Genomic DNA, 72,089 nt, shown 5'->3' with positions numbered 1-72,089 from the left:
ACAGTTGTCATCGTTTTAACACAACGATTACAACACAACAATTGTACACACTTGTTTCTAATGATGTGATCAACCAATTTAACACACTATATAAGCAAGTTCAGAGTGCACATGTGAATACCGACAATGGATGAAAACATTTTGAGAGGCAGAGGAGGAAGAGGTGGAAGAAGAGGAGGAGGAGGAGGAGGAAGAGGAGGAAGAGTACAAGTAAGAGGTGATGGGCCAAGAGGATGATATCAAGGCCGAGGAAGAACCAGAACCATCATTTCAGATGCAATCCGGGCAACGGTCACAGACCATGTTCTTGTTCATAGCGTGACAATGAGGGAAACAGGAAAAAGAGTAGGTTCTCTGTGGACACCATCGTAAGGGCATTCAGAGAAGAAAACAGGTACAGTTAGAGATTGTTTGAATTTGATTCTATGGAAAGACCCCATGAATACATTTTCGTAGATGAAGCAGGGTTCGACGAAGAGGAGAAGGAGAGGCAGGAACATAATTGGCCAACGGGCCATTGCGGAAGTCCCTGGCCAGTGTGGTGGCAATGTCACCCTTTGTGCGGCCATAAGTAATTGGCGGGTTCTCCATCATCATACAACCCTGGGGCCTTACAACACAGAGCATCTTCTCACATATCTGAGTGGTCTTCAGGATTTTCTGATTGAGGTTCGGGTTCCTCATCAGGCTGGGCATCCTATTTATTTTGTAGTTTGGGAGTATGTCAGCTTTCACCGTGCAGTCCGCATACGTGAATGGTTCAACATCAACCAGCGCTTCATAAATGTTTACCTTCCACCATACAGCCCATACAGAGGAGTTTTTTTCTGCGTGGCGCTAGAGGGTCTGTGACTGGAACCCCTACACCAGGGTAAACCTCCTACAGGCAATGGCATTGGCCTGAGGTGACATAGGCGTGGATGCTTGTCAAGCCTGAATCCGCCATGCCAGAGGGTTTTCCCCCCCGTTGCTTAGCAAGAGAAAACATTGCGTATGATGTAGATGAAGTCCTCTGGCCGGACCAGCACAAAGGCGTGATGCTGCTGAGGCAGAATGAATCGTACGTTGATGTTTTATGCAGTTGGTTTTGTAATGTGCTTTTCATTTAACTGTAATGTGCTTTTCATTTACCTGTAATGTGCTTTTTATTTACGTATGAAGTTTTCTTTGTTATTTGTATAAGTTGGGATAATTGTACTTTTGTTTAGTTTTGCAAAAATGTGTTCATTTACAATAAAACTAAATCAAACTACATGCACTGGATGCAGGGGTATAATTTTGACTATTTTGACTGAAAAGGTTCATGATCTGAAAGTATTGTTTGATTTGTGCCAGAGGAGTCTGTGGTTTTGTGAATGTAGCTTGAGTTTTGTGTTTAAAGTTTAAAGTTTTGAGAAAATGGGTGAAGGTTTCAAGAAATGTGTTTTAGCAATTGTAAAAAACTGTAATGTGCACTCAGTTATTCCATATTCAATTATACCATACACATACTCAACTTTAGAACTTAAAAACGTAGTACTAAGCACACACACAAACACACACATAAACACACACACATATGTGCAGACGTGGGCGAGGCGGTGAGGTAGACGAGTCTAAAGCAGTGTGGGAAACTGTTCCCACAGTTGGTGAGTAGAGTAGCGTGGGTTTAAGGCAGAAGCTGCTCGGTTCACACTGATGAACACATGGTGTGAGGAGTGTGTGTGTGTGTGTGTGTGTGTGTGTGTGTGTGTGTGTGTGTGTGTGTGTGTGTGTGTGTATGTGTGTGAGGTGGGGTCTATCCAATTGATTTGAATCCCAATTTCTACTAATTCCACCGACATAGTTCTATGAATTTGTGTGATGGAGATGGAAAGATGTTTCTGATCAACACACACACCTGTGAGTCTTTTGTCCTCTGCTAAGCTTTTGATCAGTACCCATCTCAAAGCACGGGTAGCAGAAATACACCTACAACACAGTTGGGGGTTAAACAGGTGTTACTGAAGTGCTATATGGTCTGCATTTACACAGCACCTGGAACAATGCCTCATTTTCAGCACGAGCCCGATGTCCCTGGGAATTACACCCATTTTGGACGTTTTTGCACCTTATGATTTAGTCCCATGTCAACGTTCGGGACGCAGCATGTACTTGTGTTTATGTTTTATCAATTAAATGTTTTTTAATGTCCAATGGCATTGTTTTCATTTTTCTACAATATCTGTGTGTGGAAACTACGGTACAGTAAAAGTTAGGGAGAAATGTGATGTGACACAAACTTGCCCCATCCACCATCCCGACCTCCACACACTTACTTTAATATATAAAAGACACACTACTTCCTGCATTGGACCAGAATGTCGGCATAGGGTGAAACTTTTGAGGTGCAGAGTTGTTATACCAAGATATACTGGGCTGCTTATTTCATATAAAACAGATTTTGTAAATCTCTTTGTCCACCACAGAGATCACTGATAAAAGTGCAACACACGTGGGCTGTCCAGGTTTGGAGATTTTGGTCTCCACCCCAGTATGATGGAGGTGAATTTAGTTTGTGGTATTCACAGCATTTACAAAAACATCAAAAGCAACAATTCTCAATTTTCAGTGTCAATAGTTATACATTTTAATAAATAATGATTCAATGATGTTTCTTGGCATCAAAATGTGTACAATTTCAAACACAGTGAATGGCAACACAAAAAACAAGCATATTTTGTACTGATACAGACTTATCTTTACTTCATACCTATTGACATACTGTATATAAGTGTAACCTAATTTAGCAGTGTACCATGACAATGACATTAGTGAGCACAACATCAGGGGACTTCACATTCCTGAGAGGACGACCAACAAATGGGCCAGATGCTGAGTGGAGCAGCATGTGTGACATCTCTGACAAACACACACACACACACACACACACGCACACACACACATACACACACACACACACACACACACACACACACACACACACACACGCACACACTAAATTTGTAACAAGTACAATTTTACAAGTTCCAGCTTCTGTTCCAGTACATGTGTAGGAGCAAGAGAAATGTACATGGCCAAATGTAAAGTGATCCATAATGATGTTCGATGTATCCTTTTGCTGTTTACACTGATCAGAAAACAGCTAATCTATGTGACTGGTGAAGGAAAACGTTCAGTATCAGTGTTAATATTGAAAGGTACTGAGACAGAAAGTGAGTGCAGATCAAGATGCAGGTTAGGGTTAAATGGAATGAGTGAAGGACTAAGAGGGATGGAGCAATCAGGCAGAAAGCAAGAAGGGAAATAAATGGAAAAAGCAGAGAGTAAAATAGGGTCTTGAAGACGAAAAGAAAGAAAAAACGGTCTGGTGGAAAGAGGAGACCTGGCATCGTGTTCAGAGCTGTTGTGCTTCTTTCGATCCCCCTCTTCAAAAGGATGCTGGCCCTGATGGCTTTACCATACACTACTCTGGGTGTGAGAGCTGGAACACAGCACTGCACACTACTTGCAGGACTGGCGCTGCAGGGCTCAGGTCGGCCCGGACAGGGCTCAGCAGGCGGCTTCAGGTGAACCTACAGACATACAGCACGCTGACGGGCTGCTTTTGACAAACAGACGGAAAGACTTGAGTGTGTGTTTAAAAATTATTTGACTGTAGAGGTGACAAGGTGTGACACAAGGGGCTGACTGTGTGACTCCCAGAACACGCTGTGTTTGTGCTTATCAGCAGACTGAATAGCTGCCAGGGTTAACAAGGAGCTCAGTGTGACACCTGGCCTTTCTGACCTCCAAGCTAGTGCTCTGAGAGATGAGGCTCTATGATTTAGGTAAATGTATTCTTATTTTAAGCATTAATCTAAATCATAATCTAAAATCATCTAGCTGTGCATTGTAACCACACATCCATTGTTCAACACTCAGTAGTTAAATCCTAATCCCCTAATAGAGACATAACAGTCTTGTTATATATTGTTTTAATGGACAGGCCCACAATGCATTGTAGTTGTGGAATAAATCTGAATACCTGAAATACTTTAAAAAACAATGGGTATTGACAGTGTCCAGTGTCCATGGGTGCATTTATTTGTTTGCAGAAAGGTATCAGGACTCTTCAATCTATTATATTCAGTATGAACAGATAGGAAGTCTTAAAAGAGACGGATTGAAGCAGAGGTAGAGGGGTTGTTAAGCTAATGTTTTGACTGTTCTCTCAGTGTGTGTGTATGTGTGTGTGTGTGTGTGTGTGTGTGTGTGTGTGTGTGTGTGTGTGTGTGTGTGTGTGTGTGTGTGCGTGTGTGTGTATTGGGGGTGGGAGCGGGCTGTAACAGTTGATACATCTGATCCGACAGGAGCTGTCACTGGAATAGCAGGGGGGTCCTTATCAATCAACCCCCACACCCGCCAATCAAATCCTCTCACCATGGCAACGAGCACCCTCTTATCTACTGTGCTGTCAGCTCTCTCTCTCTCTGTTTGGCTCAACATTAGCACTATTAGTATATTCAAATCATCTGTATGGACACAAAATGGCAAAAAAAAGCATTCATGAGACGACAAATGTTGCATTCAAAAAATGTGTCATCTGAAACCATGGGCTGCATTTTGAAGTGTTACAATTACTATTGTTACATATTTTGCACATAAAACAACTGAGTGAAACTACTGGAAATTTATATTTGTTGGAAATATCCCCCAAAAGAATGTACGCTCAGCTGAAACATTCCTACCTAAGCAACATGCGGCATGATATGTAAATGATGTCAATGAATGTCAATAATTAGCTCCAGAATCAGTTTATCTAACTACATTTAGAGGAAATATCAAATAATTAGTAATAATAAGTAAGGTTAACAAATATGGTCCAAAGTATCATCTGCAACATGAATCCAAATACATCTCACTGTATCTGGTGAACCAACAAGTGAATGATGGACGGAAAGACAAAGTTTTAAAAGCTAGACTCTCTCCTGTTTCTCTTTCATCATCAACACTCACACACTGTCACACACTGTCACATACTGTCACACACTGTCACACACTGTCACACACTGTCACACACTGACACACACTGACACACTACACTACACTACAGTCACAGAGGGGGAAAGGCAATCTGTGGCCTTTGTTTAACAGTAGCAGAATGAATATGTAAAGAAGAGCTCATAAATAGAGCTGAAAGACACCCAGCTGAGGCTGCCGTGAGGCCTCCTGCAACACACACACACACACACACACACACACACACACACACACACACACACACACACACACACACACACACACACGGGTCCTTTCAGGCAAAGACAAGCAGCACTCAATCAAAGGTCTGTAAGGGAAATAGTTGTTAACAGATCAATCAGCTGTAGGATGAGAGCAACAGAAGAACAATCCATCCATCGCTGAAGCTGTATGCTAATGAGCAGAGGCACTGCATCACTGCGAACACACACTTCAGCTGCTGCTGTGATTAAAATGAGCAGGGGTTATGGAATGATGGATGAAGAAGCTAATGAAGATATGTCATGATTTCTAACAATCTCCAGTACTGTTATCTGCTGTTTGCTGTGTGAACCCATATGAGTAAAGTATAGTCTGTCTTTCCTTACAGGTGAATCACTAACTGGAATCATAATGCACTAATCTGAATGAATTTGGAGTTTAAATATTACTTTAAGATTTTGTTATTTAATTGGAATATTTCGACACTCCACACACTCAGCTGTCTAGTATCATCACCTACTGCAGACTGTACCATTATCCCATCTAACATCTCTGGATCTAAGACACTCTTTTTAGCATCTAACTCAGGGGTGTCAAACTAATTTTAGTTCAGGGGCCACATGCAGCACAATTTGATCTCAAGTGGGCTGGACCAGTAAAATCATATCATAATAACATATATATAACGACAACTCCAAATTCTTCCCTTTGTTTTAGTACAAAAAAGTACAAGTACATTCTGAAAATGTTCAAATTTGATCTTTTTACAAAACATTATGAACAACCTGAAATTTCTTAAGAAAAAAAGGTACAATTTCAACAATACTATGCCTCAGTTTATCATTTACTCATGTGCATTACAACTTACAGATCACAGTGTATCTACAAAGGCACAACACATTTAGTCACAGGTATCTGGAACAGTATTTTACTTTATGATCAAAACAACTAATTTTACACTTTGCAACGTCCTCCCGCGGGCCGGATTGGACCCTCTGGCGGGCCGGTTTTGGCCCCCAGGCCACATGTTTGACACCGCTGATCTAACTTCATGTTAATCATTGCCTCTGTATTTGTGTTGCAGTACTGCTGTGCTCTGATGTGACGTTGTTGACAGTGACACTAGAATTTATTTGGTTCCTCTAAGAAGCTACCACTACTACACTTGTGTAAAATCCTCTCTGTAAAATTCTCCTTTTCACGCTTTGGTAACATTGTTGTGAATGAGACCTGCTCACACATAGAACAGAGCAAATGATCAAATCTGGGGAATGTGCACCTGCTGATGGACGGTGGTGTTCACAAGGCTGAAACCAGCGATTCACAAAAAGTTTGTGCAGTTAGGAGTTTGGTGAATCCCACTTGGAACACTTGTATAAGTAAACCTCACAGAAGAAATTGTTGACACAGTTTTTGTGGATTATCCACAGGGACACGGGAAACATACGTTACAGGCACATTTTTAAAGGGTAACTTCACACAAGATACTTATCTGGCTGCTTTTATCTGCATTTTCCACATCCTGTGTAGCAGTGATGTGCTGTGGCCCGATAGTACCAAGCTCAGGGTCAACCGACTTTCAACCCTGCGAGGTCTGCAGCTATATGTTTCTGCGGTGGACTATAGATGGAGAATCCAAAGTCACAGAAATGCCTCTGTTTCTTGCAACTGCACCATCTCTGTGACAACCATCCATTGATGAAGGCCATGAGATATGGCTGGAAACTTCATAAAAAATATAGTGAGTGGACCTCAAGTTAAGAATATCAACAACATATGCAAAGGACATTTCTGGAAAAATAGTTGAACTTCTGTGCAAGGAGAAGCTACATACCTGTTCATGCATGGCCCCAGTGTGTGAATGAGTGTAAGAGAGTGTTTGTGTGTGTGTGTGTGTGTGTGTGTGTGTGTGTGTGTGTGTGTGTGTGTGTGTGTGTGTGTGTGTGTGTGTGTGTGTGTGTGTGTGTGTGAGTGTGAGAGTGAGTGTGTAGAGGTGTACAGAGGCTTGACTCCATCCCTCCTCTCCTCTTCCACTCGTTCTCTCGAGTGTCTGCAATGGGAGCAATTGGAAGGTCTTTTTTCGCATCCCCACATCAACATTACTTCTATTTATTTGTATTGCATCCATTGAACGTCAGCAAGAATATGTTATGGGAAAAATTAAACACTGTCACATTTTTCCTCAATGTATAGATATCAACACTGAGGTTCTAATCTGACCTGTGGTCCTTTACTGCATGTCATCCTCTCACTCTCTCTCTTTCATATCTCATGCTGTACTATCATCAAAGGCACCAAAAATCCCTAAAATGCATCTTTAAAATAAAAAACACTGACTACAAGTATGAGACTGCACATGAACACAGGGTACTGTTAACAACAAACACTAAATCATCACTAAATCATCCTCTGACATTGCACAGCTCTGTGTAAACATCATCACATTGGCACTGAGCATTGCAGTTGACTGTAAATCAATAGTATAGAGGAGTTGCATGTGGATAAAGCTCATAGGAGACTGGATTGCCTGCTCAAGAGCTTCTCACCTGTAGTAAGCATTAGCTGTTACTGGCTTCACAAATACCAAAATAAATAAAGGTGTATTCCAGTGATTTTCAACTCCACTTCCATAATGTTGGTAGCCACAAGATTCAGACTAAAAAAGAAAGGTCAAATTGATACACTACAGGCCAGGATCTCCTGACTTTTATCCCTAGTATGGATCCTACATTTCCCATAATGCAACAGACAGCATCTGTTTGACTCTCTCTGCATGTCCCTTTATATAACACATCTCAGTTTGTAACTCGGCTTATAATTTATTTTCTCAACAAAGTTCCTCCAGAGCCACGCCTGTTCTCACACGCTATCGTACTCCTCATGACAAGCACATGTGAAATCAGTGAAGTACTACTTTATTATACTATTAATATAATACAATTGACAACATACGAGGAATCTCTCTTAGCATCACAAATATACACCGAAGAAATTCACACCACTCGATTTCAGCAATATTAACAATCTACCATAATTCTAGGGTTAAAAAAAGAAAAGAAAATCACCGATCATGTTGCATTTGTTATTATAACAATAAAAACATGAAGAAATACAGCAACAAGCAAAGCATATTTCTCTCTCCTGCTCTCATCCTCATCCGTCCTCCCCGTCCTTCCGGCTCCCAACAGTTATTATTGTGGCCTGCTAGCCCCTGTCGACGCTGTAATTATCATAGCTGTGGTGGGCCTCTCATTACATGAGGGCTGTGCTGTGATTTGGACAAATTGCAATGAGATGTCTTCGTTTCTCCAAGGGTGAAAAACACTGGTTGGGACACATGGAGCTGGATCAGGAAAAAATGTAATTTCTTTGATACAAGCATATGTTTCATACTGTTAACTGGATTTCTTTCTCCACTTGCCACTTTCACTGTGCTCCAACTAATTAGAGACAGGAACGTTGTTGATCATCGTTGATTATTTAGGCTTCCAAAGAAGCTTTGCTCCAGTAGTAGTAGTATTTGAAGGAGCATAGTTTCTCTCTGCATTAGAATGAAAAAACACACTGTAGGTGTATTGATGAAATATCTGCATGTCTCAACACCTCTATGGTTTTGTTAATTGCTGCCTTTGACGGACTTCAGTTGTGAATACACAAGATGTCTGCAGGTGCATACTGCCTCAGTCTGCTGAAGACACAATACTTCATACGAATAAATGAATCAGTTTGGAAGAAAATGTTTCTCTTTGTATGTTATGCCACTTGGCTGTTTACACTGTTTTAAATTTACTAGACTTTCTTTGGTATCTTCATTGAGAACTTTGCTATGTTTTTATTTGCATCACAAACTAATTTGCCAACATTGGCTCTAGTAAACGTTTCCTGTCTGTGGCCTATGTGGCCTTGAATATAATATTCCACCCTAGTCATCATGACAAGGTTGTCTTACCTTTCTGTATTCTGAAAGATTGGCCTGGTGTTTGCATATTTCACATGCTACAAAAGCTTTCAGTTAAAGGTTTAAGACAGATAGGGTTAACAATTGACCTAAGTCAACCTCACAGATCAGAGATGTATCTTCCCGGCCAGGTCCAGAATGTGGCCGCTGCTGAAATCACAGGTTACAGATGGTCAGTTTGTCCTGGGCTCTACGTGGACAGAGCTCCACCCAGCAAGGTTGGACACACCTCTAACCACTGCTCCCCTGGCCAAGCACAGTCACACCTATGCATTAACACATTGGCTGCTCTCCAATGCAGGACAGACGTTACTGTGAAACATCACTAATGCACAAGCTCTGAGAGTTCATATTTGACTCCTCCAAACCTGAAACCGTCTTTGGAAACTTTCCTATTGAATGCTAAGGATGTTTGATAGTGTATTTTATGACTTAAGAAACAAATTGATTCAGTAAAAAACATTTATCTCCAGATGTGTTGATTTTGAATGTTTGTGATAAACTGAAGGATGAAGTCTTCCTTTTCTTACTTCACAAGCACAGTTACTTTTACTTTAGTAAAGGATCTGAATACTTCTTCCACCCCTGGTGGTTTCCAATTTCCCAAAATTCCTGCGTCCTGTCTCAAAACACAACATGTCTTTGCGGCTGTAATACATTCTTGTTTACTGAGTGAACTGCCAGTGGAGACAATTGATACTTCTTGTTTTCTGTTTCTCTCTGCCTGGAGAGTATAGAGGCGGATTCCTGATATCACTTCCTGTTTAGCAGCTGTTTTGCTAGCTTGTGTAATTAAATTTAATCTGTTACTGAGGTTTTTTTCATCTGTCTTTGTGAAACAGAGTTTACTATAGTATTACTATACATTTAATATACATGATAAATTAATATTAACACCATCATTTCTGTCACATGGATTGTATATGTTGTATTTTTACTATGTTGTTTATCATGTACACATAACATCTATTGCACGTGTGTCCGCCCTGGGAGAGGGATCCCTCCTCAGTCTCTCTCTGAGGTTTCTAACATTTCCCCCTTTAATTGTGGGGTTTCTTTTAGGGAGTTTTTCCTTGTGTGGTGCGAGGGTCTAAGGACAGACGGTGTTGTATCCTGTACAGCCTGTAAAGCCCACTGAGACAAATGTGTCATTTGTGATATTGAGCTCTATAAATACATTTGATTTTATTTGATTTAACAACAGAAACAGACATCAACAGAAATCTAAAATAAACAACTATCCCTGTTCAGACAAATGGAGCAAACCACATCTATTTGTACAATAATTTGTGCTATTAAAATTGTAAATGTAATTTTTAATCTTACTACAGAAGCTTCACTTCAATGCTCTTTGCGTGTGAGAGTCGTTATTGTGCAGCTTTCAAAGGAATAAAAGAAAATCACTACCGAACCTCAACGTGGTCCCTGAACTGTGAACTATGTGAGCAGTAGCTGATTTAGTAGTGTGACATGAAACACACATGTTAATCCTAACTGCTCAGAAACCCAAGTTATCTAATCAACAAAGCACAGTTTAGTTCATTCTGGACAATTAGCTCAAACATGCACTTCGAAGAACGTAACCACTATTAACACCCATTTAAACGGCTATTCAGCTCTCCAGAACCCAAAGAGCTGATGGTATTTTTACAACCTGACTCAAGTCACAGCTCAGCCAATCACAGTAGCATCTAGAGAAGCTGCTATTGTTGTGTTTTGTGTATTAGTGACCGTAAAGAGCCTTCATAGGGCCCAATAGAGCAACCGTGGCATCCCAGGGACCAAGCTCAGTGGCCACAACCAGGAAACAGCTGTATTGTTATTCGTAGAGGCAGACACTCAGGTCTCCCTTTGTTGGGGGTCTACCATTACAGGTAGTTGTGAACTGTCGCTACTTGTTGCGATGAGGGCTAGTATACAATGACCTGCTGAAAGGTACAATGACTTCAAATAGGTTTCAAGGTAAACTCCCTCTGCACAATAGAAGGTCTTGGGCCCGTCAAGTCACAGACACTGAGAGCTACCTTGCGTATTGAGCCGTGTATTGGTGATTTGTTGTTTTCAGGGTTTTCGAGTCGTAAATGAACAGAGTAGTAACATGTCTGTGCCATGTTTGCCAGTGAAAGGACAGTGAATGGAGGACGGCCAGGCTGATGTTTTTGTGACCCGGCAGTGCAATGTTGTGATCAAAAAAAGGGAAGCTGCTCGGGAGCCCTGGCCAGTCTGAGGGTCTGGACCGGCTCAGACTGAGTGAACTGTTCCCACTACATGCTGTATGTCCTGCTTCCCCCTGCTGCTTTCTTCTGTTTCAGGAGGCAGGTCTGAATACATCATGAGTGTCCTCTAGTGGCAGTTTTTGCTAAGTGCAGTCCAGTACAGCTCAATTTAATAATCTATCACTCTGTCACTGGTATGTCAATATCATTATATCTCTACATATACAATATAATTTATATCTATATAAACAGTGAAGACTGTCACACAAGCACCTGTTAGTAATCATCTCCTCCAATTTCGCAACCTATCCACAATAAATCCCACAATTAAATGTACCATAACTTTTTTGACCTATTTCTTAAAATTCAATTTAACATAGTATGCAGCAACAACTAAGATGTCTACAGATGCCCATACAAGCAATCGACAAAAGAAACAATAGAGAACTAACAAGTGAGCATTGCAAAAGAAAAGAGGACAGACCCCGACACAAGCACAATAATGAATAATAATGTAATTGAAATAATAGACATTATGTTACACCACCATCACAACTGTGGGTGGCCCTATTCCCTGGCCTACATTATTAGTGCATCTGAGTATTGTTTGTGGTTGCTGTTTCCATTAATAATACATATTGTCAACAAATCCCATATAAAGACCCAAACCAACAATGTGTTTGTCCATCTCTCAATACATTCTGACTTCCTGTCTGTTGCTGTCAGCTCCAAGACCAAAAAACAAATAACAGCTCACGGATATATATTTTCATCAGACTGTGATACACGCACGATACTTGACAGTAGAACTGACAACAGAAAGGAGTTTTCCCAAAACATTTGAGCCAAAAAGACAGTTTTCACGCCAATGGTCGACTCACTGATGTCAGTCAGCGACATTATTTAGATCATTTTGTGCTGTTTGCCTGCAGAAATTCTAACTATTGCCATTGTTGGTTTGGATCTGATCATGAGATTTGGTGGCAAGAACAAAAATACAGAATCTTTAAATAGTCATGATGCGTTTAATTTGTACTGGGAAGTCTGAAATCAGAGCTGAGAATGACGTGACAGTCAAAATGACGGCGTTCCAGGACAACAAGTGGAAATACCGGAAGGTTATAGCCAGGTTAGTTTTGTTAGCAATTGTTAACAATACCAGTTGATAAAATCGCATTATGCTGTATTTAAATCACACAAACACTGTAACGACATGTCCACAGATAGAAGTTGGACAGTACTGTGTGTACGACATACAGTATATAAGACAGAAGTGCTAATAAACAGTATTTGACTAGAGCTTCCACATTGTTGATGCGAGGAGCAGTAATAATATATCATAATTAGATGCCTTTATATGTTTATATATACAGTATATACATATATATGTATTTCAAATGCTGTGGTGACAAAACATGAAGTGGTTGAGGTGATTATTTATGAAATCACTTTTCATTGTTCAATGAAATTTGGGAATGTTAATAATGAGCAATCATTGACCTTTGACCCTGCAAACATTTCCACTTACACCACACGCACACTGCTCATCCACATCAAAGCCAACAGGTGGAAAAACACCCAAACACATACACATTGAGGAGTGAAAGGCTGCAATCAACATGTGACAGCCTTTAATGATTTGGGAGAATAAACATGTGAGTAGTGCAGCGGTCAGCAGAAACCACCTCAGATGCTTATTGGCCAGCCACATTAGCATACCAACATCTGTGGCCATGTCTGTGGCCACAGGGCACAGCAATGTGATTACCATTTAAAACAGGCCCAGGACCCCCCTCCTCACCTCCTATTTGATAATGGTCAGATTACTGACCAGTTACATTATGGTAGAAGTTTAGTGTCATTTCGTTTAGTACATTTAAACCCTTATATTATATTATACCCTTTTTTCATCATTAGATTACAAAATAACACCCATTCCTGAAGGCACAGGCCAACAACGATAAGCAAAGCCTGGTGCTTAGCTTCTTGTCTTCACATGGTGGTCATGACTGTCAGGCAAAACAATTACTCCACAGTCCACAGTTAAACTCCTGAACAACGTAAAACAGCTGAATCACACAAAACAAAACTGCATCTGGTGGAGTGGGACAGACAGCCCAGCTGACCAAGCCATTATTTTATCACATACCAACATATATCCAGGGTAATGATAACAGCTGTGCTGTATGATGATCCGTATGCAGGTTTAATTGAGTGATGACAGAGAAAGTTAGAGGCGACTAAATTATATTTTCTTAACTTGGGCTTTTTATGCCTTTAATGACAGAGAGAGACATGTAGATTGTGAAAGGGGGAGAGAGAGAAGGGGAATGACATACAGCAAATGACCACGGGTTGGACTCGAACCATGGGACGCTGTGGCAAGGACTCAGCGGGTGAGCTACCGGGACGCCCCCAGGTTCCAAGAAAAGCTCTCAGGTTTATTTTACGACCCCTTGGTGGTCCTTGGTGGGTCCACTCTGTTGTATGATAGAAGCTTTAAAGTCTCTCTAGTCTCTCTACATTCAAATGATTCAAACATTCATGAGAAGAAAATAATGATTTTTGGATGAAGTTGAACTGACTTCACTGATCCCTCTCAGCCTGTACGCTGGTGTACTTATGTGAGGGGGAAGACGTATGCATGGCCACAGAGCAGTCTGTGTGGTGCTAAAGCATAAAGAGTAGGCCGGCCCAGTCGTAACACACTCTGTGACAAAACACTTACAGCCTGTAGCAGAGAAGTGCCACATTCATCAGCTATCTGCCACAGCATTTACACACCCAGCCCCAACAGCTCTGAGACAGAGGACAGAGGGGAGGAGAGCGTGATGTATGACAGGTAACGAGGAAGTGCTAAACGTTTTGTAGTGTAACGAGGGAATAATTAGAGAGTAAAGGTGGACATCAATATGTGACTCTAGCTGCATCAAGCAGGGAGCATTCAGTGCATTTATACATCTAACAATGCATCATATTTTCCTTTAATAGCAGGTCACAGTTCAGACTATATTTAAGACAGCTAAAATTGAAAATGTGTCTTTTTCTATCTCACATTAAGGTGCAACTGCTCAGACAATAAATTAAGAGAAGTAATGTTGATTTCATTCAAACACAGAATAGGGGACAGAAACATGATCCATGTGCATCTCTTACTGTTTCCTGTTGAACATGGAACTTTTAAAAAATGTCCCTCAAAGCAGACCGACATGATACGAGCCTGTAGTGTGGTTGAGGAAACTGATCCTTTTGTCAACACTGTTGTCTTTGTATAGCTATTATCATGTGCAACATTATCCTAATCTTGATGCAGTCAGGGACTGCAAAGTCACAAACAGAAGATCAGGTCAGTTGTGCCCCACTCTTTTAAGACATTTAAAACATATGCCACTCAGCCTGAGCCTCAGATACAATCAGACACATTCCAAAAACATTACGGCAGCATTTACATCTTATTATACTATATTATTATGTATTTCAGACATGCATTTCTGCTTATGAATTGGTCTAAACCAGCGGTCTCAAACTCAATTCACCTGGGGGCCGCTGGAGGTAGAGTCTGGGTGAGGCTGGGCCGCATCAAATATTCCACAAAAAAAGGGTTTCAAGTATTCCAAAAAAAAGTACAACTCATCCAATCTTCTCAATCTTTAGTAATAACAATTCAGAACATGAACGGTTCTTCAGAACATAGGCTTCTCTTACCTACTCCTTGCTGCCAGAGACCTGGCAGCGCTTCCTCTTACACAGCCGAGCCACATTTGGCTTGCGAGAGGAAGCCATTGAGACGCTCAGTATGGCTCGAAGATGCTCATCAGTTTGGATGTTTGGACCTGTACTTTGACTTATTAAAGTTCATGGTGGAGAAGAGATTTTCACACAGATATGTGCTCCCAAAAAGGCACATGGTCCGCTTGAACATCCTGGAAAGCTCAGGGAAGGTGGGGGGGCAATTCTCTCAAAAATTGTCCAAGCTTGTCTGCTTCTCCACTCACCTCCCTGAACTTGGCTTTGAGTTCAGAATTGCACTGCAGGTCAATGAGCTCCATTTGAAGCACAGGAGGGGCATCTTGCACATCGAAGGAGAAGGGGTCAGCAAAAATTTGAAAGTTGGCTCTGTGTGTCTTGAAGTCTGCAAACCTGTGATCAAATTCCTCCTGTAGCTTTACAATGGCATCAGCATACTTCTCACCCCTGAATGGTGTGCCCACATCCATGAGTGCCTTGCATGCTGGGAAATGGCAGAGGTTTGTCTGAGAGAGCTGGGCTTTCCATAAGACAAGTTTTGTGGAGAATGCTCTGACGTTGTCATAGGCAGCACTGACAAGCTGCCCCTGGCCTTGTAATTTCTTGTTCAGTACATTCAGCTCCTGTGTGATGTCAACAAGAAAAGCTAAGTCCATGAGCCATTGGGATCAAGGAACAGCCATCCCATCCTTCTCCATGAAGGCTTTCATTTCTGCTCTCAACTCAAAAAACCTCTTCAAGACGTTTCCCCTGCTGAGCCAATGTACCTCTGTGAAGTAGAGCACATCCTCATATGCTGACTCTATTTCCTCCAAAAAGGCATTTGCTGCAAAGGGCCTGCTGATGGATAATGCAGTGCAAAGCAATAGTCTCCTCCACACCCTCATCTCCAAGTTTTGTGACACCAGTCCATTTCTCCTCCCTGTCATTGATGGTGCTCCGTTGGTTGTTATTCCAGCAAACCTCTTCCATGGTAAACCGGCATCCACAATGGCATCACACAGCTGGCGGAATATTTCCTGAGCGGTGGTCTGGCCATGCATTGGAGTCACTGTGAGCAACTCCTCCATCACTTCAAAATTGTCGTCAACACCACGGACATACATTGTGAGCTGCGCAGTGTCAGTGATGTCTGTGCTCTCATCAAGAGCGACTGAGTATGCACGGAAATGTTTGGCTTTCTCACGCAGTTGATCGTATATGTTACCTGACAGGTCAGAAATGTGCTCTGCCACTGTGTTGGCTGAAAGGCTGATGTTGCTTAACTGACTATTCTTTTCCGGACAGACTATACTTGCAGCCTGTAACATGCACTTTTTGATGAACTCGCCATCTTTGAATGGCTTTCCCGCCTTAGCAATCATCTCACTCACCACGTAGCTAGCTTCGACTGCCGCATCACTCTCTTTGTTTGCTTTCTTGAAAAAATCTTGTTGCCTCAGTAGACATGTTTTAAGATTGGCGACCCGGTCCTCTCTCTCATCTCCCTGGTATTTTGCATACTCCTCAGCATGTCTAGTTGAGTAATGACATCTGATGTTGTATTCCTTGTGCACCGCAACTTTCTCTGTGCATATAAGACATGTCGGGGTGCCCCTGTGCTCAACAAAAAAATATTCCGTCTCCCACTTTTCCTGAAATTGTCTGTGCTCATCGCCAACCTTTCTCTTCACGGCAGGTTTTGAATGACATGACTGGGGCTGGGCAACGACTGGGGCTGGGCAACGACTCGTGCAACGACTCGTCAAAAAGAATGAGAAAAACGCACGGGCCGCACTAACACTAAACTTTGATGTCAAGTAGAGGGCCACAGAATATCGTCCAGCGGGCCTCAATTGGCCAAATGTTAAAGGAAACAAAGACACAGTATTACAATATTGTTTAATTTACGTAGTTATCTTTCAACAATTCGGAAAGGTTAATATACTGTACATACAGTATTTCCACATATTCAAACAATCTTTTGCTGTTTGTACACAACACGTTTTAGCACATTTTACATTACAGCTCAGCTCAGAGTACTCTGATACAGTCTGAAAAGTGGAAAGAAATAACAAGTAATCTCACCTTAAAATCTAAATCAAAACATGCATAAATATCAGAATTTTACATGATAGATGTTTTTTTTCTTTACTGCAATATACAAAAGATTATAAAATTATATTTAATGGTTCATTTCTGTCCACAAGCTCTGACCATTTTGTTGAGTCTACTCTTGTGTCTATATCCTGACATGTTTTTATTGTTTACTGGATTGTGTGTTACCTTGCTGACATGTTGGACACTCATGTATACAACTTAAGCACTGCTAGCATTCCAACTATTTTGACTGTACTTATATTACTTATGTTGCTGTTACTGTATTTTTATTCTATTTGATTGTTACTTGTCACTTTACTCTCTTGCCTGCAACAACGGAATTTCCCCGTCGTGGGACAAATAATTTCTGATTCTGATTCCTATTCTGATTTTATGCGGTGGCTTGCAGCACTACTATAACTAACATGACATTTTTTTATGAAATAGACATACCCTTATTACTACTGATCAAACCGATGACCAGAAGTACAAAAATAAGAGCCAAGAACCATAGTTTTCTTTCACATTACTTCCACTCCTGAGGAAAGCTTGTTTTCGGTAGTTTAAGATCAATTCTGGTTTATCAGAACTTGGGTCTTATTTTTGGAGTTTGTCCATTATTCCTAACAGTTAACACATATACCCCACTTTGAAATGTTGCTAATAGCAACATTTCAAAGTGGGGTATATGTGTTCAACAAGGGTTGAACAGGACAACTGTTTGCTAAACTACATTAAGTACAGAAGTGAGCTTATAAATTGTGATGGATCTTGCCTCTAAATGCCTAAACTTGAGGGTTTTTTCCAACATGTCTGATGGTTTGACTGCTTGTGTTCTGTCCTGTCAGAATTATTATTATTATTATTATTATTATTATTATTATTATCTAAGCTATTAGCTTGTTCAATACAATGTATTTATTACTGGTAGGAAGAATGGCCAAACTGGTGAAACTAGAACCCAATTTATATTAACTGGAATCTTCCATTACAGGTAATTTAGCAGACACTCTTATCCCGAGCTACCTACAATGAGCTACAGGAACAGTGTTGTATTTGGATGCCGAACCACTAGACTACCACCACCATTAATGGCTCAAACAGACTGAAACATTAAACTTGATAAGAAGTTGAAAATACCAGAGCTGCATACTGTCATGCATGTTATTGCTGAATATACAGTACACCAGAGCTAAATGACGAGGTGGTGTTTGGTCAATGTGAACATATCAAAACAGTACAATGGTGAAGAGGAAGTAATTAATGGTTTTGCTGTCCCAGTGAGAACCTGAAGTTAAGGTACAGATGAAAAAGAGCTGTCAAACTCCAGTGAAGCATGTTCCACACCACCATAGCCGTTCATCTTCTTCAGTTTCAGCTGGTCCACGTGGACCAGGTCCTGGGTCTCTAGAACTGCCTCCTTCTTATTGAACATCCTGCTGATCTCCATGAAGGTCTTGTTTTTGGTCTCTGGGATCACAACGTAGACATAGATGGCCACGGATACGCAAATGGTGGCAAACACCAAGTAGCAGTAGGACCCCGCTGACATCTGTGGGTTCAATGTGACAGAAGGATTGAGGATCATTGGAAGGATTGAGAGATGATAGAAAAAATAGATTGAGACACCATGAAACCAGTGATTCATGAATTGTTAATCCAAAGAGGAAATAGTTATTTCAGATAAAAGCAGAGGGACTCAAAACAGAGAGCAAAGCTAAATGAAATGTGTGCTTTTTGTAGGTTAATAGAGAACAGACATCATACAGCACGAGGTTGGAAACAATCAACATCCAAGTTGTAATTCTGAATGGGACACTGCAACTTTTCAAAGAAATCCATATATCTGACTTGAAGAGTTATAATACAGAAGTGCCTGAAAATCAAGCACCTACCACACATCACATCAGCTAAACTTCTTTGTTCAAGGTGATTAAACTCATAGTTATTAGATACAGTATAGTGTTATATTGCCAATACACTGTATCTTATACCCTCACTTAACAACTTTGAAATCATACAACCCTCTTGAGCTAACCTGTGTGAACATGGAAATCTTTTCTGTCTTTACACAATACTGTGGATCATGGTGGGACTCAAGAAATCACTACTATCTTTTGGACTCATTTATAACTTGTATAAGAAACAGCATGTATTCATTGTCACATGTTCTGCTTTTGTTTCCATTGTTCTTTGCTTGCTTTGGCGACAAGTTCCTGTAACCAAATTTGCTGATTGGGATTGGTCAAGCAGATGTGATATCACATCCCTACCAGGACACTTACAACAGTAACCACAACTTTACTACTGCATCTGTATCAACCAAGACTACTAGTTATTTAAAAAGAAAAGAGGATGAGTGGCATCTGTTGGCCTAGCAATTAAACTTGATCCTTCAAGCTGCTCTGTGATCATTCAGAGGGACTCACACAGGGGAGACTTGTTCACAAGTTCAAGGAAACATTACAGGTGGCACAGCTAAGACCTGGGTTTCTATTAGGACCTTTCTAAAAATGTTGAGGACCAATAATGGGGATTGGAACAAAACCAAGTGGGTGGTCATTGAACAGAATAAACAATTTGGTTCACGTTAAATTTGTAGTTATTAAAAAGTCCCAGCATTTAGGAGAGAGACGCTCTCGCAGGGTAGCACATTGTACAGCTTTCACCTGTAGGAAGGGGAAGACGAAGCCCACAGTGAAGTTAGACAACCAGTTCAGTGATCCTCCTACAATGTAGGCTGCTGGGCGGTGAGACTGTTTAAACAACTCTGCTGTGATCAGGAAGGGAATCCCCGCTGGAACAGGAACAAAGCAAAAGCTTTTAAACATCAATACAAATCACACACAGTTCTGCTGAATGAGTTCATTGAAAGGGGCACAACAGTGCTTTAGTATTGCACCTCAATTAGGTTGACAGTCAAAATTTGTTCAGCAGAGGCTGAGATAACCTGACTGGTAGTCCCTTGTATTGGTGAAGGTCAAAAACTCTTGATCCTATATTTCCCACAATGCAACATTATTGTGTCATTCATTATGCCCCCATCTTTCTAACTCAATACCTCCAGTTGGTTATGAATGCTTTCTGTAATACATTAGTTATCTCTGATCCCAAATTGTGGAATATCTAATAATCTATAGTCACTCCAGTACTTGAAAGAGTGAAGATCATTTTCATGCATATTTACTTGAGTCACGAGGAGTTAGAAGATGGTTTTCCATTCTTTAGAGTAAAGCAAAACGATCTGAACACGGGAAGTAGGACACAAATGCACAATACAGAGGCAGCGGGGCATACAAATCCGACAGGGAATAGGCAAAGGGAGAAAAAGGTCACAGAAGCAGGGTCAGGTATTACCGGGAAGACGATGACGGGGAACAGGAAGCACAACGGGACACCGCTGGAACTCAATGACATGGAGGTACAAAGACGAACTGGCAACGAGGGGAATAAAACACATAGACTATATACACCAGGAAGTGGGCAGAGTAACAAGACACAGGTGGAAGCACAAACATACTAATGGAAAACACATGGGGCAGGAAGTGGAGACACTGAAACGAGAGGTAAGTAACACAAAATAAAACAGGAAGTACAAACAACAATAAACATTTAATGGACAGAAAGAACCCTTACAAAAAATGAAGTGCAGATGAGTCTCCTAACAGGATATGTCTGGGCAAGCAGTTCTGCTGATGTGGCTGTATATGGAAAATATTGAATATTCATTCATAATCTTTCACACCAATAAGGCTTATGAAAGGCTACTTAGAGAACGGAATCAGCTGATTGGTTGAGGACAAGGCCAGCATGTGAACAGGAGAGTCATCATTCAAAGAATACATATTTTTACTATCTATCATTAAAACTGTATTTTCTGTCTCTCTTACAGGAGGTCATAGAACATGAATTTGTCAGAATGCATAACTGCATAGATAAAAATAAGATAATAACTGAAGGTCCTGTGGAACTGCATGTACAATATGTTATTCCTATGGCTATTAACACTTCTACACATTATTATATTAGTATAAATATTAAGATTTGACAAACTATATGTACGTTTAAAGATTACACTTTTCCCAGTTTTAACCCGTTTAAACACGTTTCCTGAAAGTACAGCTCAATTTCTCAGAACTCTAAACACAAAATTGAAAAGAGTTGTTACATATTTAAATTGATCAAATTGTGTTGATAGCGTCCAGGCTCGGGCCCATCACCTGTGTTATCACATGGGTTAAGACTGAAAATCATGTGTGTTTATTGTGCTTCCTTATCAATAAATAACATTTACATACCACTGTATTATATTACACAGTGTATTGTTTTATAAAATAAAGTACTACCAAGCATATATTTAATGCATTGTATCATATCCATGCCACACAAGCTTATTCAATAACACCAAGGTAAAAAATACAACCTAAACATTTCAATACAACTGTAATTTATAAAGTTAGATAACGTTAAACAGCAAATAACTTGTACTAACCGTATGGGTTTGCTAACTCCAGCTAGCTATACTAATGTCATTAGCAAACAAAAGTTAACATTAACACAACAACAACAGGAACAAAAATGCAAAAAGCTTAATGTTATCATTTCAGCTAGCAAACTCAAAACAAAAACAAATTTAGTACAAGTCATTTCATAGATAGATAGATAGATAGATAGATAGATAGATAGATAGATAGATAGATAGATAGATAGATAGATAGATAGATAGATAGATAGATAGATAGATAGAGAGATACTATATTTATCCCGAGGGAAATTCAGGCATCCAGTAGCTTAAAACATTTACACAATTAAACAATTACCCATCTTGATATTTCTTTTTTACTGTAATACAGTAAAAAAAAATCACCTGAGGCCTCTTTAATGTTTTGATTCACAATTGTACACACGGAAAAGGTGAGAGGCGACCAATTGGTATTTAGTGTGTTGCAATTTGAAGCCCAGTGTTTTCCAGCATGCTAAATTATCCAATGTTTTACTTAAAAAAATGTGATTGAGAATCTGTATTTGAGTGAAAACAATGTAATTGTGTTAGCGTTTACAGCCTGGAGTCTTATACATGACCTTTACCTTTTTATAATTGTGTGCATAGTTCCATTTTCTGTGTGTATACAATAGAGGAAAACTGTAGTAGCTTGAGAAACTATGGGACTCACATAAGAATATTTGGGATATGACCTCCAGAGGGAGCCATTTAATAACACAAAGCAACCTGAAGCTCAGCAGACAAACCACAAGAGTACAGAAGTCATACAGGCAGTGCAGGATAAAGTTACCTTGATTTATAAATTATGTTGTACTTAAAAACTAAAATTCTCCCTTCTCAGTTGCAATCAGATGTGATTGAAATTACAAACATACACATGTCTTCACATAGTGTTGGTTTTATTTGTCTTCTGTCTACAACAATACAATGGAGAGAATAACTGACAAAATTGACATCTGAAAATTCCAGAATCAGTGTCCTGGTTACTTTGGTCATTACATTTTGGTCTACATTAAAGCTAAAATTATACGTTGATTAATCGATTAACTATTTTTACAATTGATTCATAATTGTTTTTAATTAAAAATGGCAAGAAAATCCATCTTCTCAAATTAATCAAAGTGTTCAGGCAGAGCACTGAAGTTGTACTTGTATTGGCTGATTGGAATCAGCTTTTGGCAGTATGCTTCACAATTATTTGCTAATTCACAGCTGTGTGGCAAGTATCATTCCACTATATTATTGCAGATGTACAGTGTTGAGCAGCAAATACATTAATGAATACAGAATAGAATTAAAATTCCTTCTCCTGACTTATAAAGCAATTAATGGTCAGCCTCCAGCATATCTTAAAGATCTCATAGTACCTTATAAACCAACTAGAGCATTGCGCTCCCAGACTGCAGGGTTACTTGTAGTTCCTAGAGTCTCTAAGAGCACAATGGGAGCCAGAGCCTTCAGCTATCAAGCTCCTCTCCAGTGAAACCAGCTTCCAGTTTGTGTTCGGGAAGCAGATACACTCTGCACATTTAAGAGCAGGCTAAAGACTTTCCTTTTTGATAAAGCTTATAGTTAGGGCTGGCTCAGGCTTGCCTTGTATCAGCCCCTAGTTCTGCTGCTATAGGCTTAGACTGACGGGGGACACATCCCTATTCTCCTCCTTCTCTTCCTCTCTCCTCCCTTCCCTCTCCCCTCTTCTCCCTCTCTATCTGTATGCATTTATGTAAATGTATGTTACTAACTCATCATCCGGGGCATCATCCCCGGAGTTTCTGTGTCTCTCATATGGCAGGTTGCCACTGATAAAGGGGCAGCGCCTGCTGCCCTGGTCCTGCCAGACACTGGGAAGCCTTTTTGACATTATCCTGGATTCATCCATACTTTCTCTTTTTTGATCACAACATAATTTCTGTCAAATGTTGTATTTGTACTATGTTGTTTATCCTATACACACGACATCTATTGCACGTCCGTCAGTCCTGGGAGAGGGATCCCTCCTCAGTCTCTCCCTGAGATTTCTTCCAATTTTCCCCCTTTAATTGTGGGATTTCTTTTAGGAAGTTTTTCCTTGTGCGATGCGAGAGTCTAAGGACAGAGGGTGTTGTATTCTGTACAGTTTGTAAAGCACACTGAGACAAATGTGTATATAAATAAACTTGATTTGATTTGGACGAAATAATCACGATATGTCACTTCTCCTGCCTGCTGTCCACGTTCTGATACATATGGTCAACTGTTTGTCGATCAGCTGTCGGTTCAGAAGGCTGTGTTCTCCTGTGTTTGCTGTCGAACCCCGACCACTCTGTCAAGAGACTTTTCACCAGATTTTGACTTACAGTACAGTACAGTTGTGTTTGCTTGGAAATGCCAGAAAGCCAGTTATGATGTTGGTATTGTATTCATTTGCAATGTATGTGTGTATTCATTTGCATTGGTATTAACCAAAATAAAGTTGAGCTAATATCTGTTGCCTTGTATGTGCTTGTCTCGTTATTAATGTCCAACGTGATTTTAATACGCCTGTATGGGCGGCATTTGTCTGGAGCAAATTTCCCCTGATGGGTTTTGGCTCTTACTGTATATGCTATGTAGCTGATGACTAGAGAATAACTCACTCATTTGGTTTACGGTTGTTCATGTCATAATGGTGTATAGCTGAACTCTGGCTCATTGCTAATTTGGTTAGCTTAAAGAGGCCTGGCTTGCATAAGAGCAACATGTGTGAGGTATATACTTGCCAGGATGTAGTCTGAGCTCATCTCCCATGAACAGGCTATAAATCTAAAATGTGTATAATGGTGTCCTGTTTGCATGAAAGGATATTAGTAGTGCATAATGATACAGGAGGTTCCACTATCAAATGGGTCTGTACTGCTTGAATTAAGTCCACATAATCACAAGAGGTGAGTGAGAGTCCTTTCACATGCAGTTTAGAGCAACTTGCCTGGGCCGATACAGAAGCCAGCGATGATGCCGACCACACAGCAGACACTGATGTAGCGCATGAATGATAAGTGAGCCTGCAGGGAGAAGAAACAGAACAGCATGAACAAATCAGTCTCCTTACATTTAGTTGTTTTCTCTAAAGGGAAACTTGACTCTGTTCTTTTCCAACACTGCTTCACACCTCAGCCCGCGGCCGTGCTGTAATTCATTGTTCCACAGGGCAATGTAGGAGCACAGTCCGTCTTGCCAACTGAAAGTGAAACAACTGTTCCTCCCCACATTAATTCCCCTGCTAAACATCTGGGATGTGTTCATTTGTCTTTCCTTATGCGTATTTCCTCCTCTCCCTCACTTCCACTTCCTACCAGTGAGTAGGGTTATGTTTTATGTTGTATTAAATGGGAAAATCAATTTAAAGTTAGTATTTGTCAGTCATGGCTGTTGGTGCTATCAGTGTGGATATTTAGCTGTAAAAATCACCTCCGGTTGAGGGATGAAGAGCTTGTTGTTTTATCCCAGATGTTACATTTATTTCACCCAAAAAAAATGTAAGTTTCTTTGTGGCATTAAACTTTCTTATTGTATAATATTGTTAAATCGCACAGAGATGAGTAAAACTGCACGTATAAGTAAAAACCAGGCACAACAGGCTAAAGTTGTTTCTGGCATTGAAGTTAGCAAGATGTTGACGGTTCCATCATCCCTTGGTACAATTACCAAAACGGTGGCATATCACACAGCTACCATTACACGGATTGAAGTAACTCTTTCTACCCACTCTGATGAGAAAGATGTTTTGTTGCTGATGACCAAGCTAACCACTGTGACAGAGGCGTGTGCCATGTTGCAAGATATGGTAGAGGATTTCATTTTACGAAGCTTTACAGAAGCACGTATGGCCTACAATACACTCATCATTGGAGAAGAAATCTTGGTGATTGGATAAACTGCAGGGGACCTTGAGATATGCAGCCCACCACTTCTTCAGACCACTGAGCCAGACCAAACGCAGCCAAAGGCGGAGTGACCGCCCCAGGAAGAGAGCGGGGAGAGCCGAGAGGGGAGCTAAGCTAACCCAGCTAGGACCTACAGTAAGGCTATTCCACTACCCAGCATGCTCCTGGCTGATGTCCGATTAGCGGTAAATAAGACTCAGACTAACACAGAGACCTGGCTCCATCGTCCTGGATCAAACGGTTGACCTCGAGCGGACCGAGGACAAATTGAGGACTCCGGGGAGACGAGAGGAGGCGGACTCTATATGATGCTTACAATGATGCTAAATGTCAAAGATGATGAACAATGTTTTCCCTGATGTCAACATGTTGATATTAAAGATGTCCGCTTTATTATCTGCCCAGAGAATTCACCATTGTTTTTGTTTGTTTATATTCCTCCTGATGCAAATTTGAAAAAAAATGTCCTTTAGGAATGCACTACTGTTTTTGTTCTGTGTGTGTACATCTACGTGCATGTATGTCTGGTAAGTCTAGGCGTATTGTCTCTTTAAACACAAGTGGAATAACTACACTACTGGAAAGATTTGGGTCTCAACATGTTAAGGGTCTCAATATGTTCTCACACACACACACACACACACACACACACACACACACACACACACACACACACACACACACACACACACACACACACACACACACACACACACCTGTAAAATGAGGGTCACTGTGATTCCAGCACTGCAGATGCCCATCATGGCGAAACCCCCGATCATGAGAGGTCTCCTGCCCACCTTCTCTATGGAGAAACACTGCAAGAGGACACACAGAGCTCATGGTAGACACTGTTAAACGAACACACACTACTGATGCACAAACATATACCTCAGTGAGCTACACACTTATTTGCTTTCTTTCTGATAGTGAGATGTTCATCAGTCTCATGTCTGTGTTTTAAGCACAGAGCTGGAAATAGAATGTGGTTAACCTAGTTTAGCATAAAGACTGGAAGCAGGTGGAAACGGCTAGCTGGGCTCTGTCTAACACGTCTAAAGCTTTCTGATGAACTCCTCCTTACATGCTAGAGGTATTCGTGACAATCAACATTGTATGCATCCGCCCAGCACTTGAGCAGGTTGCCAGATGCAGTCAGTGAGTACAGCTTTTAGTTTTGGCACGATGGTACCCAAACTGACAAGCAGAAACTTCCCACACATACACTGGTATTCATGGAAAGTAAATGTGCAGTGACATTGTATGCTTCAGACCAGCGTACACTTAGTTTTTCAGAGTCAGCTGCAGGTGACAATGAAGTGTAGATGAACACAAAAATGGGAGAGGAAACTTACATAAGAAAACATTATTTGTTTGAGTTTGAGTTATGGCAGTCAACACAGCAATCTGATCTCTGGCACACAAAGTTTATTTTGATTACTTCTCTTTTTATACTTTATTGTGAAGCTCTGTAAGATAAATTCTTGATCTTATATTAATGTTTACAGATACATATGAATTAGTGTAATGGAAAACAGAAACATCAATATACAGAGGGTGATTGAAAGCTTTTAATCATCCATTTAGGGGAGTAGAAATGAAACTCAGTTCCACAGTCACTGATCTTTATAAAACCCAACCCTGTGTGTGTGGCTTTAAAAGACAGAGCCAGCACAGTCACTGTGACTGATTCTTGTTCATCAAGAAATACTTCCAGATCATTGCTCCCGCTAAAACCAGTCTTAAAATTGTAGTGTTTTTACAATTTTGATTTCTTTAAATGTCTTAATCAGGGATCTTTTGCTGTGTCAGTAAGTGTATTTTAGCTAGGCTAACCACATTCTGAATCCAGCTCTGTAACATACAGACGTGAGATTCATATCTATCTTCTTATCTTATATCAAATCAATAAATTATAAATAAATAAAAAACTTCTAGACAAAACAACATTAAAATACTGCTACAGTATGCCTCTGTAATGTCTTTGAGATTACCCCAATGAGTCCAGCGATGATCTCTATGATTCCTGTTCCTGCTGTGGTATATTGGATCTCTGGTGCTGGGATACCCGCATTCTCAAAGATGTCATTGGTATAGAACCAGATCTGTGGTGGAACAATAAGCACTTAAATAAATCCATTTGATGCTGTAATTGGAATAAAACTGTACTTTATATAGAGAGGTTTATATGGGTGTGACTTCACCAAACAAATAGACCATAATAATACAGAACACAGGTAGGTGTTGCCAGTTCAGAGCTGCATTCTGCACTGCGGGCACACACCTAAATAAAGCTCTGAATAAACCAGTTGAACATGAATAAAACATATAAACTTGTTCTCAAGTCAAATTAATAAAACATTGTAAGCTTTCTGCTTTCAACACACATTGGTCAGGTGGCATCCCAATGCTGTCTCCCACACCTTCTTATTTTTGATACTACCGTCAGGGCCCCAATGTCAGACACTCAAATCCTGAACATTTCAGCTTTATTAATAATTATCACATATGTATTTATGTTTACCATGTCTTTGCTTTATAAGTATGAGATGGCTTACCTACATGTTGTAGGTTTAGGAAGATTGTATAACTATCTACATACCTTAGTTGTTTACTCCCCTGGTTATTTTTGTTGACACGCCCTAGGTTCGCTATTTATCATGTCTGCTAACAGGGATGGGGTTGGCCCCAGACTGGGTAGCAACACCAGTTCAACCACACACAGAGACACTGTATTAGAGAAATAAATAGACTTGTCTTTTCAAATGGTAGTTTTAAAGCCACTTTAATAATAATAATAATAATAATAATAATAATATAGATTTTGTTCAGTACTTATGATGTCTACTCACTACAAAAGGCCTGCTAAAAAAAAGTGATAGTGGGAAGTATAGTGGTAGTGTGTATTGACCCATTCAGTTATTGTATACTATCATTTTAAATCTGTGTGCATGGAAATCACTGCAACTCATCTGAAGGGGATAATGTGTCAATGTTGTGTTTGAAGCTTGTTGGCCAAAGTAATGAATAATGAATACTGCTTTAACTTTGTAATTTTGAATGCTGTACATATTTGATGAAATAGGTAAGTAAACTTGCTGCCATTTGCTACTGCCTTCAGTATTTTAAACAATCTCGCCTTTCTTCCTATTGCATCAATCTGACCCGGTTTCCAAATAAATAGCCGCTACTTTTACACTAAAGATTGACCTCTCACTGACCTGTTTCAATGAGAAACGTTGCATTAAGAAAGTAATACCATTTTACAAGACGTTTAACTAAATCTATACCTTCCTATAACCAATCAATCAATGTGTATTTAAAGTGCACAATTAGCCTGCAGCACGGTCCCAATACAATTTACAATTAAAAAGAATACATAGAACAAAGCATACAGCAAGCAAATAAAATAATAAATGATAAAAGATGGTCCAGGCTAAGTGCTGGGGTAGGCTGTAATGAAATAAGTGAAGGTAGGTTTTCGGTCATCATTTAAAGTTTTCAACCGAACGTGTTTAATAGTTAGTCACAGTTAAAGAAGAGAGCACCCACTTGTAATGTCAAGCCCACTCATCCTTCACACAAAAAGTCCACTGTATGCCAGCTATGTATTGTTCACCTCTCTGAAAGTCAGTGTGAGTGTTACATTTGATCAACTGAAAGCGTATCAGTTATGTTCACAATGAGTTTTTAAAAGGTTGTAAACAGTGTAACAAAGTCACAAGCAGATTGTTGACACACCCTATTGGCTAACATAGCGCACTATCAAGAGTAGTATGTGTGGAATTGAGACCTGCATGTTACACAGCAAGAGTTACCCAAAGTAGCTTGATGGTTAGCATTCTGGCTGAGAAGCAAAGGTAAAACATTTCTCCCCATAATGTGACATATGCTTCGAGTAGAAAAAAACAATAATGTAAAAATCCAAATGAGAAGGCCGACATTAGAACTTGGTGCACAGGTGGCACATCATTGCAACAAAGAGACCGTAGACATTTGCACACATTCAATTCAGCTCGATTTGAGGCTTTAGGGGGATCAGGACCGGACAGGAGGTATATTAAATGGAGACAGACGGTGATGGTTAGAGGACCAGGAAGGTAAACACACACACACACACACACACACACACACACACACACACACACACACACACACACACAGTTATGTGGTGTGCCAAGACTGTCACATACACTTAGGACTAAAGATCACCTCCAGCATCTGGCACATCACAGTCCCCCATTATAATTGTGTGTCATCATCGCCTTCGTCATCATCATCACTGTTACCATTATTATCATCTTCACCATTATCTTTAACATTTTCAACATCAGGAATGATTTGTGATTATGTTTGTCAGCATCATCATGAGGGTGGATTGTTAACCTTCCCCCCTCTCCATCCTCTAGCAGCAGAGAGTGCAGGGGCAGAAGGGTTGTTTAGGCCAGGCTTTTATTTACAACCATCACTGAATTAAACCGGTATATATTTTGCACAAAACTGTAGCTCAGCAAAGATGGGAAATAATATCAAATATTTTTTTTAAACCAGTATGAATATCACATTTCATACTGTCTTAAGCGTCGTTCTCCCTCGAGACGGTTTATGACGCGGTTTACGGCACCTGGCATACCAAGACAAAACCTCTCTTTACCTCCTAAAACACACCTGCCAGTCAGCCGCCAGCCTGTCTGGAATACTGGAAAAGGTGTGAAAACTAAACAGAGAAAGGTGGGGACACCTTTCTATATTCTATATTCTTTCCTTTCCACTATCACCTCAATCACTTCCATCTTCATTATCAGCACCAATGTTGTTCTTGGTGTGAGGATGATCTTCATGTCTTCTCTCCTTTTCATGGAAGTCATTGACACCAGGAGTTTTGGCACTATGTGCACCTATTATCTCTGAGCAACTAACACATATTCTATATCAATGTGTAGATTTCCTAGTGTTTGGAAATCAGACATGTGATTCCTTGACATACAAGTGGTGATAGACTATTAAAAATAATTAACGCCTTTTCTCCAGACTACCCTGCTGGAATCATTCATACAACAAATTTAAGTATTATCTTGCTGTCATGTCTCGTCGAATTTGTTGAGTTGTTCATGTTGTCTTGTCACTTCCTGTTTTATTTTGTACCTACCTCTTGTTTCTCAACCCAGATCCCTTTATTTCCTGTCCTGGTGTGATGTCCCTCCATCGTCAGTGTCTGCCTCGCCCCTGATTGTTTTCACCTGTTCCCACTCACCTCTTGTATAAATTGTCCTGTCACCCCTTGTCGTGTGTCAGTTCGTCTTGTCATATCCTTGTGAGATCATGCGCAACTACCAGTGTTCCATGAAGTGTGCTTTTCAGAGAAATTTGTATGAGTTATTTTTTTGTTTTTTGGAAGTAAAGTTTTGGTTTATTCTACACTTTACTCTTGTGTCTGGAGTCGTGCAATTGAGTCTTCCTTCCCTGTGTCTGAGGCTCGACACTTGCTAGTCACTGAGTTTGTACCAATCTTGAGTTAGAGCTAATCAAAGCACTATTTCAGCATTTTACCTTTAGTATTTGCATTAGATAATAAGAAACACTGTGCTGCCCTATTTGTGGATCTGTCAAAAGCTTTTGATACCGTTAATCAACCTTTGCTTACACAACTTATGTAACATTAGTTTGGGTAGAGAGGGAGGAGAGCCTAGAGGGGAGCTAAGCTAACCCAGCTAGGACCTACAGTAAGGCTGTTCCACTACCCAGCATGCTTGTCACAAGAAGTCGATGGTGGACCCAAGTGCAACTCACAGGAAACCAAGGATAATTGGTAATGACTTTTATTAGTAATCGGAAGCAGGTTATAGCCGAGTAAACAGATCCACAGCGGGATGATAATAATCCACAAGGACAAACCTATAGGTAGCAGGCAAAGGGTAAGTCGGGCAGAGGGTCGGGAAACAGGCGAGGCAGACAGGTCCAAAACAGGCTTGGTCAGGAAACAGGCAAAGCAGGCAGGGTAGGCAACAAGAGAGCTGTTTAGGGAAGAGCGCTGGAAAGACTTGCATGATGCAGAGTACAATCTGGCATTGAAGTGGAGGCCAGAGGAGGCTTAAATACTAACTAGTCTTAATTGCTTGCAGCAGGGAGAGTCGGGTGAGCTGCAGAGGAGGCGTGGCTATCAGGTGAGTGGCACCCTACTAGGCAAGCAAGCCTTATAGGAACGGAAACTGTGACAATGCTCCTGGCTGATGTCCGGTTGGTGGTAAAAAAGACTTTACAGAGACCTGGCTCCATTGTCCTGGATCAAACGGTTGACCTTGAGCGGACCGCAGGACAGACTGAGGACTCCGTGGAGACGAGACGAGGTGTTTACATGATGCTTACAATGATGCTTGGTGCTCAAACGTCAAAATTGATGAACAATGTTTCCCTGATGTCGTATTTTTATGATGAAAGTTAAAAAGATTCACTACATCAGCAGCCAAAAGACAAAACAACCAGATGGGACTTTTACCAGCTGCAACAGCGACGGTGGTGTTATTTCCAGCGTGTGAGTCATCATGGTAAAATGTGCTCCTGGAGATACCTACTGTAGTTGGAAACTACAAAGGAGATTTAAGTAATTTCCCAGGCGTTATTTATCTGTCTTTCCCACATACAACACTTTGGGTGCAAGCCAATGGTGAAGCATAGAGACAAATCTCTTCACTGATGAAAAGAAAACATATTGCACAATCTGAATGACTAGACTGGAAGAAGAAACTCCAGTAGTTTGTCACAATCTACTGGTCTATCGACACTCAACCAAAAGAAAGAGCCCTACAGAGCTGGTCTTCAAAAGGAAAGTCAGAAAAAAGCTCAAAGACATAATTACACAACGAAGACACATACGATACAGATGCTAAACAAAAAGGGAAATCAAAGATGTACACGGGCAACAACCCTAACCCTAATTTTAAAGAAAGGAAAGTTTAATCAGGAGAGAAGTTAATCAGAGGAAGGGTGTGGCTGCAGAGGAGGAGGGCAGGAGCGCATTAGTTGGTCCATTCAGAAGACAGTCAATGACTAAATCTACAAAAAAGCCAGAGGATAGCCAGAATCGTCTCTTATTCTTATTGTCTAATTCTATTACTCTCTAATCTTTTTTGCACTTTATCCCGTTTTACCCCGTTTACGTCCGACGTGGCCTTAGCCAACTGTCTCTGGACTTTTATCCTCTCTCTTGAGTTTTTTCAAAGCAAGTAATCAACGTGCCTGGAGTTTAATTGGATCCACTAAGCTCTAGTGCTTAAGAACTTGCTCAATACATTGCAACTGCTCCAGCCTGTTCTACCCCTGTGTTCCACAAGCCAGGAACTGAAGAAGTGCTCGGTATCTCCATTTTTAGTGGTCTCGTCGGAGTTGACGAGACCAACAGACAACGACTACCCGGCACAGTGGGTCGTAAAACAGGAACGCTCCAGTACACCAGATCCAACGCCTCCACGGCCTCCTCTGTCTCCTCTGCCACCCTCTGTGCCGCTGCCACCCGGCCTTCAATCGAGTAGGTTAAACTTTGTGTTTCTGTATTCTGGGTTTAATGCTACATCAGATATTGATTATCGGATAAGAGTTAGGAGTAGGGTCTCCCAACTAATATTGTCCTGTAGTCTTTCCGTAGTGGAAGTCATACCAACTACCTCATTTACTGTCCATTGTTAATTGTGTAACCTGCAATATTACATTACATAATTTGTCTTTATACTTTTATACTGCTTATGCTTATTCAGTACTCTGTTTTGTCTTTAGTACATGACATTGGGAAATCAGGTCACAGGCAATCTCAATGTTGGTTTGATTTTCTGTTTTTTTTCTCGACTGAAAACGCTGGCGGTATGTCTTTGGCACAAGCTCATACATTCTCGATACTGCTGACTTTACCATCTCATACACTTTACATTAAACAACACTCAAAGCTGAATAGGCCTCTTGTGCTTTTCCAGTTAGAACACACTGTAACAACATTGTTCTGTCTGAGTCTGGCCAGTCTCTAGCATCTGCAATCCTCTCAACAGTGAAAATAACGTGTCTGGATCGGATTCACTGAACTTTTTTTCACCTTATGACCATCAGCTCTGAATATACCTGAAAACTCCTTTACCACCCCTAACCAATACTGCTCTATATCCAATTTGGTACACTCATTTTCGACCTCCTTCTCATACTTCAGCCTCTCCAACTCGATTTGCTGCTTTAATTGCAACTGCAACAACTCCTTCTGTTTCAGTCAAAGTCTCTGGACACCGAACCTCCCATAGTCTGCGCACATAAAACACCAGACTCAGTCAAACAATACTTTTCATATTCTTTTTTTTACGTTTTCTTCAAAATTATAATGCTTTGCAATCCTCAAAAGCTGTTTCTTAGTACACTTTTCCATTAATAGCTCAGAAGGGTTCTGAATGAAACTATGAGGGAAGCCATTTTCAAAACAACACAACTCTATACCAACCTTGAATGAGACACATGGAGAACACAAAACCCAGCAAAGAAGCAAACAGGAGACACAACCGCTATACCAAGTTATGTACCTAGTATTACTGAAGCTAGCTAACTCCCCCTAGTCTTTGTGCAGTTAATGGTGGTGGGTACTGATGCACGCAAAACCCCTGGTGTAAAGAAAGCAATCAGAAACTGCCAACTTTTTCACAGCAACGTTCTCTAGCTCTAGCCACTTTTGACACTGCCTAAATCACAAACCACAAATCGCATACGGCAATCCGCTACCAAGATTATCAGGGGGAAAGATACTTCTGCTCTAACGGATACCAGGTCTGGCCCACCACAGAGTCCCAAACCGGTATACCCGCGAAGAAAAAAAAATCTGCTTAAAGTACTTAACATGAACAGACAAACCTGACATTTTCCCTCGCAAAATAGTTGGTGAATCACAACAAAACATACATCCATATCCTAGACGAGACAATCATCATCACCTTTATCATCATCACGATTATCATCAAGATCATCATCATTAAGATCATATCATGACGTTCATCATTATCACGATCACTAACATCACGTTCATCATCACAATCATCATCATCATCATCATCTTGATCACGATTATCATTATCACAATTATTGTCACGATTATCATCATGTTCATCATCATCACGATCACTATCATCACGTTCATCATCACGATCATCATCATCACGTTACTCATCGTCACGATCGTCATCATTCTGATCATCGTTATCATCACAATCATCATCACGATCATCACATCCATCATCATCATCACGATCATCATGTTCGACATTATCATCGCAATCATCACAATGTTGTTTTACTATAGCGTATAATTATTCTATATATCTTATATCAGATAAGATATCTTATCTGAGCAAATCATCATCAGGATTATAATTTTCACAATTATCGTCATTCATCATCATCATCACAATCATCATACCGATCATCATCGCGATCTTCAGGATCAACATCATCACGTTCATCATCATCACAATCATCATAATCAGGATCATTATCACGATTGTTATCATAATTATCGTCCTCTGCTCTGTCACTGACTGTAGGTGTGTGCACACGTGTGTGTGTGTCGGGAGCGAAGGAGGATCGGAGGAGGGAATGTGAATGTGAATGCGCAAAGCAAAAAGAATTAGAATTTCATATATATATGTATTTTTTACGGTGCACGATCTACCTGCACTACACTTATAATCTACCGGTCGATTGCGACCTTTTGACCTTTTACACCCCTGAGCTAGATCAATGATATGAAGGAGCTGTATAAACTGGGGGAGTGGTTGAGCTAGACAAAGGGAGTCATAAAGCATAAATTGGAAAGTGAGAGAGATAAAGTGCAAGTCAAAAGAGCCAGACCTGACTGAAACCATCTGATGCTGTTTTACCAAGAGTTAATGCTGCTCATCACTGCAGCCTAAAGATTCCATTTATCAGACATCATTTGGCAACCAACAACTCATGGTAAACAAGCACAAAGAGTTGATATCGAGCCAGAACACATTTGTTGATAATGTTTTAAAGCAAACACCTGCTAAACCTTGGAAGGCCCTCTGGACAATAACAGGGCTTCATATGTTTGGTGTATTTTGGTCCCTTTTTAGAGAAGTGCAAGTATAATTAGTCACAATATGTAACATTAATCGTCGTCTTGGCAGTGATGTTTGTCAGTGTGGACTAACTCTAAGACTTAGAGTCGAATCTGACCCAAGTCATAAATCTGGTGACTTTAGACTTGGGAAGACAAAATCATAACGAGACATCAACTTTCTGCTTTTTGTTTGGAATGTCTTGATTTCTTCTTAATACATATAGATTCCCATACTTTTGTTTGCTTGGTTTAATATTTTGGTATTACTATAAATAGTTTTTAGTAATATCAAAAACGACATTGTGGCAGACAGCACAGCATGGCGACCACCTCTTCTTCTATGTATATGTTACTCAGTTTTCAAAGAGTCCTTACAGCATCGATGCCAGACAGCTGCATGCCAATGTTAATGACCACCACACTGAGCACCTGCCAGCGGACCATGTCATCCTGCAACAGTCTCCATACTGACAGCGTCTCCACTGATGACAGGGAGTGCTGCTCTTCCTGCATCTCTTCAATCTCAGCCTGGATGTTACACTTGGTTCTGTACCACTTCAAGGCTGAGAGAAAGGGGACAGGAAGCATGGTCAGAGTACATCATAAAAACGTACAAGAGCACATGTGCAAGTCAATATAACTACAGCAGCTGGTGTAATTTACTTGGAAAGTCAGACAAGCTAACTTGCAATTAGATAACTGCCATAGTGCAATAAAATAATGTATTACTATCAGGCTGCGAGAAAAACATAAATTCCTTTTTTATTCGGCCAGTTATGTACAAATGTTCTAATGTTCTCTTTTGCCCAGAATGTTGGCAAAGCAAAGTGTTCTCTTAATTCTGTAAAGCTTCCCCTTGTTGATGTGCACTGACCTGTGATGGTGGCATGGACATTCTGCTTCTCAATCAGCAGGTACCTGGGGCTCTCTGGGAACCATGGCAACAGCATCAACTGGATGAAGGTGGGCACCACCACCACTGAAAGAAAGAGGGGCCAGTACTCCTCCTGTAACAGTTACAACACAGTTAAACGTACACACATCCTGAGATTGTTAAGTCCTTTAACACATGCAGTCTAATGTTCAGAAACATTTCACGGGCTCATGTTTGAATGGGAGCAGTAACATTGCAGGGATGAGCACGTAAAGAATTACGTCCGTCTGACGAAAGACATTTTCATGTGGAGCGAGCAAAACTCCACTGATGTTCCTTTTAATGTATCATATGCGTGTTTCTGATTCAAGTAGATGACTAATAAACAAGTGTCTCACAAACACGTTGAATATTAAATACATTAAAAGAACATTTGTTCTGGACAAAAATAGCTCCTCGTCTGCTATATTCCTAAAAATAATAAGAGACGTCTTCTGCCACCTGCTGGACTGTCCCTTGCCCCGTCTATTCAATCAATCTCAGGTCATCTTTAATCCTTCCAAGATGTGCTCGGCACATATGAAATATCGGCAATACGTGGATATAAATTAAGGGTAAGTTGTGATTGTTTGAAGGACGCAGACGATACTCCGAAGACGCCAGACATACGGCCCTGTCACACAGTTCCGTATGGCAGAAACATATGCATATATGTATATGAAAAGTAACTCAAAATGTGTCAGAGTCCAAATACGTCCAACCATTCCACAGCGGTGTTGTAGCTGACGTATACATAACGAATGCATAACAAATTATCAGCGTATCAGAGCGTCTGGTCAATGGAGATGGAAAGGGGCCATTTGGTTCACGTCATGCTGATGCTGGAGAACGGCTAGAATGCTGAACGCTAGCTATACTGTAGGAACACGTTTAATAAGTTACTCCATAGTCAGGCATAATCTTAACATAGGTTACAAATAGGTTATCAATAAATTGATTCACCGTCAGCTGACGTAGCCTATATCTAACATAGTCACGTAGGTATTCACGTAGGTATTCACGTACTGTATTTACGTAGGTAAGTATTCACGTATGTCTAACGTAACGTAATGTCTGCATATCTTGTGAAGCACACGTTGGGATGTCCGGTAATGTTGAACATGCTCAAAACATCAGCAATCAACAACGCACCCCAGCGTAACACCATCTGCTCTTAACGAATACTACTTATACCAGGGGTCGGGAACCTATGGCTCTTTTGATGACGCAATATGGCTCGCAGACAATTTTGAGCTGACATTTTTTAACATGATTAACAAGTAAAAAATAATTATACTGTGTCATTATAAAGTAAAACATTTAGCAGCGGATTTTGTTTTAGTTCTCCCCTCTCCTTTCCTCCACTCTGTCTCTGACTGTAACTGTGTGCACACGTGTGTGTGGGGGGGCGGAGCCCTGCCCTTCGCGAAACAGCTGAGGAGAAACTGAGCAAAGCAAGCAGTAGACCAGGGGTGTCAAACTCAATCACAGAGAGGGCCAACATTAAGGCATTGTTTCGGGGGTGAAGCTTGGAAACTGCAGTGCCCACAGAGTCATACGTTGGCTTGAGTGTGTCATTACACTGGAGGTCAATCAGCTCCATTTGGATGTTCACATGTGCTGTTTCCACGTCAACTACAAACTGATTGCTGAGCAGTTCATGCGCAGTCGGGAACACAGCGGTGGAGATGGTTTGTCAGTGTTTGGAAACACGTAGTGACCAAAGTTTCCTGCTGCATCTGAGTCTCCCACAGGCAGCTCGGCTTGGAACGCTCTCACTGCATCATACATGTCTGTGATCATGGCCCTGAAGCTGCAGGTTTAACAGTGAGATGCTTCGTTATGTCGCACAAACGCGGTGATACACCGTCAGCTCACCTGCAGAGTTCTCCCGCTGCATCTTCTCCCGCATCCTGCACTAATCCGCTCTTTCATTTCATTCACACATTTAGATACTTCCTCAAATATGTATTGTCCCGTGGTTGTGCCATGCATTGATTTAATTATCAAAACCGGCGGACCAGTTATGATGGAAAAATAATATTTTCTTGCGGTCCGGATATAATTGTGGCCTTGAGTTTGACACCCGCGCAGTAGACACAGAAACAGACAATGGTAGGGGAAACACTGATAGCGCTTTTAGTACTTGGAGACGGAGAGAAATACATTTAAAAATATTTGGCTTTTTTCGCTCTCCCAGCCAAAAAGGTTCCCGACCCCTGACTTATACCTTACCTGATATCAATGTAAACCAGCATTTTGCCGATATTTTGTATATGCCATATTTTTGTATACATTATGCATTTGTTGGGTATTCGTCTGATACATTTTGTATAAGTAAGTGATTCTCTATCAATAGGTTAGACATGCAAATCTAAATACGTTCACTTGTCCGATCCAATGAAAAGTTGGACGTATTTGGACTCTGACAAATTTTCATATACGCCAGCATACGTTTCTGCCATACGGATATGTGTGACAGGGCCTTTAGCTTGAAACACTAATGTTAGGGGAAACATTTAGCATGAATCGCCCTTTAGAATTGCCCCTCAGTCACAACTATCTACTGTCTACTATCTAAATTGTCTACTGCAATTTATTTATTATTCTTTTAGTTTAAGGAAGTCCCCTCTCTCCACACTCTGGGTGTTAGAAAGCAATTTTGACTACCTTTCCTAGAAGCTCATGTAGGCCAAGGATTTGGGCGGTGAAGACTCCAGTGCCAATAAAAATACTCGGCACAAGCCCCAGGAAGCCTCGCAGGTTCTTAGGTGCTATCTCACCCAGGTACATAGGTACTACACTTAGAGAGATGCCTGCAGTAAAACAAAAAAGCAGAAAATAAGATCTATGTAACAATTTAAAATAAACGTTATATAAAGATTTCATAGAATATTTCTACGCTATAGTAAAACTACATTGTAAAACAATATGGAGTATCTGAGCAAACAGCAAGACAGAGAGATACTACATGGACGAAGGTATGTACATGTGGATGCCTGAACGTCACCAAAACACAAAATGCAATTGTTGAATGCAGTCCTGCAATCTCAAGTAGGATGAAAAAGGGTTACAATTTTGAAATGGAGACTCACAAAATGTGAATTCTTGTGCACTCTGAGAAGAAAATTGTGGGAAAAATGGATGTTTTGAAAATGCTCTGGCTACCTTGTGAAAATTAAAATATAGTCAAACAGTGGCACCAGCCTACCAACCTGCGGAGTACAGACATAGATGTATTCTTTCAGTTACTGTTGAGATGATTAGTCAATGAATTCATTAGAGACAGAAGTATTCGTAATTTTACAGCAACCACAGTGCATTAAAAACCCGTCCAAGTTCCAGCTTATCCCAAAGGTGCTGAATGGGGTTGAGGTCAGGGTCTTCCACACCAAACTGGAAAAAACATTTATTTATGGAGCTGGCTTTGTGCACACGGACATGGTAATGTTGAAACAAGAAAGCGCCTTCCCTAAACTGGAACAGGGGTCTCCGAATACATTTGGCCGTAAAGTGAACATGCCCCACTGTATACAACCGTAAATGGGACCAACTCAATGTCAGGGGGTGCAGAGGTGTGTGTATGTGTGCGTGTGTACCTGAGTGAATTCCTGTGATGAAGCGGCCAATGATGACCATCTCAGGTGAACCACAAATCCTGCTGAAGCCCATGAGTGAGCTGGCAATAAATACCAGCACTGTTGAGTTCACCACTGTGCCTTTCCTGATAGTGTACACACACACACACACACACACACACACACACACACACACACACACACACACACACGGTTTATGAAAGAGTGAGGACAGCAGCAGTAGCCCGCTGGCATAATATTATCACAGTCATAATGATAGACATGTATGCCTGTATAAATTCTGATTAGCCTTAAAATGCTAACCCAGCTCATAAGGTTGGTCTTAAGATGTGATTCACTATAAAACAGTGCTGTGGGAAGAAACAGATCAGCCTCTTGATGGGATTATAAATGGCCTGCTTTTCATTTGCATTTAAATGTCAGCCGAAGTTCTATGTAATAGTGGAGATGAATGGAGCTGATTTGCACTTAATATAAAATAACTTTCCTCCACACTTTGAGGACAAGTACACTTCTGAAGGGCAGAGGGGACGAGACGACACTGTGCACTGTAAAGGACAACAAGGCGGTGGGGGGGTTACCAACAGAGGATTGAGGCAGGATTGATAGAAGGCCCTATCATTATCACTGTTATTTTTCAGAATTTTGAAAAGGGGTGAATGATTGAATGATCCTTGCTGTGACTGTGTGTCAGTGTTAGTGTTCAGGTGTTGGTGGCACCATATGCTGCTCAGTGTCTCAGGCTGGCATTGCCAATTGGTCACTATCCACCCTCATGGTTTTGTTTGTGCACAGCATTTGACTGGGTGAAACGCCTTTCATTTATAGGTGGTGTAGGAGCCAATTAGCGCCATAGCAGTTATAGCAGGAGAACAGTTTTTGACCACACACACACACACACACACACACACACACACACACACACACACACACACACACACACACACACACACACACACAGTAAACTGGTAAATTACAGCATTCCAGTTTATTTATTGATTGGATTTCTGTTTTCCATTGCTTGAAATATCTATTTGTTTTACTTGTGAGTTGGGAACTATTGTCATAGCATCACTTTGACATATGAATATGATTTCCTAATTTGTTCTATTCCAGGTATATTAGGAACAAGCAGGACTACAGATACTGAACCCCAAATTGCTCCGGATGGCCAACGTTGTGTGAGTGTGTGTGAATGGTTATCCCAACTGACTGATGTGCACCTTGTATGGAGCCTCTGACTGTATGAATGTGTGTGAATGGGTGAATGCTGACATATAAAGCGCTTTGAGTAATTGCAAAGATTGTGAAAGCACTATATAAAATCAGACCATTTGCCATTCTCTGAATCTGACCCTAAAAAGTGGTACCTCGGCAAGCATAAATTAAAATAAATGTTCCCTTTATGTTTCTGGATTAGAGTGAATATACGATCTGTTGTTCTATGTTTGGGTATAAAGCCAATCTGGGATTTACTTGGTATGTTGCTTTCAATGAGGGAGGACAGTATTCTTGAGTTTAATATACTACAAATTGGAATTGACACTCCTATAGTTTTTGGGATTTAGATGGTCTCTGTTTTAAAAAATTGAAAAAATTGAAAATTACTCCAAGGTTCCGGATGTGTGGGGAGGGAGACAGAGTGGAGTTGTCAATGGTAAGGGAGAAGTTATTGTTGTTTTTGCTGAGGGATTTGGGACTGATAATGAGCATGTCAAATGTATCTCAGTTGAGTTTTAGAAAGTTGTTTTGCATCCAGGATTTTATTTCAGTGAGACAGTTGGTCAGAGTGGAGAGGGTTGCAGTGGTGATGGATTTTGTAGAGATGTAGAGCTTGACGTCGTCGACGTAGCAATGGAAATGGAGGCCATGGCGGTGTATGATGTGACGGAGGGGGAGGAGGTAGAGGATGAAGAGGAGAGGACCAAGCACCGAACCCTGGGGGATGCCTTGGGACAGGGGAGCAGGGGAGGAGGTGCAGTTGTTGATGTTGATGAACTGTTGATGGTTTGTGAGGTAAGACTTCAGCCAGGAGAGAGCAGTGCCGGTGATGTTTAGGGAGGTCTGTGTATGCTTGGCGGTGAACTGTTAAACCAGTTTTCTTGCAGTCTTTCAAGTTGACGTTTTCGGGATTTCATTGTGTGGAGTTCAGGAGTATACCAGGGAGCTGAGTGAGTGAATGTGACAGTTTTGGTTTTGATGGGAGCCAGTTTATCAAGACAGAAGGAGAGTGTGTTGTTGTAATAATGAACCAGTTCTGTGGGATTATCAGACAGCAGGGAAGGGGAGGCGGACAGTGTACTGGAAATGGCATCGGAGAGAGCGGTGGGGGAGAGAGATTTGATATTTCTGAAGCTTGTATTCCATTTCTTTGGGGGTGGGGATTGGGATGTCGATGTCCATGGTGATTGCCAGATGATCGGAGATGTTGATGTTGAGGCTGGAGAGTTGGTGAATTGTCAGACCAGTTGAGCAGACTAGATCCAGGATGTGACCGTGGCTGTGGGTGGGGAAGTTAATGTGTTAGGTGAAGTTGAAGCAATGGAGCAGTTCCAGAAAGTCTATGGCAGGTTTGCAGTTGTTGTCGACGTGGATATTGAAATCCCCCAGGAGGAGAACAGAGGGTGAAATTGCACAAAGCTGGGTCAGAAATTCAGAGAGGTCGGATAGAAAGGAGAGGTTTGGCTTGGGGGGCGGTAAATAATGGCAGTAACCAGGGGAGTGGAGCCAGAGAGTTTAAAGGTGTTCAAATTAAGGAGCGGCAGGAGTGGAAATGGTGGTTATTTTAATGTCCTTTCTGTAGACTGCAGCAATGATGCAGTCTGGAGGCAGGTGGTAGTTGAGGTTGTGGAGATCAAAGACGGAATATAACGGCGGCATTGTTCAGTGGGTTAGCGGTGGCACAGAGCTAGCGTTAGCTACTAGGAGAGAGCAGAGTGTCCTGGGAAGGAGAAGTAATGCACACACCAGTAGTATCCACGGGTTACACCACAGCATACCGGCAGTCCGGCGAGGAGAGGTGGCAGCCTAGATAGGCACCGCTACAGGCTCGGTTAGCCTGTCGATCTTGTGCCGGGAAATGGAGGTAGGCCGGGTGCGGTGGTGGCTAGCAGAGAAATCCAAACAGGGCTGACCACACCGGGATGGCTCGACCCTAGCTGGAAGAGCAGGTGGGCTTGTGTTGGCTAGCTAGGATACCGGTAGAGAGTGGAAGCTGGCAAACTTCGGTAGCAGGACAGAGAGCCGAGTAGCAGTAGAGGGAAGCGTTGGTAGGTAAAACTTTTAAGCTAAGTAAATCTTGAGACGCTGAGTCCGTAAAGTTATTATTTCTTTCTGTGTTAGACATATGGTAGAATGTCTCCACAGACACAAAGGAAGGCTATAACAGACAGGTTATAGACTTTAGACTTAAATTAAACAGCAAAACTTACAGATTGTAGACAGAGCGGCATTACACATCCTAGCTGTTAACAGTCAATCTCTATTCAGTAAAAGTTAGACATGCAGCCTTACTGAAATTTTTGAGAAAGCAAAGAGAAAAAAAAATAGGGTCTTTATGTTTCTTTTTTTATGTTTTCTGTCAAACCATTGTTCGTTTGCCGTTTTCCGTTTCTTTAGTGGCCAGATTTATGCTTTCTTTGTTTATTGGGTATTGCTTACATAGAATGATTCATTTGTAATGTTTTGAAGGGTGACAGGTTGTCATCAGGGGTATGATAGCTACGCCTCTGTTTTGTAACAAGGGGTTGGTATAGCGAAGATTCATCTAAATGAGTAATGAAGATATTCTTCTTAATTATATGGGGAGCTTTAAGGTGGTAAATATAAAGCACACAAATTATGTTCCTGTTTGTAACAAATAATTATTCCTCAAAATTGTCTTCTATTGTTTAGGTGGGAATATTTTAAGGAGTAAGGTGTGTTATCGTACCTCCATGTTTCATGTAAGATAATTCGATCAGTGTTATTTATACTATCTTTACATAAGCAGAGCAGCGGACGGCTCTCCAGGGCCAGATGGAGCTGCATCGAACAGGCTCTTGTGGTGTGTCCCTCCTCCCTGCAACCAAAACATATCAGAACCGTTGAGGGGGCAAAAATCATGTAGTTGTAATCATCTACTTTAACATGGAAGCGGAGGTTGAGATTCACATCCCGGTTACCCCCCCAAAACACACCAAAAGTCAACTAAAGTAAACTACCACCAATACACTAAGTTAAATTAACAAAAAACATACGCTCAGCGTCTCACTCAGACACCACAATCTCCCAGCATGAGAGAAGCCAAGCAAACATTGCCAGCCAAACAACCCAGCCTTAAACACACTGCACCACCAACCATGTATAAAGTCTTCACACAAACATGTACACCAAACAAACAATGGTAAGATCTTCACATGTTTTGCTTTTAACTATTTTATTAGTGTTGCTCTGGCATCAGCAGGAAATGGACCCAAAAGCACGACCCACAGACAAAAGGGGTTTAAGTAATTGTCTTGGCAACAACAAAAAGGAACTGTCCTAAAAAGTTACTCAACACTACACAGTAACAAAAAGCTTGACTGCAAAATCACAAGCTCAAAAGAGTGCAACACAAGGGAAATCGCTGTAACGCTCAATGGAACAGATAAGACAAATTTGCACAGCCAAAGGGGAAAGCAGAGACTAAATACACAAGGGGAGGAAGGTGATTAGGGACAAATGAAACTGATGAAGTCTTCTATTACAAGTTCTACATTGTGGTATAAGGGGCAAAATGTATGATCTAATTAAATCAATGCATTTAGGAAATAAGTGCGCTGTTACAATTAGAGACAAACAAACAAACTGAATTCTTCCCCCAGAGAAGAGGTGTTGGACTTTACTTAATGTAAATGTAAATGAAGTTGCTGTTCAGTTGGATCAATGTACTGCTCCTGGCCACTCCCTCCTACATAGAGAGGTGAAGTACAACAACAGCTGGACATAGTAGAAAAGTACTGTAAGAACTGAGCCATGGCAGTGAATATGAAGAAAACTAATGTCATGATTTTTTCAAAATGGCCCAGACATCAGGAGAACCAATACCAGTTTACCATAAATAATCTATATTTATGGTATGAGCTATACATGCCTTGGTTTAACAATAACAGAATCAGGAGTTTCAACAAGGCAGTCAATGCAGTAAAATAAAAAGCTTGAAGAGCTCTAAATGCAATTAAGTGAACATTTTATCATTTCTAAATTCCAATTAAAATATGGCTTTAAACATTTGAAGTATGGGGTCCACTCAGTCATCATGACTATACCCACTGGGACAAGCATCCAACAGAGTCTTTACATGCACAATTTTGTAGATACATTTTACATGTACACAGAAAAACAGCAACAAATGCAAGTCGATCAGAATTAGGCAGATACCTACTGATAATTAACGTTCAGAAGAGAGCAATTCTTTCCACTCCAACGCCCTAAAGAGCTGAGGCCAGAAAAGAGTCCCCTATGTGAGTTGGTGCTGAGGCTGGCACAAAAACACTGCTCTGCAAACACCAGTAACAGTCAAACTAATTATAACACAATGTAAAGAAAACTGTTTAGAACAGGGGTGTCCAAACTACGGCCCATTTTTAAATGGCCCGCAGCAAATTCTAAAAGTATAATGGAATATGGCCCAGATAGAAACTTGTGCTTGAATGTATTGTACTTCTTAGTTCTAACACAGAAACACAGTTTTGACTTGTCAGCTAACTTAAAACATTGAGTGTCAGATAAAGCTTGTGCTTTATATGTTTACTGATTGCATGTGATGAGAGCACAGATGCGACAGACACCGCACAGCTGTTCATTGTTTTTGCAGGGAGTTGAGATAACTTGTCAGGGTTTTTGGACTGCAGTTCCTCTTTGGACCATGTGGGGTCGCCACCATTCATTTCTGTGCTGTCATGTGCTTGTCTTTATTGTTTCATTGGTTGCACCTGTTCCTTGTTTGCTAGCCTTTATAAGCTGCCTGTTTTCTTCTGTTCATTGCTGAGTCTTGAATTGTTGCCGGAGCCCAAGTTTGTGAGTTTTTGAGCCGTCCCTTGAAGTGTCCGTTTTTGTGCCCTTGTCTCGAGTTCCTAAGTTGACTGCCTTTTTGCTCTTTAGCTCTTAAGATCCTTTTACTGCCTGCTTTTCGTATATCCTCTGTTGATCCTGTTTTTGCCCAGACTTTACCTGTTAGTTGTCTGGAGGTATTTTGAGTTTTGTCCTGCCACCTGTTTGCTCTAAAAGTAAAGACTCCTCTTCTAACCCACTCCGAGCCTGTGTCTGTCTCTGCATCTGAGCCTATCACCCCTGGGTAGTACAGTGGTAGAGAGTCTGCCTACCACGCAGGAGTCCGGGTTCGATTCCCAACAGACCCTCTCATAACTTCTACGTTACGGAAGAGCTGCTTGGTCTTAGGAGTCTAAATGGCGCAATATAATTCGAACACGAGGACTTTACCACAGATAATTTCAAGCTTTCCTGTCTGATGTCGATGCTGAATACGGAGACGTACTCCACCATTATGATGTGCGCTGGCTGAGTCGCGGCTCCGTGCTGCAGCTGTTTTATTCCCTGAGGTCAGAAATCGATCTGTTTTTGAAAGAGAAGGACCAACCTCTTCATGAGCTGAGTGACCCTCCATGGTTGGTAGACCTGGCATTTTTAGTTGATCCTACTGGTCATCTCAACACTGAACAAGAGCCTACTGCGCACATGAAAGCATTCTGTGTGAATCTCCGACTCTTTGAGACACAACTATGCAACTTCAATTTTGTGCACTTCCCCACGCTATCCAAATGTGCTTTTCCAAAGGCCAACCTTTCTGATAACAAGGGGAAATATGTGTCTGTGATCACGTCTCTCATGACAGCATTCAGTCAGCACTTCCAAGATTTTTCTATCATTGAGAAAGAAATCGAGCTGATCAATGCAGAAGAAGTTTAAGAGAGTCTGCAACTAGAACTTATATATAATAATTATATACAATAATTCCCTGAAGAATCAACATCAGCTTCTCTCCCTCCCCGACTTCTACCGGAGCTTGGAAAAGTATCCTCTGATGAGACACCACGCACAAATAATGATGAGTCTGTTCGGGTCAACATGTGAGCAAACATTTTCTGTTAACTCTGAACAAAAGCAGGTTGAGAACCAAAATGAGCGATGGTGAGTGTCAGGTTAGAGGTTTTTTGAGGATTGGGGTGATCGCCGCTGTTTTGAAGGCAGATGGGACGGTTCCATGGGACAGCGAGGAGTTGAAAAGGTGAGTGAGGTAGGGGCAGAGGACAGGGAGGCAGGACTTCAGTAGTAGAGTTGGAAGACGGTCAAGGGAGCAGGTTGTGGGTTTGGAGGAGCTGATCAGTTGGAGGAGCTCAGGAGGGGTAACCAGGTTGAACTGGGAGAGGCGGCAGAGGGGAGGGGGGATTAGGAGGTCCAGGGAGATTGGGGAAAGAGGCACAATGGTGGAAGCTGGGGTAGGTGCTTGTGGGTGGGGTACAGGGGATAGTGAGCCATTAATGTTGTTGATTTTGTCTGTGAAACTCTGGAGGAATGAGTTGCATAAAGCAGGAATAGATGAAGTGAAGCTGTTCGCACGGGACTGGAGGAGGTATAGAGTCATAGATAGATAGATAGATACTTTATTTATCCCGAGGGAAATTCAGGTTGGTTGGTTACTTGGTAAGAGTCAGGAGAAGATTGTGGTAAAAGAAACCAACTTGACTGGTGTAGAACTGGTATAGAGTCTATAATCCTTTCCTGAACAACCTGAAATAACAAATGTCTTACCTGCCAAAGCGAGAGACCAGCATGCCCACGATGACGGAGCCCAGCAGACCTCCAATTGCGAAGACTGACACAGTGAGAGAGTACATGAGGGTCAGGGTCTCCCCACTGAGTCCTGTTCCATTACGACTCAGGGCTGTCCTGTTGTAGAAGTCCTTTATGTACTGAGAGGTGGACGGATAGTAACAACAGGATGTAGGAAAGGTCAGAAGAGGAAGGCATTGTGCGAGGTACTGCACAAACTATAAAACACTATGATCATTAATGATGCATGAATAAAAGATCATTCAATAGTTACAGATATATCAAAGCTTTGAATTCAGACCGTAGGTTAATATTTCTGTGACTTTCTCAAATAGTGACAGCTACTTTATGCAGAGACTGGACAGGAGTGCCCAGGGATAAAACTCCATGTGTCCAGGAGCTCTGCCCATCATGTTGTTTTGTTGGCCGTTTGCTTGAGCCAAGTTCACTACTGTTCAAAAGTTATTATCTGCTGCCATGAAGCTTACTCTTGTCCAGTGAGATGTGTGAGAGGGCTACTCTTTATGTTGTAATGGTCTTTTATGCTCTCAGCTTGTACAAAGTTCTCTTACAGGTAGATGTTGTGTTTTGTAGATGGAGAACAAAACGCTGTACAATAGTTCAACCAGACTGAATACAATCTGTACGAGTCAAAAACACTGAGTAGACTGCAGAGGGCCCAAAGAAAAACACCCTACATATTTAGAGCCACAATATTGATAAAAACAAATACAAAATCAAAGTTTAACAGTGTTCTCCCCTGTAATGCAACACTGAGGAGACAATCAAATCAAATTCAAATCAGATATATTTATGTAGCCCAATATCACAAATTACACATTTGTCTCAGGGGGCTTTCCAGACTGTACAGCATACGATCCATAGACCCTCGCACCACACAGTGAAAAACTCCCTAAAAGAAACTCCACAATTAAAGGGGTAAATGTTCGAAACCTCATGGAGAGACTGAGGAGGATCCCTCTCACACAATAACTAAATGAAAGTTTGATTTATTTCATTGTTTTGGGGACAAAACTATTGAAAATGTAAATTATACATTACATGTCTGAATTATAATGTTTTTATCTCCGTTAACATAGTTATTATTAAAAGAAAGAGGAGGCTGATTCCAAACTTTTGAAAATAATTGTATGTCAAACATACTTTATGCTCTGACCAACAAGCCTCTCATCCAGAAAATAAAATTAAATAAAATGAACTGTTGGTAATGTCTGGGAAGGAACAGCAGTCTCTGGTGTGGAAGTCCAGCCCCCTCATTTGTGGCTCTATAACAATGTCATATTACTACTCTGCCAGCTCCTGACAGACAACAGTCATCCAGATGTAAACTTTAACAGTGGCAACCTGACACAGAAACTCTGGGGATGATGCCCCAGATGCTGAGGTAGAATCATACAGTTACATATATGCAGACAGATAGACAGGGATAGGAGGGGAGAGGGAGAGGAGGAGAAAGGGAAAGAAAGAGGAGAGCAGAGAGGTGTCCCTCGGCAGTCTAAGCCTATAACAGCATAACTAGGGGCTGGTCCCAGGCAAGCCTGAGCCAGCCCTATCTATAAGCTTTATCAAAAAGCCTTCTTTAGCCTGCTCTTAAATGTGGAGAGGGTCTCTGCCTCCCGAACACAAACTGGGAGCTGGTTCCACAAGAGAGGAGCTTGATAGCTGAAGGCTCTGGCTCTGGCTCCCATTGTACATTTAGAGACTCTAGGAACTACAAGTAACCCTGCATTCTGGGAGCACAATGCTGTAGTTGGTTTATATGGTTCTATGAGATCTTTAAGATATGCTGGAGCCTGACCATTAATTAATTAGGTCAGGCGAATAATTTTTAATTCTATTCTAAATTTTACCGGGAGCCAGTGCAGAGCAGCTAATACAGGAGTAATATGATCCTGTTTCCAAGTTCTTGTCAATACACGTGCCGCAGCAGAGGGCCTAACTAACCGTCAGGCTTCCATTTTTGTTTTGATTCAGAAGCAGTGGCGCAACCTGGTAAACATGTTACAAATATTTTTTTATCATTCAGCTGATTTTATTGTGCCGTTTATTCTGCACTCACGTTATGTATTGTTACATCTGTCTGTCCTTTGAGAGGGATCCTCCTCAGTTTCTCTCCCTGAATTCTTTTTTTTTTTCTCCCGCAATTTGTTTTTTTGGGGGAGTTATCTTTGTATGCTGCAAGGGTCTAAGGACAGAGGGTGTTGTATGCTGTACAGATTGTATAGCCCCCTGAGACAAATTTGTAATTTATGATATTGGGCTACAATAATAACATTTGATTGATTAAGCATTAGGAAATAACTCCATACCTTATATCAAGCAACCTAAAAGCCAGTGAGTATGTCAAAAACCTGGGTGGCATCCCGACCTTAACTTAAAAATATCACATCAAATATTACAAGATCATCTACCACCTGATAAATATATCAAAAGTAAAAATATTCATATCTCAAACCAATTCTGAGGAACTGGTAAGTCTTCAGATAGTGGCTTTTGTTGTACAAAATAAGAAGATAGACTGCTTTTATATAGCACTTTTCCAATCTTCAGTAGGTATTAGAGCAGTTTTTCAATCCTCTTATTTGCTCCTTCCTGTCCTTTCTGGAATGCGTCTTGGTTGACGCGCTCAAACATTACACAGAGTTCACCGCATTCTTTGTTTTGTCACTTTTATTTTTCTTTCTCATTCAGATTCCATCATATTATATTTTTCTTCCTTTTACAAACAAAGAGTCGTTCTTACCGGGTGAAGGAGGTATGGGGTGAACTTGCAATAAAACGATGGTTACCATGGAACTGCCCTCTGTAATACTACACCTGATCAGCTGGGATCTATAGAAACTGTATGTCATGATCTTGATTTTCTGTTTCCTGTTTTATTTGGCAATTCCGGTGCGCCGTGAGATGGCTGCACTGATGAGAGCTCCATGTCAACTCAGCAAACTTGTGTGGATTTACTTTTATTACTTTTTTGTACATTCAGTGTTTTCATACATCCAATATGATCGACAAACACTTCTGGAGATATGGTCGTCAGCCAGCGCGGACTTTAAGCCAACTTTTGACATCGCAGACGACATACTCCCCTAGGTCCTTTGTTTACCAACACGACATCGTCGGAAAACAAAGAGGGAAACGGGCCGGGACACTGCAGAACCCTGCCCAGCATTCTGCTAGCTAATGTACAGTCCCTGGATAACAAACTTGACGAGCTGCGTGTACGGATAAAACACCAACGGGACATCAGGAGCTGCTGTATTTTGGCGCTCACTGAAACATGGCTGGAGGACAGTGTGCCTGACTGTGCCATTGCCCCAGAGGGTTTCTCCGTCTTCCGACAAGACAGAACAAAGGACTCAGGCAAGTCAAGAGGAGGTGGTGTGTGCTTTATGGTTAACTCTTCGTGGGCCACGGATGTCTGTGTTTTAGAAATGCACTGCTCCCCGGTTCTGGAGCTGCTGACTATTAAAGCTAGACCCTTCTACCTCACCAGAGAGTTCAATTCAGTCATCCTCACAGCTGTTTACATCCCAAGGGCCAACATGAAAAACGTTCTCCCAAAATACTACCAACATATCACTTTTCCCACTAGGGGAGAGCAGATCCTGGATCACTGTTACACCCCTTTCAGAAACTGCTACAAACCCCTCCCCCACCCTGCTTTTGGAAAGGCAGATCTCTGCTCCATCCTTCTGTTGCCTGCATACAGGCAGAAACAAAAACAGGAAAAAACGGTTTCCAGGGTCACTTACAAATGGAGCAAAGAGACGGATGAGGTCTTACAGGACTGCTTTGAGTCAACTGGTGTGCGTGTGTGTGTGTCTTACCAGAGCGGGGGAGTTGACCACTGCTAGATTGTAGCCATAAAGCATGGAGCTCCCGAAGGAGGTTAGGAATGCCACCGCCAACAAAGAGCTGGTCAGTTGCTAGAGAGAGAGAGAGAGAGAGAGAGAGATGTGTGAGGAAGTTTCATTCATTCATATAATATATATTCATGATGGTGGTGAAGTGAGTCCTGCTTTCAGGAGTGAAAGCATATAAGCAACTTTCCTCAATGAGGCAATGACTCGTATCTGTGCTGATATATAGTAGAAGGAGGAGTTTAGGCCCAAACATAACATACTCATTGAGCACAATAAGCGTATAAGAAATATACCATTTCATCAAAAATGTAATAATATTTATTTGGACATTGTGCAGGATGCATAAGTGATAGCAGTCTCTTCACATAAACTGAGGTCCTCACAACCTCATAGTGACAGGGAAAATATAGCTCTGAAACAGTGATGATTTGCATCAATAATTTCAGCCGTAGCCTAATAAATTGAAAGTGTAATTGCTTGTATACAGCTCCTTAAATAATGTGCGTAGTCAGTCATTTAAAGTTATTAGAAACATGCTTCACTCAATGTTTATAATGTAAGCGCACATTTCCCAGCAGTGGGTGACAATAATGAAGCATAGCATTAGTTCAGGCAGAGCACTGAAGTAATGCTAGTATTGGCTGATTTGGAATCAGCTTCATCATTTGGAATCCTTCACAATGTTTGGCTCATTTACAGCTAAAGTAATGTCAATCACATTTAAGCAAGTGTACAGTGCAGAGATTATAACACCTATTTTTGTATCTCTGCTGGTTACGGTGGGATTCAAGTTTCCGATGATCATTGAACATCAGAAACTTGTAGTGAACTGCAGGCTGTTTACACAGAGCAGAGAGGACAGAGGCTGTAAACATGGCGATACTTCAATATGTTTACATATTGTATATTTAGCATGTTTTTTTTTTCAAATATTGGTGAAACTTGTGGGAAATTGGAAAAAGATATGTATGTATTTATATATTAAATTCAACTTGACTTTTGGAGGTGCAGGACTATTATATTGCAGTGAAAGGCCACAGTGAGTAACATGTGACAGGAGCAAAATAAAAGCTGACACTGCTGAGGGTTTATAGGGTTAAAACCGAGTGTATATCTGTCTGCAGCCCAGGGAAACGACGTAGCTTCAGTTAGCAGTTAGCTCGAGTTCAGAACTGCAAACTCCCTGTTGCTGCTGTTAAACAGGTGTAGGTGTAGGCATAACATTGATGTTCAGCAGCCGTGTTACAGGCCGGGTTCTACGAGGGTGCAAATGCATACATTGCACCCTCAGTTAAATATTTTGCAACCTCCGTTGAAATTTGAATAATAACTTTAAACGCAAGGTGGTAGGACTGTGTAGACGTCTCCATGTGCACCTTCTATTTTGGTTGTGCAGCATTGCAACGTGCAAAAGGGTGAAGAAGCTGAATATAAATCAACGGGTGTGGAGATTATTAAATACTCTCTCAGCCATTCACATCACTGGTGTTGTAGCACAATGTGATAACAACAAACAGAAAGCTTTACCTCATGGAAATGTAATCAGCCTTGCAGGTATTTGGTCATAACCAAAGTATTGTATAAACTTAAACTTTGATGGGAAGATGATTTTAGATCAAAAGTAAGGGATGAAGGTGTTCACAAAATGTCCTAGTGGAACCATGTAGGTGTACACCACATTTTTAAAAGAAAACATGTCAACGAAAAACAAGGCAAAAGATTATATTGTACAGCCATCTTTGGTTATTCTATTCCTGAAATGTAAAGAAGCATTTGCTACATGTAACAAAAAAAAATTATACCTGAAAAGGATTTGACATTGCAACTTAATTCAAGACCTAACAAAGGCTGATATTGTACTGCATCACATTTATAGAAAAATAAATGCATTTTTGGGGGGAGTGGGAGGGAGTATTGGTCTTCACAAATCCCTAAACTATGCCATCAGTTGCTCACAACAACAACAATTTCATGGAATTGTTTTCTTAAAACGAGGAGAGATGACGAGAGCCATCAATCCACCTAATAGTTGTCCATATATTTCTAGCATTAATAAAGCAGCAAACAACTATTTGCTATGTAGAGAGTGGAGTAATATCTACCTGAGCAGAGAATGATGTCACCCTTCCTCTATGTGTAATCCGAGTTTCTCTGTGCTTTCACTCCGGTTCCCCTCAGCTCCACACACTCAGCTAACTCCTGGCTCACATCCATTCCCTTTTACCCTGCAATAAACAATATCCTTTATTCTGACTCCAGTCTCCTGCCTCTCTGTGTCTCGCACTTAGGTTCACTAGCTCAACACTTTAAATGAAATCAACGTAACAATTTTTACAGTTTAGGTTTTGTTTATCAAAAAATATTTTGTTATTTTATGGTTTCGTGACCTACTTAAAATATCTGATACACTCTTATTGAGTGCAGCCACTATCTCAAGTAAGTGTTAAAGTTTGAAAGCAGGTAGCAAATGCTATTAGCTGGGCCTCTGTCTAAAACAATAGGGGATCAGTCAGCTGACGGCCCTGGCTGTGGATCTGACCTGATTCAATGTAGTCAGTCGGAACTTACCGATGTGATTTTCCCCGACGATGGAATTAAAACCTCCTCAGCCATTTAGGTAACCTGTCATCCAGTCCCAAGCAGCAAACGGCAGTAATTCTCTCTACACTGCAGAGGATCTCATGGCTGTTGTAGCAGGCGTGGTCTCACAGGGTCCACCAAACTGCACGTTATAGTGGTGGAGGCAGTTCATGTGCCGGGCTCCAGGCCTCTCTTCCACCCAGCAGCAATCCACAGGCCCCCATAACAAGCACACAGTGTCATCACATGACGGAGAGCAGCGTGACAGACTGAGAGAAAAACCTGCAGGAAGCAATTAACTCTAAGTGAATTCACAAGGAGAGAGAGGAGAGGAGGAAACAAGGAGGAAAAAAGAGAAGAGGAGGAAAGTAAAGGAGTAGAGGGAAAATGAGCTGAATAGAAGGAGAATGAGGATGATGGAAAAAGGGGAGGAGAGAACTATAGAGGGGAGACGAGGAAAGTAGATGAAGAAAGGGATGGTGCGAAGCTGGAGGAGAAAAGGACACCAAAAAGAGAGGAGGTGAGGTGCGGAGGACAAGAAAGGAGAAGAGAGGCAAATTTGCCAGAAGTAAGGAAATGGAGGGACAAAGAGAAAAGGAGGGTAAGGAGATTAGAGCAGGATACAGTGGGGGGACAGGGAGGTGAGAGGTTTATGAAAAACACAAATTAATGGAAACATATCGTATCTAGGAAATACATCCAAAAATGTCAAACCCACCAGAGTGGTTTGCTCAGAAATTCATTGTGACAAAGTATTCAGTATGTGATGATACAGGATAAATAAATGCATTGCTCCTTTATGTAAACTTTGGATTGCAAAATATTTACTGCTTTATAAGTGCTATTGCCATTTTGCTATTTTTCCTTGAATCAAACACAGATCACTTTGGTTGCAGTTGAAAGAAGCAGGGCAGTGTTTTCTCTGACTGATCATTGGGTAACAATCACCCGCCTTGCATTACACATTTCCTAATCCTGTGACTTGCTCGAGTGCTGCCGCATGAAAGGTTGGTTTTGTTCAGAAAGTTCTGCCCTTTGGCACTAACATTCTCTCTATTAGCCCACAATTCATCAGCTATTATTACAGACGGGGAATCTAAATTAAAATGTGTCCACTGGTCTGGGCTATAACTGCATCTTCTGCATGATTCCAATAATTTCGATAATTTGTATGGTCAAAAATCGCTGAATTTGCGTATTCTCTGTTCAGATACAGGAGAGATACGAGCTGCGGCAAACTAGGTTGAGCGCATACATTTGGCACGTGTCTGATGCTATCTCTCTGTATGTCGGCAATATAATGTTTACAGACACTTTTATTATGCGTCCTGACTTTCCATAGTCCAGTTAATGTATATAATGTTTGTGTGTAACATATTTAGTCTTGCTGATCCATCCATCCATCCATCCATCGTCTACCGCTTATCCGGGGTCGGGTCGCGGGGGCAGCAGCTCCCAAACTTCCCTTCTCCGGGCCACATTCTCCAGCTTCAACTGGGGGATCCCGAGGCGTTCCCAGGCCAGGGAGGAGATATAATCTCTCCACCGAGTCCTGGGTCTTCCCTGGGGTTGCTTCCCAGCTGGACGTGCCTGGAACATCACTAGGGAGGCGGCCAGGTGGCATCCTTACTAGATGCCCGAACCACCTCAACTGGCTCCTTTCAACGCAAAGGAGCAGCGGCTCTACTCCGAGTCTCTCACGGAAGGCTGAGCTTCTCACCCTATCTCTAAGGGAGCCGCCAACCAACCGTCTGAGAAATCCCATTTCGGCCGCTTGTACCTGCGATGTCGTTCTTTCGGTCATGACCCAGACTTCATGACCATAGGTGAGGGTAGGAACGAAGATCGCCCGGAAAATCGAGAGCTTTGCCTTCTGGCTCAGCTCTCTTTTCGTCACAACGGTGCGGTAAAGCGAATGTAATACCGCCCCCGCTGCTCCAATTCTCTGGCAAAACAAGACCCCGAGGTACTTGAACTCCTTCACTTGGGGTAAGAGCTCACTCCCTACCCGGAGTAGGCAATCCACCGGTTTCCTGCTGAGAGCCATGACCTCAGATTTTGAGGTGCTGATCCTCATCCCAACCGCTTCACACTCGGCTGCGAACCGATCCATTGACTGCTGAAGGTCACAGACCAATGACGCCATCAGGACCACATCATCTGCAAAGAGCAGCGATGAGATCCTCAGGCCACCGAACTGCAACCCCTCTCCTCCACGACTATGCCTCGATAGCCTGTCCATGAAAATTACTAACAGGATTGGTGATAAAGCGCAGCCCTGGTGGAGGTCAACATTCACTGGGAACGAGTCCGACTTACTGCCGAGTATCCGGACATAACTCTCACTTTGGGCGTACAGCGATTGGATGGCCCTCAGAAGTGATCCCCTCACCCCACAATCCGGCAGCACCTCCCGCAGTATCACCTGGGGGACCCGGTCATACGCCTTCTCCAGATCCACAAAACACATGTAGACCGGATGGGCGTACTCCCAGGCCCCCTCCGGGATCCTTGCGAGAGTGAAGAGTTGGTTCGTTGTTCCACGACCAGGACGGAATCTGCATTGTTCCTCTTCAACCAGAGGTTCGACTACTGGCCAAACCCTCCTTTCCTGCACTTGAGTAGACTTTACCAGGGAGGCTGAGAAGTACGATACCCCTGTAGTTGGCACACACTCTCTGGTCCCCCTTTTTGAATAGGGGAACCACCATCCCAGTCTGCCACCCCCTAGGCACTGTCCCAGACTTCCACGCAATGTTGACGAGGCGTGTCAACCAAGACAGCCCCTCAACACCCAAAGCCTTCAGCATTTCTGGACGGATCTCATCAACCCCTGCGGCTTTGCCACTGTGGAGTTGTTTGACTACCTCAGTGACTTCCAACAGGGAGTCACTGAGTCCGTTCGAATCCGTCGGTACACTGCAACTGTTCCCACTGTCCTCCCGGATAACATAACCCGGAAGGACTCCTTCAGTCTAACGGTGTTCGAGGGTTATCGCCCCTTGAGGCACCTAAGACTTTGAGACCACAGCTCCTCACCGCAGCTTCAGCATTAGAGGTTTTGAACATTGCCCACTCAGGTTCAATGCCCCCAACCTTCGCAGGGAGGTTGGGGGCACTACCCGTTTGGGCTTACCAGGTCGGTCCAGAGTCTTCCCCCACCCCTTGATCCAACTCACCACCAGATGGTGATCAGTTGACAGCTCCACCCCTCTCTTCACCCGAGTGTCCAAAACATGCGGCCTCAGATCAGATGATACGATCACAAAATCGATTATTGACCTTTGGCCTAGGGTGCTCTGGTACCACGTACACTTATGAGCATCCTTATGTTTGAACATGGAGTTTGTTATGGCCATTCCATGACTAGCACAGAAGTCCAACAACAAACGACCGTTCAGGTTTAGATCAGGGAGGCCGTTCCTCCCAATCACGCCTCTCCAGGTGTCTCAATCGTTTCCCACGTGCGCGTTAAACTCTCCCAGCAAGACTACGGAGTCCCCTACTGGAGCTTCCTGCAGGGCTCCATTCAGGGTCTCCAAGAAGGCCGAATACTCCGAACTGCGGTTTGGGGCATAGGCACAAACAACAATCAGAGTTTTCCCCCACATAACCCGAAGGCGTAGGGGTTCACCCACCGGGGTGAACTCGAATGTAGCGGCGCTCAGCCAGGGGGCTTATAAGTATCCCCACACCCGCCCGTCGCCTCACACCTTGGGCAACTCCGGAGAAGAATAGAGTTCAACCCCTATCCAGGAGTACGGTTGCAGAGCCAAGACTGTGTGTAGAGGTAAGCCCCACCAGATCCAACTGGTAGCGTTCCACCTCCCGCACTAGTTCCGGCTCCTTCCCCCACAGAGAGGTGACGTTCCACGTCCCCAGAGCCAGCCTCTGCTGCATGGGTCTGGTCCGTCGAGGTCCCTGACCATCACTGCCACCTGACCCCAGCGGTTCTTCCTGTGAGTGGTGGGACCACAGGATAGATGGATGGATGGGAGGCACCACGCAGCTTCTTCGGGCTGTGCCTGACCGGGCTCCGTGTCAAACCCGGCCACCAGGCACTCACTTTTGGGCCCTTTCACTGGGCCTGGCTCCAGACGGGGGCCCCGGGCTTCCTCCGGGCAGGGTCTCTCCTTCTCTTTCCCTTTTTTTCATGCGGTCGTTTTGAACCATTCTTAGTCCGGCCCCTCGCCTCAGACCAATTTGCCTTGGGAGACCCTACCAGGAGCACAAGGCTCCAGACAACACAGCTCTCAGGTTCATAGGGACACACAAACCTCTCCACCACGGTAAGGTGATGGTACCCGGAGAAATAGTCTTGCTGATGCGACATAAAAAACACCAGGTGAGGCAGACAGTACTCTTCCACACTGAAGAGGGCTACGTGAGCCCACAGGTTCGTGCTGCTGCTGTTCTTCTACGCAGAGACGGTAGCACCAACAAGCTACTTCTAGCTAACATCAGAGTCACGTGCACTGTAGCACCGTTTAGTTTAGTTTTTTTCTCCGACTGACGGCCAAAAAATTAATTTTCTGTAAGTAAAGGTAAGACCACAATTTTGTTAAAAATGTAACGTTCTTTTTTGGCCAAATATGTACCATACCTGTGTGTGTATAAAGAATGCTGATATGAGATGTGAAAAATAACCAGTAGTCTGTTCATGCTACAAAGAAAATGATGAATAAGTTACTCAGTTGGGTTCATATATTTGTAAATCTGACTCTGAAAGAGTCAGTGCCTCCCCAGCCATGAACCTCACCGCATTGGCACTGGTCTGGAGATGTGGAGTTAGAAAGAAGTGATCTGACCAATGCTCTAGTGCAGGCTGCAGGCTTCAGGCTACAACAACCGCTGCTAGCATGACAAAGCTGCTGTCAGCGGTCGAGATGTGTTGTGAGAAGAGCAATGTTTGGAATAAAACAGATATCTGTTTCTGCTGCATCCATTTGGATCATTTAAAAAAAAAAAAAAAAACTGTCCATCGTGAATCCAACAAAGTTACAAGGCAAGTGCTGTAAGTGCCTAAAAAGAATGTGCTTTAGTTGACAGGAACATACATTGTATTGCACATATTGTGATTTGGGGGGGGCGACCTTACTTGTCCTTTTTTCCACATACTTCCCTTTCCATGAGTTTAGCTCCAAGTTAATCATTAGTAGACAGATTGAATTGAAAACAGTGTGGCTCATATTAAGCTAACAAAAGCAAACTGTAGTCGCCCATCATAACAACTTTCATTAAGTCTGACTTGTTCTTTATCAGTTGAGGCTGTGTTGTTATGTTATATGTTTTGGGAAAGGTGACATTAGGATCAAAAGATAGGAGTTACATAAAATAGATAACTGTGTATTTGTTTTTATTGTTTTACTTTCAGTCAGACTAACAATCATGTTTAGTGCAAAGTTAGCTCGGCCCATAAAGTCATAATGGTCACATTTCTGGGACGTACAACAGGTCCAAATATACCGGAATTTTCTGTTTCTGGGATGCAAATATTTTTCTCTGTATTAATGCGTATTTATATTGGGAGCAAGAGGTGCAGCTACTCATGTTTCTGTACATGTTCGTTGTCCATCTGCAGGGCTGGATAGATTTAACAGGTTATATGCAAGTACGGTACTCCATCATAGTTTCTACACGGTGAACGCACAGTGCAAGTTTTCTGTCCAGACAATTCCTGTATATGCAAGGGGTGCATAAACATACCAATGTATAGTAATATAACACAATACGTCACCTCAAACTACAGAACCGTATAAGCCTCATACAGCTATAAGCCTCTCAAAGTATAAACTTCTTGATGCAGTGCCATTATTTTCCCGTTATGCAAGGTCGCAGTTGCCTTGGTAATGTCAATATATGTGTGGCATTGATTGCCAATAGTAAGCTAAATCAAGAAATATATACTGTCCTCATGCAAGCATTTGTTATGACCATCTTCAATGGTTACCTGTTGCTTTCAGAATGCAATTCAGAATTGTTTTGTTTGTTTTATAAAGCACTTGCTGTTCTGGCTTCTCAGTAAATATCATATCTCATAAATATATATACAATTACAGTATGAATAAGGAAGTAACAATTTCTCAGAACTTTACTTATCATGGGAGGTCTCTTTTTCGTCTCCTGACTACCATTGGCTTCGACTCACCTGGATTAAGTCTCTCTTCACTTGCTGTTCTCCTCCAGTGTGCTTTAGTTTATTCTCTCCTCATCCTGGATCACAGATGTCTCTCATTTAACTCATCTGTCCAGACTTTGGCTGTTTTCTGTTTAAAGCTGTTCAGTTATTTCATCCACACTGTGTCTTTCCTATCTGGTTTTAAAAATGGTTTTATTATAGATACCAGTCATCATTAGTGAATTCCTTTCCCTTAACCTTGTTCTACTCTTCTGTTGCTTTCATGTTTGGCTTCCCTCACTGCTACCTGACTCTGAGGGACACACACGCACACGCACACAGTATGACAACAGAAGGTGTACTAAGGTTGAATCATGGAGGTGGTCATGTTATTGACTGTAACAGGGAGGCATGGGGCTGTGGAGAATATCCACTCATCAATCGCAATGCTGAAAAAGACCGTACAAGAGGAAAGAGTACCAAAACTTATACTAGTAGTAGTAGTAGTAGTAGTAGTAGTGGAAGTAGCAGTAGTAGTAGTAGTAGTAGTAGTAGTAGTAGTAATAATAATTGTAGTAGTAGTAATAGTAATTATGGTAAGTAATAATAGTAGTACTGGTAAGTAATACTAGTAGTAGTAGTAGTAGTAGTAGTAGTAGTAGTAGTAGTAGTAATAATAGTACTGTTAAATAATAGTAGGAATAATATTACTGGGAATTAATAGTAGTACCGGTAAGTAATAATAGTACATGTCCTTACCACCGGGATACGAATCTGTCATCTCCACCCTGCCCCCTCCATCAACCCCCAGCTACTCCACACACCCACTCTGTCTCCTGCTTCCTAACCTAACTTAACCGCTTGTACTTATATTATTTTTATTTAATTGTCATGTTCTCGGCAATTTACCTCATATGTTCTTTTGCTCATATGTTCATTGCTGTAACAATGTAAATTTCCCCGGACTAATAAAGAATTTTTGATTCTGATTCTAAAACCTCAAATAAATTATTGTTTTGTAAAACAGCGCCCCCCCCCCCTATCCATTATTCAGGTCCCTTACCACCCCCTATCAAATAAAATGTAGGTTAATTGTCTCCCCTGAATTCTAATGTTGATGATTATTCTGTTTGTATTATTATGATTATTATTCTTAGTATTTATTATTTATATTACATATTCATTATATTAATTTTGTATTTAAATTCTTATAATATTTTTCTTATTATTAGGCTGCTATATTATGTTGTTATAAAAACTCATAACATTTCTAAATAATGATAAATATATTATTAAAATATTGTTTTGTTGTTATTTTTAACTTCAATTGCCCTAATATACCATGTACCCAGGGAGCAAAAAAAGCCAAGTAAATAGAAATTCTATTCAGGAGGTGTTAACCTTGTAAGGTGTGGTGGAATTTACCCGAAAATACCTACAAACGACATACCCAAAGTAAATTGAAAGCTGCTCTTCAACCATTTTCACCAGCTGCATGATTTTGGTCTCATTCAAAAGATAACTCTCATATTGTACTTGCAAAATATTGCACTCCAAGTGCTTCTGGCACTGAGTAATAGTGGTCTGAATATACTAAATTTGAAGAAAATAGACTTCGCCTGAAGTTTGTTGCTGAAAAAGATGCCTGAAGATGGGTATAGCTGGTAGTTAAGAGCTGGCAAACACAATAGGAACAGAGAATCAAATATTACCAAGTTCAGGTTAAAATTTCAGATAAAAGGGACAAAAACTTAACTTATTAGACAGGTCTTTCTAAGAGACCAGGCTGTGATTTCAGATATTATAATATTTATTGATAAAAAGGTAATAAATAACTATTGGCCTTTACTATAAATAACTCTTATATACCCAATATTCCCAGTCAGTAGTAATGAGACAAAGTAAGTGAAGTATAAACAAAACATTTAAAATTATTTTTGTGTTTATTTTGTATTTTGTAATTAATAAATACAATTATGAAAAAATAACAACATTTGTAAAAATAAAACCATGGTTGTCACATGTCTAAAGCTTCAGCAGTTAATTGGCTAAACGATACGCGAGTCAACGGAAGACTGGGCTGCTGCTGGCTTCGTCTATAAACAAAATAGGGCTGGCACTTCCTTATCAAGTTGACACTCATTGTCTATTGAAGGTTGTCGAAAAGGCATGGAAGCTCCTATTGGCTCAAATGTTTCACTTTCAATCGAAAGAGCTGAGTTCGGCGTCCCGTTAGCAAGCATCAAAATAGTACTAATAGCTTGATATATGCCGTTTTTACCGTGTATCATCGCGAAAATAAACACATCGATCAGCTGAGATTTCAAAGATTGCAACAGCTGTTCATTGGCTTTTATCAATGTGAAGATGTTCAAGATGGATATGTTTTTACTGGACCCAACATGGAAAACAATAAAGCCAGTTTTATTTGTTACTGTGTACCGCCCTCCTGGTCCGTATTCTGAATTTCTATCTGAATCCTCAGAATTTTTATCAAGTTTAGTCCTTAAAACAGATAAAGTAATTATTGTAGGTGACTTTAATATTCATGTGGATGTTGATAGTGACAGCCTTAATAATGCATTCATCTCAATATTAGATTCAATTGGGTTCAGTTAAAATGTACATGAACCATCTCACTGTTTAAACCACACTCTGGACCTTGTTCTGGGATATGGTGTTGAAATTGAAAGTTTATCAGTGTGTCCACATAATCCTCTTTTATCAGACCATTTTTTAATAACTTTTGAAGTCCTGTTACTGGACTACAAGCCAGTAGGCAAAATATCCTACGCTCGATGTTTATCTGAAAGTGCTGTGACTAAATTTAAGGAAGTGATTCCATCAGCACAACACCAGGACTCAATATCAATATAATGGAGGACTTCAATGCTAACCTCTTCTTGTTGATAGCGCTGCAGCCTCACTGCGAATAACACTTGACTCTGTCGCTCCTCTAAAGAAGAAGATCATAAAACAGAAAAAGAAAGCTCCATGGCTTAATTTACAAATCCGCAAACTAAAACAAAAGTCGAGAAATCTTGAAAGTAAATGGCGTTCCACTAAATTGGAAGAATCTCATTTAGTCTGGTTAGATCATCTTAAAACGTATAAGAAGGCTCTCCGTAATGCCAGAGCAGTTTATTACTCTTCCTTAATAGAAGAAAATAAGAACATCCCCAGGTTTCTTTTCAGCACTGTAGCCAGGCTGACAGAGAGCCACAGCTCTACATAGCCTTCTATTCCTATATCTCTCAGTAGTGACGACTTCATGAGCTTCTTTAACGATAAAATTATAATTATTAGAGACAAAATTAATCTCCTCCTGACCTCAATTGGTAATGACTTAACTCCAACCTCCGGAATTTTAAAAACATCTGTAACTCCTGAAATACATGTTTTACTCCAATCAACCTTAACCAACTAACTTCAACAATCTCATCGTCTATGCCATCAACCTGTCTTTTAGACCCGATTCCAACTAAACTGTTTAAAGAAGTTTTACCCTTAACACCTCGTTATTAAATATGATCAACCTGTCTCTATTATCTGGCTACGTACCACAATCCTTTAAAGTAGCTGTAATAAAACCACTTCTTAAAAAGCCTAGTCTTGATCCAGAGGTTTTAGCCAACTAAAGGCCGATATCTAACCTACCCTTTCTCGCTAAGATCCTTGAGAAAGCAGTTGCAAAACAGTTATGTGATTTTTTACATAATAATAGTTTATTTGAGGTTTTTCAATCTGGATTTAGAGTTCATCATAGCACAGAGACGGCACTGGTGAAAGTTATCAATGACCTTCTATTGGCATCAGACAAAGGACTTGTCTCTGTTCTTGTCTTGTTAGACCTCAGTGCTGCTTTCAACACCGTTGATCATGACATTCTACTACAGAGACTGGAACATTGTGTTGGCATAAAAGGAACCACATTAAGCTGGTTCAAGTCCTATTTATCTGAGCGATCTCAATTTGTATGTGTTAACGATAAATCCTCCATGACAGCCAAAGTCAGTCTTGGAGTTCCGCAGGGTTCTGTACTTGGACCGATTCTATTCACCTTATATATGCTTCCTTTGGCCAATATTATAAGGAACCACTCTATAAACTTTCATTGCTATGCGGATGATACCCAATTATATCTATCAATTAAACCAGATGAAACCAATCAATTGGCTAAACTTCAAGAATGCCTTAAGGACATAAAAACTTGGATGTCTAGCAACTTCTTGATGTTAAACACAGACAAAACTGAAGTTATTATACTTGGCCCTAAACGCCTCTGAAACGCATTTTCTAATGACATAGAAGCTCTGGATGGCATTAATTTGGCCTCCAGCACCACTGTAAGGAATCTTGGCGTCATCTTTGATCAAGATCTGTCATTTAACTCCCACATAAAACATATCTCAAGGACTGCCTTCTTTCATCTACGTAACATTGCAAAAATAAGACACATCCTGTCTCAAAATGATGCAGAAAAACTACTCCATGCATTTGTTACTTCAATGCTGGATTACTGCAACTCATTGTTATCAGGTTGTCCCAAAAAGTCGCTTATTAAGACTCTTCAGTTGATCCAAAATGCAGCAGCACGTGTATTGACAAGAACAAGGAAACGGGATCATATTACTCCTGTATTAGCTGCTCTGCACTGGCTCCCGGTAAAATACAGAATAGAATTCAAAATCCTTCTCCTGACTTACAAAGCAATTAATGGTCAGGCTCCAGCATATCTTAAAGATCTCATAGTACCTTATAAACCAACTAGAGCATTACGCTCCCAGACTGCAGGGTTATTTGTGGTTCCTAGAGTCTCTAAGAGTACAATGGGAGCCAGAGCCTTCAGCTATCAAGCTCCTCTCCAGTGGAACCAGCTTCCAGTTTGTGTTGGGGAGGCAGACACACTCTCCACATTTAAGAGTAGGCTAAAGACTTTCATTTTTGATAAAGCTTATAGTTAGGGCTGGCTCAGGTTTTCCCTGGATCAGCCCCTAGTTAGACTGCCGGGGGACACCTCCCTGCTCTCTTCCTTCTCTTCCTCTATCCTCCCCTCCCTCTATTGTATATAAGTTCCCTATGTTAAACAAGCCAACTGCCATTTGATGCTAACATAGGAGTGTCGGTTAGATCAAACCAGGGCCAACTGCCATTTCATGTTAATACAAGACAGACGCATCCTGATTAGACTGATTAACTAACAAAAGAGAGGACACAGCCAAATCCTGATCAAACTGATTAACTCACTGAGACAGAATATTGAGTGTATCACCCAATATTCTGTTTACATAACTATTACCTTACAAGCATCAAAGGGCAGTTTGGCTCGGCCCCCTGTGGTTTTTCATCACCTCGTCTCCAAACCAAATTGTATAAAATGCCTATGTGTCTTCTTCCAACCTGTGCCCTTCCATAGACTACGCTGTATTCTGTGAAACTGGTGCCATTTGTGGCCACAAATAAATGCACAAAGACAACTCTGTCTCTATCACCATTTATTTGATTTTATATACATCTCTCCAGAGTAAAGCAGGAAAACTTCCACAACAACTTGGTGTCAGAAGTGGGATCATCGCAAGTTTCGTCTGGAACAGCAGGACGCTGGTGGTCGCGCCAGAATTCTTGAAATTCTCCTCTACCTCAACATCAAAATTAAGGGAAGAGAGGATCAGCGCCTGACTGGAACTGACCTAACTACGCATGATCCAACAAACTCAAACTCCTCCATAAAACTCGGTGAGATGTTATATTTCCATTTTTAATATGTTATGTTATATTTCTATTTTTAAAAACTAAAGTAAGCAAACCTCATGACATTTTGTGAAAGACTATAAAGAGAAGTAAGGAGAAGTTTAGAATCTCCCGAGAAGTAAGGAGTTTAGAATCTCCCGAGAAGTAAGGAGAAGTTTAGAATCTCCCGAGAAGTAAGGAGGTTTAGAATCTCCCGAGAAGTAAGGAGTTTAGAGTCTCCTGAGAGTTTAGTATGGGTGCTAAACAGTGTAGGGAGTTAAAAGCTCCTGAGTTTGTCAAATGTATCAATTTGGACGGAAATGGTTCTTTAAACAAATTAAAAAATAAGGGACTTAAAAGAGAAGTTGCAAGAAGGAGAAGATGGTATTAGAAAGAAAAAGAAAATTAAAGTTAAGGATTTAGAAATGATAGAATGTCACAGAAAGTGTTTGAAGTACTGGGTGGATGAAGCCGAGTGTAGGGAAAGACAGCATTTAGCTGCTGCTTTAAAGAAAATAAATGTAGAAGATAAGAAAGAGAAGAAAGACGAAAAAAGTCCGATGTTTGATCATATGTCCTACCCCACCCCTGCGCTTCCACCACCATATGACCCTCTCAGTCCCAATCCACATAACCCATTTAACACACACACTGTCACGGCTTCTTTGTATCCCTCTGTCAAAGGCCGTCGTGATTCCCTTTTGGATGGCTGTCCGTTCCCACCTCTCCCAACTGCGCCATCTGCACCAACTACTCCTCCACCAGGACCACAGGCTGCCGCTACACCACAAGAAGCGGAAGGAGAACATCGTATCCTGCCGCTACCAGTGAACAGTAATGACAGAAAGATCACCATCCTAAGCGAAGCCTTGGACCGAATAAACCTCACCGACGAAGAAGAGCTCCGTAAAAAATTCAGAGCAGAGGCCGACGAAGAGCATGAAAAATACAAATATTATCTCCGATCCCAGAGTAAAGACCTACACAACCAAACAACCATGAATCTCCCCATGATCGAAGTACAGGGACACCTAGGTGCCGCTCTTGTTTTCCGCCCATGGACCGTGGAAGAAATGAAGGCTGTAATCAAAGATCACCTCCCCAACATCGAAGAAAGCGGTGAGAAATTTGCTGTTGAACTTTTGATATTCTGTCAGACATTTATGCCCACTATGGCTGAATTACGCAAATTACTAATTCTACGCTGTGGGGCTACCAACGCCTCCAAATGGCATAACGAGGTGGCCGGTGATAGCCGCATGGCTCACCCTACATGGACGGACGCAGACAACAACAACTACGCCATCGCTGTTACGGCCCTCTGTGACAAAATTCGCACCTCCTTTCCTACCAAAGTCAACATGACAAAGATCTCTGCATGCAGCCAAGATGTCACAGAATCGGTTGTTGATTTCCTCCATCGCCTAGAGAAGGTGTTTAACGAAAACAGCGGCATCAACCGCCCCGATCCAAATAACATGGGTGGTACTCCAGGAGCATGGGAAACCCATCTCATCAACACTTTCCTCCGTGGCCTACGCCCCGACATTAGTGCCTCTGTTGTTGAAACATGTGTTGGCGTGTATGAAGGAGCCAGACTCGACGAAGTCGCCTGACAGGAGAGGAACATGCGCCGCCCGAAGCTACAGAACAGGGAAGTGACACACATACATACACACAAATTGTCAATGCTATTGAACAGCTGCAGGGAGAAGTTATGAAACCAGTGGGCACATATGTAAAATACAATGCTAAGAATTCATATGAGAAGTTCCCCACTCTGTCTTTGGACATCCTAGGTAAAAAGATTGTATTTTTGGTTGATTCAGGTGCCACTCACTCTGTTGTTAAAATTAGTGATCTGCTTGACTGCAAGTTGAGTGGCAGATACATCCATTCTATTGGAGCTGCGGGTGTTACTGTTAAAGAAAGATTCTCCATGCCAGTAAAATGCACAGATATAGGTGATAATAGCCACCCCTTTTCCCTCATCTGTTAAACACAGTTTTCTATTATCATCAGTCTGTCCCATAAATTTGATGGGAAGAGATTTGATATTACAGTTTGGTCTCAACCTCATCTCCACCGATGAAGGTTTAGAAGTCAGACGTTCATCTCCCATAATGCTCAACACTGCATTATGGCAACCTGATACATCATTTGTGTATCTTTGGCTCCTAAATTTTCCTGTATCAGAAAAACTGATACATTTGACCCATCAGCGGGTTTTTTCCAATGCAGTATTCATGCCTAATGATCATTTGCATTGTACTGTTCATGTGGCTGAAGGAGGTGCATCTCAATGCTTTCAGCAGGATTTTCTTTTGGATGACATTAATGATGAGATAATGTTGAAGACTATGTATTGGAGCTCGCTGCGCAGCGCTATTTCTGTTACTCTCACACCCCGCCAATCAGCGTTGTATCAAGTGTCAGGGGCGGTGCCACATGTCTCTCTAGCAAAAGCTCCGGCAGACAAATGGCAAGATTTGGGCCCTCTCGTTAAAGATTGGGAGTCAGCTGATGACTGGCAACCCACACACACATCATTTATTATGTACTCTCCCTCTAAAGACGTCTATAAAAATGACATAAACTGTACAGCACACACACTCCGCTCTGTAATATGCATTGACTCTGAAGACACTCCAGGAGTGTCTCCTACATAAGGTACATACTTTGCACATGTTTCTGATCTCCCACTGGCTTCGTCAGATATTCCAAGAACATTATGGGCAATTCACAAATATGATGTAGGTTTAATTCGCTCCGCTGATCCTGTGATTATCACTCTCAAATCATCGTATCGCCCAAATCGACCTCAGTATCCACTTAAAGGCGAAGCTATTGACGGCATTAGACCTGTATTCACTTCTGTTACATCAAGGCATTATTATTCCATGCAAAGACTCTCCAGTGCGAACACCTGTGTTTCCTGTGAAAAAGATTCGAGACAAGCCACCTGATGAATGGAGATTTGTACAGGATTTACGTGCTGTAAATGAGGCCGTACATGCACGCGCTCCGCTCGTGCCCAACCCTTACATCATTCTCTCTCAGGTTCCCGCTTCCGCAATTTACTTCACTGTTGACCTCTCAAATGCTTTTTTCAGTGTTCCTGTTCATAAGGACAGCCAATTTTGGTTTGCATTTGAGTTTGATGGAAAGCCCTACACATTCACACGTCTGTGTCAAGGGTATTGTGAATCACCCACAGTCTATAATATGGCATTATGTTCCAGTCTGTCTTCTTTACAGATGTCTAATATGTTGATGACATTATGATCTGCTCACCAACCAAAGCCCAATGTCAAACTGATACTATTGCCCTGCGAAAACATTTGGCTGCTGAGGGTCATAAAGCTAGCCTGTCTAAACTTCAGTATGTACAGAAGTCTGTCATTTTTCTGGGCCACATCATTTCAGGGGATGGTAAAGCTCTCTCTGGCAAGCATATTGCATCATTAGCTGCATTACCAAAACCGGTCACTAAGAGACATATGATGTCATTTTTGGGTATGTGTTCATACTGCAGATCATTCATCCCTAACTATTCTCCCCTTGAACAACCACTCAGACAAATCACTCACGTGTCTGGGTTAAAACCTGCCGATCTGTTACAATGGACACCTGATGCTGAATTTTTAAACATGAAGCTAGCCCTTCAATCCCCTCCTACGCTGGGGCTGCCTGATCCTACTAAACCTTTCACCCAAGCGGTTGTTGAACATGATGGCTGTATGACTTCTGTGTTGTTGCAGGATCATGGGGGAAAACAGAGGCCTGTTGCCTATTTCTCCTCCAAATTAGACGCTGTGGCTGCAGGTCTCCCTAAATGTCTTTGTGCTGTAGCTGCTGCTGACAAAGCACTCACTTCCTCACGTGACATTGTCGGCTATACTCCATTGACTCTTTTGGTGCCTCATGCTGTGTCTCTCATCTTGTGTGAACAAAGAACTTCACACCTCTCTGCTGCTCGCTATTTAAGATATCACACATGCCTTTTGGACATGCCAAATGTTGTAGTCAAACGTTGTACTACTCTGAATCCTGCATCTCTTATGCCCTTACCTGATGATGGTGACGAACACGACTGTGTTGCCAAATTACTCATTGTGTGCACACCACGACCTGACCTTAAAGACATACCTTTGACTAATCCTGATCTCGTTCTGTATGTTGATGGGTCCGCATCTCGTGACCCAGATGGTTCTAATCGTGTTGGTTTCTCTGTTGTTTCAGACTCTGCTGTACTCTGTTCTGGCCCTCTCCCATGTCACCTCTCAGCACAGGTAGCTGAGCTTGTGGCCCTAACTGAAGAATGCTCTCTAGCCAAAGGGAAATCCGTAAATAGTTACACAGATTCTAGATATGCTTTTAGGGTTGTCCATGATTTTGCCGCTATTTAAGTGTAGATCCTTCCTCAAATCTGACGGTAAACATGTCCTCAACCACGTCTTGGTTTCTAATCTGTTAGAAGCCATTCTACTCCCCTCTCAGATCTCTGTTTGTAAATGCACAGCTCACACCAGCAACACTGACCTGGTGTCTCGGGGGAATGCATCTGCTGACTCTGCAGCAAAGACTGCAGCACGCTCCCCTGCTAATATCACTTACACATGTCCCTCCATTCCAGTTCCCTCCTACATTGATAACATGTCCTCCCTCACAGCTATGTAAACACTGGCCCCACAAGCTGAACGCTCCTCCTGGATCTCGACTGGAGCTCATTTTGACCCCTCTGTTAAAATATGGATTGGTCCTAACTCCAATCCCTGTTTACCTCGCCATTTCTTTCCCCACTTTGCTAAATTGACACATGGGTTAGACCATGTGTCCAAAGGGGGGATGGTAAGTGCTATTAATACACACTGGTACACAAGGGGTTTCACAGTTGTGGCTCAAAAACATTGTGAAGCATGTTTAATTTGCATAACCCAAAATTCTTGTAAACCTGTAAAAGTTCAAGGGACGGGTGCACACCCACTCCCCGGTGGTCCATTTGAACATATCATGCTTGATTTTATAGAACTCTCTCCATCAGAAGGAAAGAAACACTGCCTAGGGTTGTAGTAGATATGTGGTCAAAATGGGTTGAAGCATTTCCTGTAAAAGCACAAACAGCAGGGGCAGTAGCAAAAATACTACTAAGAGAGATTATCCCAAGATGGGGTCTGCCAAAGAAATTATCAAGCGATAACGGCTCACACTTTGCAAACGAAGCAAGAGCCCAAATCAGTGAATACCTTGGCATGGACATTAGGAAACATTGCTCATATCACCCTCAAAGTGGAGGTGCTGTTGAAAGAGAAAATGGCACAATCAAAAATAAACTAGCCAAATGTTACGCTGACACAAAGATGTCCTGGACACAAGCTCTGCCAATAGTGCTGATGTACATGAGAATGAGGAAAAGAACAAGAAGTCAGCTGAGCCCATTTGAGATATTGTTTGGTGCTCCTCCTCAGATTGGATTGACGGCGCCAGGGATGCCTCTCCCCTCCACGACTCTGTGTGAGGATGCTATGTTGAGCTATTGTATTAACCTCTCATCCAATTTAGCAGATATCTGCCGCCAGGTTGTAGCAGCTCTACCAACACCTGCAGACGGACCCCTGCACAGCCTCCAGCCCGGAGACACGGTGCTGATCAAGGATTTCCGCAGAAAGAGCTGGAAAACCAGTCGTTGGCAGGGTCCATACCTCCTCCTCCTCGTCACCCAGACGGCAATAAAGGTTGCAGA

At 41.6% G+C, this 72,089-nt stretch overlaps 1 protein-coding gene across 1 annotated transcript; it reads right to left on the bottom strand.

Annotated features, from left to right (window-relative positions):
• Window positions 1–17,024: 17,024 nt before the first annotated feature.
• slc2a15a (solute carrier family 2 member 15a) lies at window positions 17,025–54,531 on the bottom strand. The gene is made up of 12 exons (XM_029449928.1): window positions 54,487–54,531; window positions 51,883–51,981; window positions 48,014–48,174; window positions 40,223–40,347; window positions 39,294–39,439; window positions 36,585–36,717; window positions 36,086–36,273; window positions 27,603–27,713; window positions 26,325–26,426; window positions 24,651–24,726; window positions 19,872–19,999; window positions 17,025–18,754 (listed from the first exon to the last, which is right to left on the bottom strand). The coding sequence occupies exons 1-12, from the start codon at window positions 54,529–54,531 to the stop codon at window positions 18,497–18,499; spliced, it is 1,572 nt and encodes a 523-aa protein (XP_029305788.1). The 3' UTR covers window positions 17,025–18,496.
• Between the last annotated feature and the right edge of the window lie 17,558 nt (window positions 54,532–72,089).

Source organism: Cottoperca gobio, chromosome 15 (genome assembly GCF_900634415.1).
Source record: "Cottoperca gobio chromosome 15, fCotGob3.1, whole genome shotgun sequence".
Classification (NCBI taxonomy): domain Eukaryota; kingdom Metazoa; phylum Chordata; class Actinopteri; order Perciformes; family Bovichtidae; genus Cottoperca; species Cottoperca gobio.
Note: the sequence above shows the minus strand (reverse complement) of the source record. Positions and strands in the feature narration are given on the sequence as shown.

Coding starts and splice junctions, on each gene's coding strand:
- slc2a15a (XM_029449928.1), bottom strand. CDS start 54,531: ATGGCTGAGGAGGTTTTAATTCCATCGTCGGGGAAAATCACATCG. Junction 36,718..39,293: donor TACATGAGCTTCTAGGAAAG/GTAGTCAAAATT, acceptor TAACTGTTACAG/GAGGAGTACTGGCCCCTCTT. Junction 24,727..26,324: donor CAGTGACCCTCATTTTACAG/GTGTGTGTGTGT, acceptor TTCTCCCTGCAG/GCTCACTTATCATTCATGCG.